General features: G+C 39.5%; 3 protein-coding genes across 4 annotated transcripts; 1 reads left to right on the forward strand and 2 right to left on the reverse strand.

The window, feature by feature from the left end:
- Positions 1-3,523: 3,523 nt before the first annotated feature.
- Positions 3,524-14,171, reverse strand: SNIP1 (Smad nuclear interacting protein 1). 2 transcript variants are annotated; one of them, XM_051987719.1, is made up of 5 exons: positions 12,953-14,171; positions 12,241-12,802; positions 9,694-9,796; positions 7,839-8,434; positions 3,524-7,028 (listed from the first exon to the last, which is right to left on the reverse strand). In XM_051987719.1, exons 2-5 carry the CDS (start codon positions 12,555-12,557, stop codon positions 6,764-6,766), a joined length of 1,281 nt encoding a protein of 426 aa, XP_051843679.1. In that variant the 5' UTR covers positions 12,558-12,802; positions 12,953-14,171; the 3' UTR covers positions 3,524-6,763. The 2 variants fall into 2 exon arrangements, with proteins under 2 accessions (XP_051843679.1, XP_051843678.1); XM_051987718.1 differs by having other exon boundaries at positions 12,241-14,171.
- Positions 14,172-14,973: 802 nt separating this feature from the next.
- On the forward strand, positions 14,974-33,989 carry DNALI1 (dynein axonemal light intermediate chain 1). Its single transcript, XM_051987721.1, has 6 exons — positions 14,974-15,137; positions 15,753-15,901; positions 26,354-26,523; positions 30,530-30,708; positions 31,179-31,343; positions 33,016-33,989. Exons 1-6 carry the CDS (start codon positions 15,057-15,059, stop codon positions 33,049-33,051), a joined length of 780 nt encoding a protein of 259 aa, XP_051843681.1. The 5' UTR covers positions 14,974-15,056; the 3' UTR covers positions 33,052-33,989.
- Positions 33,990-34,880: 891 nt separating this feature from the next.
- Positions 34,881-58,417, reverse strand: GNL2 (G protein nucleolar 2). Its single transcript, XM_051987720.1, has 16 exons — positions 58,235-58,417; positions 53,859-53,943; positions 52,688-52,782; positions 50,967-51,106; positions 46,604-46,788; positions 45,044-45,110; positions 43,252-43,410; positions 42,374-42,487; positions 41,282-41,410; positions 40,189-40,293; positions 38,417-38,575; positions 38,105-38,218; positions 36,389-36,837; positions 36,013-36,077; positions 35,423-35,505; positions 34,881-35,072 (listed from the first exon to the last, which is right to left on the reverse strand). Exons 1-16 carry the CDS (start codon positions 58,296-58,298, stop codon positions 34,920-34,922), a joined length of 2,166 nt encoding a protein of 721 aa, XP_051843680.1. The 5' UTR covers positions 58,299-58,417; the 3' UTR covers positions 34,881-34,919.
- Between the last annotated feature and the right edge of the window lie 2,531 nt (positions 58,418-60,948).

Consider the following 60,948-nt stretch of genomic DNA (forward strand, 5'->3'; position numbering starts at 1 on the left):
TTAGGGCCCGAGAGCACTCTGGGAGGAAACCCATAATCCCACTCTCAGATCCCACAATCCTACTCTCAGAGGAGGAGTCAACCTTTGAGATAGCATGAAAACAGCTGGGCTCAGTCAAGTTCAGTTGAAAAGATTCAGAAGGGAGCTTGGATCAGTTCAGAAGAAGCCCAATCTCGGAGGCACAGCCAGATTCATTCATTTCATCTCACACCACTCTGGTGGGTGGGCTCCTGCACTTCCCCCACTGAGACCAAGGCTGAAAGGCTCTCCAGAAAGCTGCCCAGCCCCAGGCAAGGAGACAAGAGATTCATTCCATTTTCCACCTTTGTGCTGGCTGGAGGCTGAAGGACAAACCTTTGGATTTGGAGACATTTGGAGGGAGCTCTTCGAACCAAGCAGAGAGATAGGCCACAAAGAAAACTAACCGGGCTATATTGAAGGACACAATAAAAGATCTGAACTTTTATCACCTGGCTGCATTTGGAGTGATTATTACTTTTAACTGAAACTAAGGCTGCCTCCAGAAAACCTCCCCAAGAAACCTGCCTTCTCCCAGAGAGAACCATTATTATTTTAAAGAACACCACATCTTCCTTTTGTTATTTTTCCTTTATCCTGTGTACAGATTGTTTATAGTTGTTTGCATGGTGGTTTTCCCTCAGTGAGCTCCTTGACAGCAGGAACTGTTTCAGCACTTAATACTATGTCTGGTACTGTATAGGCATGTAATCCTGATTGAGTAGTTTGTGCATATGACAAGTTTCACGCAATTGTGTAAAAAGCAATGTGATTAAGTATAAAAAGCCTGGAGTGAGATCATGGTTTTAGTTCTAGATTTGACATGCTGGACAAGTAACTGCTCTCCTAGCTACCTATTTTTTCATTTATAAAATGATACTACCTATTTCACAAGTGTTGTGAGTTAACCTTAGCTGGAGAAAAGTGGGTTATTGGTATTCTGCTAAGGGTAATAGGTAATCGATCCTCTATAGATCTCTATTAGGAAAAATGCTTCCATTTACCCAGACATTTATTAGTCACAGGCAGGGCACATTTAGGCTTGAAGAAACATCCACAGGATGAGGAAGAAGCGGATTATAGAGCCCTGGTCCTCACAAATTAGAGTATATGTGTATAAAATAAGAATCCTAGGTTTGTGGCCAGTCAGCTTCAGCATAACAAAGACAGTGGTTTAAGTTCCACCTTTTGAGACATACATACTAGCAGTATGTATGATCCTGGGTAAATTGTTGTGCTTTCATTGTCAGTGACAACTCACTTAAGAGTGGAAGCTGCATTGTAGATTAGAATTAGTACTTTTCACCTTGGGCTAAATTCTTTTTCAGGATTCCCTCTGAGGTTTCCTCTCCCATCTCATAGTGACTTCCCTTTAATGGCATCTTTCCCCCCCTTATGGCTGATTAACTAAACTCTTCTATGCATTTAGCCTGCTAGTTAATGGCCTTACACCCCATGGCATATTCCTTTAATGGCTTCTTCCAAACCCCTCTTTACTAACTCTATTGCTCTTTCAGTATCTATTTCTTTTTACCACTTCCTTTTCATTTTGTCTATAACTTCTTCTAATAAATAAAGGTACCTTGTGGCAAAGGAAAAAAAAAAAAAGATATCACCTTATCAGGAATTAAAATCAATAAAATCAGATCAGGATTCCCCCCCCCCGCCCCCGCACCCCCTCCCTTCCCCCCCCCAAAAAAAAAGAAAGAAAGAAAGAAAGAAAATTTCAGATCAAATAAGCCTCTTTTGACTATGAGTATCAGAAAAGTCTTCTCAGTTGAGATGTATCTGAGATGAACCTTGAAAGAAAGCCATAGGCAGAGAGACTAGGGAAAATGACTTCCTGAGCTTTGGAGTAGGCTTAATTAAAAATAGAGTTGAGGAAAAATGTAATGTGTTTGTAGGAAATAGTCCAATTTGACTGGAACTTGCAGTCAAGTCTGCAAGGAGGAACAATAATAGATCAGTTTAAATCTAAGGTTGCGGGACTAGATTAGTTGGGACTAGGTTTTGAAGGGTTTTAAATACAAGGTAGTCTGGATTTTAGTTAATAGGCAATGAGAAGCTTTAACTAAAGCAGAGCTTCTTAAGCTGGGTTCTGTGAATTTTTAAAATTATTTGAAAACTATCGCAATAGAATTAGTTGCCTTTGTAATCCATGATACTCTATTTTATGTACTTTATGGGGTCTGTAGACATCATCAGGCTGCTAAAGAGATCCATGATACCAAAAAAGTTAAGAACCTCTGCTCTAAGAATAATTTTCTTTTTAACAAAGGAATATGGTTAAACACACGTACATTAAAAGTATTAGTCTGGAAAAATGAGGACAATAAATTGAAAAGGGGAGACAGGAAAAAACAGGCAAGTTTTTAAAAGGCTCTGTTAAGGTTTATATATACAAAGATCCTTCTACAATACCCATCCCAAAGAAGTCAGAGGAGGTAAGCATGTACTAGGGTTACCCTGTTAGAATAGAAGGGGATTTTACAAGCTACCTGATCCAGTCCCCTCATTTTAGATATGAGAGTACCAAGATTAGAGAAATGAAATCACACACACACACACACACACACACACACACACCCAGTCATGCAGGTGGGAAAAGCCAACACTTGTATTCCATGTTGTCCCAATACCAGCCAAACAACATTCAGATGCCTTGTGTCATTCAGTTTTATAGCTTACTTTGAGTTACTGATTGGAGCATTTACATGATATCCCAGATGTTAGAATCATTTTAGAAGCTCAAACACAAGTAAATCATCTCAAGTACTCTCCAGAATCTTTCTAAAAAGGATTTTCATATCATTATTGCCTTCTGGGAAGGCAGAAAAGTGTTGTTTTCAGAGCCAAGTAAGAAGATATTCATTTGCGAAAATTCAAATACCCAGAGTAACACAGTCAAATTAGAGCCTGAAAAGATGTTAGAAGCTGGTATCTGATCTCTTTATTTCATAGATAAGGAAACTGTCAGATCTTTTGAGCTCATACTTTTTGCCTACTTTCAAAATAGTTATTTTAACTGCCTGACATTCTTGGTTAACTCATCTCTTCAAAAACATCCCTGGAATTTTGACAAATGGAAAACGTTTTACTTCTTCCTATACTAAATTCTGGGGAAGTATTATCTAGCAAATTAATGATGTCGAATAGGCTGATTCAAGATCCTGTCATTGCAAATTTATACCTCTCCCCAGTACTCGTGATTAATTTATTTCTTGTATTATAACATATATGACTGAGCCCATTGCATTTCCCAACACAATACTATTCAGAGTATTTTTGAAGTGGTAATGTGGATCCTCTGATAACTATCACTTGGAATTTAAATTCAAATACTGGATTTAAATATCAGCAATAAGGATTGCTGGGGGATTGAGTTTTGAAGATTTATTTGAATTACTAAGATCTTAAAAGTTAAATGACAGTTGTTTCTTTAGTTTAGTTTCTATATTAAAGCATATTCCCCCACCCAAGTTACCAAGAGAGCAAAGCCAAAAAGTTTTTAATTCCAAAATTTTAATTTAAAAGTGAGTAGCTATTTCACGTGATACAAACTTATATACATTTGTGAACAGAGTATATTCTGAATACTTTATTTTACTCTTCAAAGACTGCTGGCATATACCTGAACATACTACACGGAAACTCTACTTTAACTTAACATTGTTTCATTTCTTGGCCAAATAACTGATTTTTAAAAAGGGAGGGAAGGACTTATAAAATGTAAACATTTGTACTATTTATCAAATAATAATCATCCTGAAAGTCTATTTTTTAAAAAGTGATGAGATTTCCAAAACCTTGCTGCATTGCATACTGATGTAAATACAGTAATAAAAATTCCATTTAAAAAAATCCAACACAAATCAAACTTTACAGACACAAGATATTAATTCTGTTTTAATTTATTACTAAGTCAGGATAAAAGTTGCTTTTTAAATTGCAATTATTGAGATGCTGCTTGTCCATAAGAGGATGAGCAGCGTGGGTATGGAGAAAACATGTAATGAGAAATTTTGAGGAAATGGGATTCACAGAACTCAAAAGAACTTCAAATTGACTGCAGATTTCAGTAAGGAGATGAAAGTGACCACAGTTCAAAAGTATTTTGACTTTCACTTTGCTTTGGTTTAGACTGTCATTCTTCCTAAAGTAAAAAAAATACTTCAAAGTAGTGAAGTCTGACGAGATGGCAGAAGAGGAAACCAAACAGCCTAACTAAACACATTTTTCAAACAGAATGTAAAAGAACTATCACACATTTATCACTATTCCAGTTTAGAAATTTGCTGGTGATACCTAGCTTTAGAGCTAAAGGAGAATCGCATTTCAGCTGATCTTGCTCCCAAGCCCACTGTTCCCAACCTTCATAAAGAAATCTTTCATCAATATCATTGAATCCAGGAACCATTACTCATTTATCAAGAAAACCTAGTACAAAAATATCTGTCTGTGCTGTCAGTTATGTAGTCAAGTTGGTTATTTTCTCCGTGCTCTATTGATACATCCACCAGGATGTAGGCTAGAAGCAAAACCTAAAACCACTTTATAGCGGCAAGTGATCTTAGAACCCACTGGCAATCAGTGTAGCAACACAATGATCAGAGAGGCACCAGAGTAAGAGAGACAAAGAGCAAGAGCAGGCCAAGGGAAAACTCAGTCTCATTAAGAGCACAAAATCGGGTTCTATATTTGCATACACTGGATACTGGACATTAAGCCCGTAGTAGCAAAGTCACTGGAGATAAATAACTAGGGAAAAGCAAACTGCAAATTACTAAATTTTTTTATCTTTTAATTTTAAGCTTATTAAATGTTCACAAAATGTGTTTTCCAAGGCTTTTTGTCTCCTAACCTGGACAATGAACACTAAATCTCACTCCATGTCACCACATAGCAGTGGCCAATATTGATGTCTGAATATCATCCATAACAAGATATATTGGGAAAAAAGCAGGGATAAATCAACATTCAGAGATAATTTCAAAGTCTCATATATTTCAACCTTAGGACTAATTAATAGCAAAAGTATTTGACTTTCCACTTCTCTTTCTCTCCCTTGATAGTACTCTGGTAAGTGGTGTTTGTGTAGATAGAAATAGTAAGGTTCTTTAGGAGGGTAAGAGAGGAAGGGCAAAGATAATCCATGTACTGAATAATCAGGCCTTGGTTTATAGAGCCAACTATACATAGCATTCACAAAAGCTTCTTTACACTCACTGGTAAGGATGAACTTTGCTCCCAATTTAGAAAGCACTGATGCTTCAAAATGCTCAATACTCCTTTTTATGGATTAATGTTCTGGAATTTATTTCAGGTCATCAGTGGTGTTTCCACTTCTTTCCCTCTCAATTACCATTTATTTCCACTTCAAAATTTTTTTTTAATTTAAAGCTTTTTAAAAAGCAAGAAATGTAAAAAACCTTTATGCTAGAAAAGTATTACACTTTGGGGCTGAGTAGGGCTACATTTATAAATTCTTTTATTGTGTAATTCCCAAACTATATATAAATGAGATTCTGCTATTGAAATAACAAGGTGATCTATGCCTTTACTCATAATGTAGTATTCCATTTACATTACAAAAACCATTCAGATGCATGTAGAACACACCTCCAACCTGCACCCATACACCCACCCACACACACTCTCATCCAATTTATATATACAACATATGTACACAGACAAAATTTGATGCACACATATTTGAGTTAGGGAAGATTAGTAAATAGGTGTTTTCCTTGCCTAAGTTCCTCCCTGCTTATGGAGTGGGGGGAGAAAATGATGGCAGACATGGCCTTTCAGGATATTAAAAAATACATTAAGCGGAACAAAAATTTCTCTTTAGCACACACATGTAGTTAAAATGAAGACTGCTCCAATATCTGAGGTAATCCTCCTATATAAGTGACACTATGAATTAGGAGGAAAAAAGTGTATTATAATAAATGCAAAGCAGTTAAACAGACAAGAAAACCCAATTAATGACAGACCCAGGCTACTTTGGGAAATATAGAATCCTCTTATGTAAGAAATAGATCTATGGCCCATTTCAATTTCTTTTCCACAATGGCCATGATTTTATTGCCCTGTCATATATTTCAATAGGACGCAACATTTGTCTACATAAAAGCAGACAATGAAGTCATTAATATGTGTGGTGAAATTCTCATCCCCAAAGACTAATGAAATAGATTTCTATGATTCAAAGTTAACTGGACTGAAAATTCAGTTTATATATAATGAGGGCTTGTTTTGATGATAACCAAAACTTGGGCCAAATTCTCTGTCTAGATATTTACAAAAAAATAAAATGTGAAAAACTGCTGGTCCATATTCTTAATAAGTCACTGTACAAAGCAAATAGTTGCACAAAGAGAACATGCCACGTTTCTCTTTTTAACCAAAGGTCTACAGTTACCAGGCAATATTTTCCAGAGCACCAACTCATGCCACGCCATCATGCTTCTACTATACATAATGGACGACTGTTATTGGTGAAATTATTCTGAAAGCAAATGTCCACACTTGTGTGGCTAACAGATCACAGAAATAAGTTCAACCAAAAACACAAATTGTCAAATTTCTTAAATTTTAACATAAGCTGATCAGCAACAGAGGAAAGACTTAAGGCAATAAGAAGCACCAGGGAGTGCTCCTCTGTTCTTTAAATCCCAAGTCCAGGCCTTTCACAAAGGAAAAATTCTCTTAGCAGCTACAGGAGCTTCTTCTCAATTTGCTAGCTGTCAGATATCATCTCCTCCTCCTCCTCATCTTCATCTTCTTTTCTATCCACCTCAGAGGTGTCTGAAGACTCATGAAGCAGTACATATTCCCTGCTACTAAACCCAAATTTGAGCACATCCTTCTCCTTTAGTTCATAGTAACGCTGTGGCTCAATACGCTGGTTGTTCAAGAAGGTCCCATTGCCTGAACCAAGGTCAATGATATATGGCCTTACCCTTCGGCCAACTGTTCCATCAGCACGTGTGTATTCTACAAGCCTAGCAAAAGAAAAACACAACTTTTAAATTAGCTCATGCAAAAGCACTGGACATATAATCAAGTTAAAATTCCTCCAAATAAAAAAACTAGGAGGAATATGGTAGAGGAAGTTGTTTAGACACCTAAGTTGAAAGAGTGAATAATGCTCACTGAAGAACTCTCTTCTAGATCACAAAAACAGGGGGAAGAGTATAAGTCAAAAAGTCAACATAAATCAATTCATTAATCCAGCTCAGAATAAAGGATCTCATAACATGGCTGGTATGTGAAGAATTATTAAAGAAAAATCTGTGTGATATTTCTTTCACCTATTGAGATTTACAGATAACCTGGCTTCATTTAGCTCAGTGAAACCCACAAAGTCAATGTCTTAATATTGACTCAATATTAAGACACATGGGATCTTATCAACCCAAAAGAAGGATTTGGTTCTACAAAGGAAGTATTCAAGTTATTTACATACATTTTAATTAAGTGGAACTTGAGAAGGCAGTCTAGTGTAGTGGAAAGAATAAGAGCACTGGATTTGGGAGTTCAAAGACTTGGATTTTAAAAGTCCTAATTTTGGTACTTATTAATTATGGGACTCAGACCCCGTCAGCTTCCTAAACTGAAAATGGGCATAAAAAATATTTGTTCTACCTTCCCTCAGATAGCTGTAGAAAAAATGATTTTGTAAACTTCCAAGTGGTATAGAAATATGGGTTTTAAGTTTTAAGTGTGACTGCAAAAATAGCTATGTAATTCAGAAAAGGCCTGACTTACTGATTATCTTAAAGGCAACAAGTTGAAGTTTTACTCAGACTTACCGATACTGAAATACCGCATGCTGCTTTGAACAGGAGGGATGATCAATAGGAATATCTGCAATCCGCCGGTGTCGGCCCAGAAGATAAGCACTTTGTCTGTGGATATACATGACAGGAAGAACCTCATCATTCTTAAAGGGGTAAAGACGCCAGCGTTTCTTTGGGATCCGTGCTTCTGGAGGCTCACTATACTTTATCACCACACCTCGAAACATGTTGGTATCCTCAAGGAGTGCCCCTGACAGTTCAAAGCTGGGTTTCTCTTTATTTGGTGGATCTTTTCCCTTACTATGGCCACCAGCAGACTGCAGAACAATCTCCTGATTCTCATCACTGCTGCCACCCACATCTTTTTTCTGGCGACGCTCCCGTCGTCGAGCATTATAAAACTCTCTTTCTGCTTCTTGTTCCTGTAGGTTCTGGGCATCTCGGTTCCGCCCACCACTAGGCCTCTCATTAATGGTCTTCCTCTGGTTAGAATGGCTATGGTGTCTGTCCCGGTCACCATTTCTCTCCCGCCTGTGTTCTTGTTCTGACTGCTCCCTGTGTTGCCTTTCATCTCTTCCTCTTCGGGGATGATTTTCACTTTCTCGTTCCTAAAATTCAAGCAATCATTCAAATATAGACAGTTCCCAATTAATGAGGTTACCTTCCAAAGCTCATTTGCAAGTTCATTAATTGAAACATAGAACACATCTTCCCATAGGGAAAACATGTTACAAATACATAGTTTTTAGAGGAGTTAAGAGAGAAAAGCTAAAAGAAAAAGCATTTGTTCCCTCTTTCTTGTAGGACTAATCAGGCAAAATTTCAAAATAGACAATATTTGCCTTAGGCCTTCTTCTACTTCCTAGCATCCCCTTTCTACCTGCCTTTAAATTGTGCTGAGGCCAAAAGAAGGGTTGTTTGAGATAGTGCAAGGAAAAAATATAACTATATACCTTCTAAAGGAAATAAATCTTTAACTACCCAAATTGCATACAACAAAGATATAATTTTCCAGTTAACAAAAGGAACATAATTTTGGGCAGAAGTAGCCTAGAAAGTCAGTCCTTGGAGTCAGCTTTTTAATTCAGTCTTGCTTCTCACAGCTTTGTCTCTTTCTACTTCTAAACACATAAATGCTATTAAGGCACTATATATTTTTTCACAATTGGCTTCTATTGAGGAAGGAGGAGAATGCACCAGTTACAGTAAGTAACAGGTACCTATTAAACAGAGGCTACCTATATTTCTATTTGGAAATAAACCAAAAGTAACCAATGTATGGTTTGAAATTATTTGGTATGAATATTAAAATTAGGATACGTTGTTTTGTCTCACACAATATTTTTTGAGATTCATTCACAGTAGCCAGATTTTTAGGAACTAATTTGAGGAAGAAAGATAAGAAATTTCAGGATAATTACTTTTGATAGTTTTTTTTTAAACTTACATTCTGAAAGCATCAAAGATTTATACAAATATGCTTTTAAAGAAATGGGAGGTTATTAAAGAATTGTACATTTAAGAATTACATGACAGAGAACTACAGCATGTAGTTCCATTCTGAGAGATCTACAACCAGAGGCACATCATGGAATACAAGCAGTAGCCAGTGCTTCTTTTTCTAAATCTTAAAAAAGACAGTATGTGTGTTTATGTCCAAGCTCTTAAAAGTAATTAGGTTTTTTTAAAAATAATTAGTTCTTTTAATAAAGCCATTCTAAATCCTGTCCTCCTTTTCTACATAAAAGTAATGCTGTGTTCCTTGGAGTTCTCTTCCCAATTGAAGAGGAAAGTCCACATGCTAACATTAGGATGTAGAAAATCTTAGATTCAGAACTTGTGAATGAGTTATGTCATTTGCAATTACCTGCTTCACCTTGACTATAGGATGATGAGGGCTACGGCTTCTCTTATTTCGAGGAGATCTGCTTCTTCTCCCAAAGGACTTGTTTTTCTTTTTGGTAGGTGATCTTTAAAAAATACAGCACACATTAGAATTGGTGGTTAAGCTTTGAACCCCTACTTCAACTTCCCTAATCCAAAGGAAATAAAAATTTGACATCTCCTGCCTGGTCTGCTATGAGTTATCATAAACTTGCTGAAGAATAAAACTTTGTAAGCAGTGGGAAATGGATGAAGGGCGAGGAAGAATATACTACAGCAAAAACTGGCTGCTGAGTAGGAAATCTAAATTATTTAAATCTGCCATAATGTGTGATCATGGGTTATAATAATTTACATTATAGCACTTTATAATCTACAACTATAGCAATTTACAGTTTACAAAATTATCTTTTTGTGATAACCCCACCATTATCCCCTTACTTGGCAGATAAAACTGAGACTCAAAAAGGATAAGACAATGTTCACAAAGTTAATAAGAGTCACAGAATGCTGGAGCCAGGACTCTGAATAAAGACATTCCTATCCCAAACTTAGTATTTCTCCACCATATTATTCTGCTTCTCAAAAAAAAAAAAAAAAAAAAAAAAAAAGAAGAAGAGAAAAGAAAAGAAAAAGAAAAAGAAAAAAAGAAAGAAAGAAAGATGGGTGGACAGAGGTGGAGTAGGAGGATGGGGCAGGACAGCAATCACACAAGGATATGAAACCCTGTATCTTCATGGTGAAAAACATACTTTATAACTTGCAAGTCTTTGAATTTTCAATATCTAAATTTCCCCATCATAAAATTCAATTGGACTAAATACCTGGTCTAGAATCTGCCTCCAACTTCCTCTCTTCCATTCAAGATCCATCTGAGTTGACCTCAGATGCACCTTTTCTACTAAGATCCTTCCTGGTCACCACCAACCAAATTCCCTGATATATCGTGTCTTATTTCTTTCTAGTCTCATTTTTACTTAACTGAAATGGTCCCTTTCAACTTTTACTAACTCAGGGAAGATTGTTACTGATACTCTTTTTCTCACTTCATTCCCTCAACCCCTTTACTCTGTTTTACTGAACTCTCCAATGCTTCTTCCTCAGGATCACAGGGATGAATGTAACCCTGAATTTTTTAAAGTTATAGTAGGGTAAGTTGGAAGAGCTTCAAATTCAGCATTAATGATAAGACTGTATGTCTGTTACTTTAAGAGCAGGCTAGATAAATTTGAAAAGGCTCATTACCAGAAGGCCAGCTAAGTGATTGACCACAACAATCTATAAAATCTATTAAATTGTGGAGCAATATTTCAACCGAAGGAGTATTCACACCAGAAAACCACAGAACCTTAACAAAAAACCAAAATATTGGGGGAAGGATTTAGGACTGAAAGGTTTGTAAAGATGAAAAATTATCAGATCCTTCAAAAGGCTTAAAATCTTCTATGTGGGCATTGGGGGTAGAGCTTTGAATAGCAACAGCAAATTACAATTATATTATGCAGTTTACAAATTCCTATCCTCACAAAAACCTTATAAAATGAATTAAGTTCAACAAAGCCTAGTTCTATACTCTGGAACAACAACAAAAAAGGCAAAACAGTGGTTAAAAATAATCATTTCCAAAGATAGCTCTTTAGACTTACAAAGCCCTTGTGTATATTATCTCAATTCACCCACAAAATAACTCTCTAACATAATGAATTGGGTAGCAAGATGCTGCAATGAATAAAGTGCCAGGTCTGGGAAGAAAATTGATCATCCCGAATTCAAATCTAGCCTCAGACACTTACTTACTAGTTATGTGACCCTGGGCAAGTCATCTAATCGTGTTTGCCTCAGTTTCCTCATCTGTAAAATGATCTGGAGAAGGAAGGCAATCACTGCAGTACTTTTATCAAGAAAATTCCAAAAGCCTCCAACACAACTTAAACAGCAAAAACATAATTAACGCAAGCATTTTTATTTTTACTTTACAAATGAAAAAATTGGAAACCAGAAAAAGAAAGCACCTTAGCCAATGTCAGTGGCAGGAGCAGCATTAGAACCCAGGCCTCACTGGGTAGGACTCTGCTACACCACAGTTCCCTCTCTATAAAGAGAATAAGCAGTTCACAAATAGCCAAGGCCGGACCAATAGTCAAAGCACAGGAAAAGTCCTATCAAGAACCCCGGACGAGGGCAATTGTAAAGAAATACTTCCTAGAAGAGACAGGACTTGCTTGGGGCTGGAGCGGGAAAAGAGAAAGGATGGCATTCAGGCAGAACCTTGGAGGAAATAACCAACAGAGGAAACAGCAAGCTGGGTGTCCGGTCAATGGCGAGGGCCGGGAGGAGAGCGGCCCGAGGAGGCTGACCAGCAGGGTCACCCGTAGGAGTGGGGAGAAGGCAGAGCAGGGGCAGTCACCATAATAATAAAGAGCTTGCGTCCAAGTGTCTCGACCGAGTTGTGGAGCAAAAGGGTGATAGTATGAGGAAGGGCAAGGACAGGGAGTACGAAGACGTCCCCGAGTCTGAAATGGGGCCATACCTGCTGCCACTGCCAGCGCGGTCGCCGGAGGCACGAGCGCTGCGGGCTCGTGGGGCCGCGGCCGCGGCCGGGGGCGGCAGTGGCGCCTCTTCCTCCGGCGCCGGGCTCGGACTTCCAGAGGAACCGCGCCGGGCCCGGGACCGGGGCCGGTGAGAGCGGGACGCAGGGGTCGGGCTGCGCCGCTCCTGCTTCACCAGCGATAGATCCGGCACCAGCACTTCCTCCCCCGCCGCTTCCCCCGGCTCGTCCTCGTCCTCCCGCCGCCGCCTCCGCCGGCGCCGCTGCCTCCGCTCCCGCTCGGGCTTCGCCTCCTTCATCCTCGCGGCCCCGGGCCAGTCGGCTCCTCAGCGACGGCCCGAGCGCGCACTCCCTGCTTCCGTTTCCGGGGCGGCTTAAATTCTTCTTCCGCCAAACAAACGGAAGTCGGGTTCCTGGAGGACCCTGGGGCGCTCTGTGTTTGCGCCCCCTGACTAGAGCTGCTGACAATAAGGCGACTCTAGGAAGAGGTGAGAGAAGCCGCGGTGTGCCTCGGTTGTAAGCTCAGGCTGGATGAAGTCTCATCCTAAAAAAAAACAAACTTAAAAAGAAGTTCGTTGCCCTGCCCACCCCACCCCCTCCTCACCAGGCCCACTCAATCTTTGGATAACAGCAGGCATTTATTTGGCCCTCCCCAAAGACCCTCGTTGGATCCTTCGTGGACACTATTACTAACCCTGTTTTGGAGATGAGGCAACGGAGGCAAGCAAAGACGAAGTGAATTGCCCAGATTCAACCAGCCTGGAGGGTCTGACGTCGGATTTGAACTCAGGGACTTCCGGGTCCCGCCCTGAGCGTCACCTAGTGGCTCGTTGTCTCTTGCCGTTGCCCTTCTGCCAGACTTTCAGCTATCTTATTGTTGCGGAAAGGGAAGAGTCGGCCGAGTAGAGGAAGAGCAGACAGAGTCGGCAGCGGCATCATTTATCTGCAGAACTTTCCCCCCAGTAGAATGCAAGCTCTTCGGGGCCAGGGTTTGGTTCAATCCTAGGTATTTAACAAATACTAGGAAGGAAAAGAGGGAAGAAGTGATGGGGCGTGGGATGGAACGCCCAAATAAATTGGAGTTTCCAGCCAGTGTCAGTGAGGTGTCTGAAAAGAATTTATAGTCTTTGACCTCCAAATTAAAGGCGAAGATTTTATTCCACTGTTGCCAGTGACTAAGTTCCAAGAGGGAGTTTAGTGAAGAAGTAGGGGATTATGCCATTGATTGACAGGTTAAATTCCAAAAGAGAGCTAGCCTCACCATCACCAAGAGAGACGAGGGCTAAGTTCCTCAATGGAATTCGATCGTTAAAAGAGGGAATTGTTGTCTTTTTCGAAGAAGACTAACATAGCACTATGTTAGAGTCCAGTTACAGCGTATCCGACTGTGACTGATCAGACAGTTCGGAATTTCCTGCTACAGTTTAGTCACAAATATTGCCTAAAGAAGGAATTCAGGCTACAAGTGATAGGCTTTTGCGGGTGATGTTCAACACCAGATTCATTCATTCCTTCATTCATTGTACAAACATTTATTAAGCATTGATTGTATGATGAGTCCTGGGCTTAGCGCTGCAAGAAGATCAGGAATTCTGGGAGTAATATCTGGAGAAAGCAGCCTGGTGTAATAAAGGGCCAGCGTTAGAACCATCGAAGATAGATTCTGACAAATAAATAGCAGCTAAGCCCCAGGCAGCCCTAAGTTTGCAGAAGTTACAGAAGGTTGCATTTCTGAACCATTGGAAGAAGTTTCACCACCAGGAATTCTTTACAAATGAAATTTCATATCCAACAAATAAAAACCCCAAATAACAACAGAAAAAAATCTTTTTTGTGAATTACTGAGAAAGGACTAATTCAGGGTCTACACAGCAAGTGTCATAGGCAAATTTCAAACCAGGTCTTTCTCCCATGAAGCTCATTCTGTGTCTTCCAGCAGAACAGAAGATGCTCACAAAGTTTCTTAATTCGTGTGTGTCAGTGTGTGCAGGAAAGACCCCTTTAACATGGAATAAAACCTATGTTTTAAAATAGTGGTAGCTAGCATCTATGTGGCATTTAAAGGTTTACAAATTTGTTTTACAAATATCACATTTGATCCTCACCACAATCCTGGGAAGTAATTATTATTCCCACTTTTCAGGTGAGAAAACTGAGAGGGACTTAGGTTACATGTCTAGTCCAAGGTAGTACCTGAGTCAGGATTTGAATCCAGGTCTTCCTGACTCCAGGCTCAGGACTCTAAGCATTGTACTCCTACTTATCTGAAGTACTGTCTGAAATAAAATGCAAAGGATTATAAAGAAAACAATTATACTGAAATTTTGATAACTCAAAATATTAAATAAATTCACAGATTCGGGATTAAGAACACAAGCCAAATAATATAAAAAAGCCTATGATCATTAATAGCTCTCATTTGTATAGCGCTTTAAGATTTACAAAGTGCTTTTCTCATAAACATTCTGTGTGCCCCAGAAGCAGGAGGTTTCTTGCCCAGGGTCACACCTTAGCTAAGTGACAAAAAAAGTTCCATCGGAATACTAGTGGGGGTGGGGCTTGAAAGCGTTTTCTTCACTACTCGGGTGTGGAGAAAAGAACTAGGGGCTGGTAGGGCAGTAGCCAATCCCTCGGGTCTCCTATCGCCACGCCCCCACTACTAGCTCCGCCTCGCCGATAGCTCCGCCCCCACCACTAGTTGCAGCTGTGCACGAGTGGTAGTAGCGGGGTGGGGGTGGGGCCTCAGTTTCCATGGTGACAGTAAACAAGGCTGCGGAGCCACTGCTGCAGCAGCCACCATGATTCCCCCAGTTGACTCTCTGCTCAAGTATGACACCCCGGTGCTAGTGAGCCGGAACACAGAGAAGCGGAGCCCCAAGGTGGAACCTAGGGAATGGAAATGGGGATTGCAGGGAGGGAGGGAGGAGGGAGAGAGGAGAGGTAAAGAGAATGTGGAAGGGAAGAGGAAAAGAAAGAGAAAGTAGAAACAGCGAGTGGAGAGGAATGGATGTGGGAGGAGAGGAATGGGGATAAAGGGCTAGGGAGGACGGAAGAAATAATGGGAGGACTGAGGAGGGAAGAAGCATGAAGAGGAATGGGAGGGAGAAAGGAATGTGGCTGGGAAGAGGGAAGATGATCGAGAGGAAGAAAGTGGGAAAAGCAAAGGGAGGGAGGTGACTAGGAGGGAAGCGCAAAGAGGGAAAGAAAAGAATGTGGAAGTTAGGAAGAAAGGAGAAGAAGTGAGGAGGATGGGAGAGAAAGTGAGCAAAAGGAGGAATCACAGAAGTGGACATGGAAGAAGGGAAAAAGATGATGGTAGGATGAGGAAAAGGAAGGAAGGCAAAGATGAGGGTAGATGCATGGGGATGGAATGAGTAAAAGAGAGAAGAAAAAGATGGAAGGGAAGAAAGAAATAAGGTGGGAAGAGGGGAAGAAAAAGAGCCCAGGACCAGTTCTGGGGGCCTGGTCTTTGAAATTCTCTGTCATCTTCTCAGGCCCGTCCCCTGAAGGTCAGCCCCCAGCAGCCAGTGGTTACAGGGCCAATCCCACAGCCACCTAAAAGCAAGGCCGTCCCTTCTACTTCTGCTGCCCCAGACCCCTCCAAGCAGGCTGAAGAGATTCTGAACTCCATCTTGCCACCCAGGTAAAATGATCAAAAGATAATCAAAAGTGGAAAGTTCCAGAATGGATTGTATGGCTGTGGTCCAAAGACTGACTTGGCCAATTAGCAGTCTCATCCTGCTAATGAAGTTTTTAATCATGGCAACTCTACTAAAATGTACAGCAGTGAAGGGAATAACTAAAATGATCAGATAATAGATCCTGGAAGTAATATCAGCAGTATCTAGTAGCTAAAGCAGCCAACAGTCCTAGAAGAGTCCCACAGTCTCTCTTTCCCCCCATATTCTCCCAGGAATGGAGAAAGAATCACAAGATTGGACATTTAAAGTTGTGAGGAACCCTAGAGCTCCTTTATCTAACATCCTCTCCCTTATTTATAAATGAGAAACAGGCGGGGAGTGAGTTGGAGGGCCTGGATTCAACCCTCCGTCCTTTGACTCTGATACGAATAGGCAGCAGCTTCACACTCAAAGAAGAGGGAAGGGGTGAGAGGCATAGAAATCTCAAGCCGCAAAGATATTAAGCCCCTTTTCCCCCTCCAAGATCTGAGCTCTAGAATCCAAGGGTCTGATCTCCTCACACCAGGTTCCTCTAATTATAATCCACCTACCATCCTAATAGAATCCTCATTGCATCATATAATGCCAGATCTGGAAGGCGCTTTAAATATGATTTAATCCAACTATTAACATGGAGATTGAGTCCAATCTAAGATCAATTAGTCTCAGTACCCCAGGGCCTCCAAGTAGTTCAGGATCCTTCATGTGCCTAATATGTCATTTTTGTCCTGGCTATTATCCTGATAGAATCATAGAACACAAGAGCTGTAAGGGACTGCAAAACCATCCAACCCCATCCATTTCTATTTTACATGTGAGGATATATAGGGAGGTGATCAAGTCTTTTCAGGAAGACATGAGTTCAAATGTTGCCTCAGACACTCGTTAGTTGTATGAACCCAAGCAAGTCATTTTACATCTGTCAGATTCATTTTCCTTATAAGTAAAGTATAAACCAATAGCACCTTCCTAACTGGGTTGGTGGGAAGGTCAAATTAGATAATGTATATACTTTACAAACTTTATAAAGTGTTCTGTAAATGCTAGTTACAGTTATCATAACTACTATTGCTCAGGGTCAAAGAGAAAAAAGCTCCAAGGAGGGATCAGACTGCTGCTTGAGGGTAGATGGAATGATGACAAAAAACAATGCAGAGAAGGCCAAGTTGATAAAATTTTACTTCTATTTTCTCTGCCAAGAATAATGATTTCTGGACAAGGGAAAAATTGCTTTTCGGGAATCAGAATCCCAAATAAGTGAGGAGATAATAAGCAAGCATCTTGTTTATCCTAGAGTGACTCATGTCCCCGCAGCCAAATGACCTCCATCCCAGGATGGTAGAAGAACTGGCTGATGTGATGACAGCTGCTTTCAGTGATTTTTGAAAGATTTTGGATTTCCTCCCTAGTGGCACAGGCCTCCCTGCAATGTCTCACTCCAGACACTCCATCTCCTAACTTGGGTCATTTTCATCGGCTGTCTTTGATGTTTGGAATTCTTTGTCTTCTCATAGCTGTCTCCTGGCTTTCCTACAACTCTCAGGGAAAATCCCACCTTTTACAAGAAATCTTTCCTGATCCTGGTTAATGCCAGCACCTTTTCCCTGAGATTACTTCCACCTTATCCTATCTATATCTTGTTTGTACATAGTTTTTTGTATGCCATTCCTCTATTAGATTGTAAGCTCCTTAATAGCAAGATATTCTGTTCTTCTTAGAGAGAAGAAGTACTAGGCTAGAAGTATATCTGCTCTTTTAAATATTCATTTAGGACCCAGCTTCTTAAATTGTGTTAGGACCCCATATGGGGTGTAATTTATTGTCATTAATTGTTTGATTTGTATACCTGTTTTATATCTCCATATACTTGGGGTCACCTAAAAATTTCATGGGTGAAAAGGGATTTCAAGTTTAAAAAGCCATGATTTAGGAGGTTTGATTGAGTTCAAACTAACTTCTGATCACTTTGACATTTCTCGTGGAAAGTAGACTCTAAACTTTATATACAAGGCTTGTCCCTTTGACCATCTAATACCAGTTCCATGATGAATACATATAGGAAATAGCAAAAAAACTTATTTATCCAAATCATAGCAAAAAAGAAATCAGAGTAAGAGTAAAGGAATTCTTCCATTGAGAGTGAGATAAATCAACTCAACCAAGAGAGGCAAAGAGTCCTGGATTTGTGTTTTCTTTCAGCAATCTGAAGTGGGGTTGACCTCTGTCATCTTCTCTCTTTTGAAGCTAGAAGCATCTGAAGCAACTCAACAATTTGAAGAAGACTGCTAAAGAGGACTGTCTCTGAAGAATCCCAAAAGGGGACTGTTGAACTCTTGAGCTCTTTGTCTCTCACCAGCTCACTCCACCCTTCACACAACTCGGTATTCATTTCTATCAATAAAAAGAGTTCCGTATCAATGGCTTTGGAATAAGGTTTCAGCTAGATTTTAGCAAAGCATTTGGTAATTTATATTGTTGTTGTTTTTGAAAAGATGGAGGGTTGTGACCTGAACAATAACATTACTTGATAGATTCAGAACTAGCTGGGTTCCTCTTCCCAAATGGTCATTAAAAGTTTGAGGTTAGCTTGGAAAGAGATCTTCAGTAGAATACCTTAGAGATTTGTACTTGCCACTGTGCAATTTGCTCTTTTTCTCATTGACTTGGATAAGGCATAGATAGAAGAAAGGACATGAAAAATGGTATGGAGATAAAAATGACCAGTTGTGGCCACTGAGAAAGTGTGCAGGCAGGAGAAGTGCAAGGAATAGAGAAGGTTGTAATAGAAGAACTACTGGTTGAAGGAATTAGAGATGTTTAACTAGGAAAAGAAAAGATTATGGAAAGAGATCATAATTGTCTTAAGTCTTTAAAAGGCCCTCCTTACATGGGAGAGGAAGCAAGCTAGCTCCACTAGGCCCCATAAGACATTATTAGAGATAATGCAAAGAGGAAGGTTGAGGCTCCATATAAGAAAGCAGTTTCTAGCAGCATAAGCCCTAGAGGTAGAATGGGCTGACTTAGGGGGTAGCAGATTCCATTCTCTTCCAAGACCTTCAAGCAGAAGCTAGATGACTGAGAAGAGTGAGTCTAGACAATAGTACAGTTAAGACAATTCAGAACTAAACAGTTGGCCAATCAGAGGAGATTTGGGGGCAGTATGGCCTGGACTGTGGGTTCTGAGGGTGCATTCTAGCCCCGACATTCTTTGAATATGAAATTAAAGAGGCAGATTTTGGTGTAATCTAGTGAAATTTCCTAACAACTAAGCAAGAATTAGTGGAACATTATTTGGGGATGTTGTAAAGGATAATCTTGTGAGATACATGTTAGATTAACTAGCCTCTCAGGCCCCTTCCATCTCTCACATTTTGGGATTTTTTTGAAGTATTAGGGCAGGGAATATGACCTAGGACTTCTGACTCTTTTGGTGTGTCAACCCTTCTGCATTGGTCATTCTCCAAATGCTTCTTCAAAGCCATTTCTAGAAGTCTTTCTCTGTGTTCTGACTCATCTGTTTTCTTCACTTTACTGTATCCTCACTTTACTTACAGAAGGCTTCAATAAATAGGGCAGTATTTCTCTGAAATGAGCTCACAGTCTGGCTCTCTAACTCCAGGCAAATTGAATTTCTTTTCTGGACCTCAGTTTTCTTATCTGTGAAATGGAACTAATAATCCCTGCCTTCTTTCCCTTGGAGCTATTATACAGTTGATAATACAATATAAATGTGAGCTATTGTTATTGTAATCTTGTAGTTGCTATAGAATATGGAATGGAATGGGACAGAACAGAAAAAGCATTTGTTACTGCCTTCTTACTATGAGTTAAACACTGTGCTAAGCACAAAGAACACAAATAGAAAATCAGTATAGTCCCTCTTCTCAGGGGACATTTTTGAAGGGAAACCAACATATATAAAAATCTTAATTGAAATGGACAAATTGAAGGTCCAGTGGTCCTTAGAGTGTAGAAGAAAGGTAGATGAGAAGATCCAGGAGTCTTTAGTATGCAGTAGCAGGTAAGCCAGAAACACCTGGGAGCATGTAATGATAGAGCCACTATGATCTGCTACACTGATGATAAATATTTAATTTGAAAAACCTAAAAGTCAAAAAGTAAAGAGGGAGTTGGTGCACAATGTTTTCTTCAAAGATGACACTCAGTGCAGCTGCTGAAGCTGAGATCCAACAATGGATGAATCAGTTCTGTGATTTTTTTGTGCTAATTTTGTCCTAACAATTAACAGCAAGAAAACACAAGTGCTCCACCAGCCAGTGCCACATCTTCCATATGTGGAACCATTGGTTACAGTACATGGAAAAGTTTTGAATGCTGTGGAGAAGTTCACTTACCTTGGCCGCACACTTTCTAGGGATGTTCACATTGATAATGAAGTTGCCAGAGCTCAGTGTTTTGGAAGCTCTAAAGGATAATATCAGAGATTAGATCTGCCAAAATTCTACCAAATTCTGAACTGAAACAGAATTATTGTGTCTCTGAAACCTGGGCAGTCTTACCATTGCAAAGCCAGGAAACTGAATCACTTCCATGTGAATTGTCTTGGGAAGATTCTGAAGATCACCTGGAAAATTAGAATCTTGAGATCCTTTCTTGAGCAAATCTGCCAAGCATTCAAACTCTGCTATAGAAAACATAACTTTAAAGGACTGGTTGTGTTGTTAGAAGGCCAAATGTATGCTTGCCTAAAAGTCTTGTTTTACAGAGGGCTCATACAAGGTAAGTGTTCACATGATGATCAGAAGAAATGCTACAAGAACACTCTGTGGCAGAACTTTGGAATGGATTGCGTGGCATGGGAGACACTGGCAAAGGACCCATTGATGAAGGTTCTGTGCTCTTTAAGCAAAGCAGAATTGTAGCGGCTCAAAAGGAACAGGAGCTGGGCAAATTTAGAGAACGTGCCCCAAGTGTCCACTTTTTTGCCTGAGCTCTTGTAGAGCATTCTGAGCTCATATTGGTCTGATTATCCACAGTCAGATACATTGCAACTTAACTCTTAACTTAGTGATATCATTTTGGTCCTCTCTGAGAAGGAAGAACAACAACCAAACAACCATAGATACTAAGGCCAAAGAATCTAGAAGGATTGTGGTTGGTGACTCCTAGATCATTTAAGATGTTTGAATGGCTGTGTCTCAATCAATGATTATTTGAATCATCAATTCAAATCAGGATCAAGGAATAGAATGTGTGTGAGAACACCCATTTGGGTGTTTAGAGAGGTAGATAGCTCTTTCAAGGATGTTGCAGTCAAGGGAAAGTGAAAGATGGAACAACAGCTGGGTAGACTAGAAGGAGTCATGGACTTTTTTTTCAGAATGGAGTGAACCAAGCAGATGAAAAATGGACAGCTTACGGCTGGAACTGAGGGAGGAAGAGCAGTCTAGAGGGTGATCGAGGGACGGAAAGGTTAGGTGAAAGATCTTTGAACTTGGAATGTTTAATTATTTGTGTGACTTTGGATATATCCATTTACCCCTTTGAGGCTCAAAATTGGTTCCAGTTTTAGGTTATTTATATGCAATCATATAAAACTCATTTCCATATTAATCATGTTGTGAGAGAAGAAATAGACCAAAAAAAAAAAAGATAAAGTAAAACTAGAATGCATTGATTTACATCAGTTCTTTCTCTCTCTCTCTCTCTCTCTTCTCTCTCTCTCTATATATATATATATATATATATATATATATATATATGTATATCTCACTTTCCATCATGAGTCCTTTGGGATTGTCTTAGATCATTATATTGCTGAGATCATCAAAAAGTGTTGTTGTACTCCAGGTTTTGCTCACTTCACTTTGCATCAGTTCATATAAATCTTTCCAGGTTTTTATCTTTGCCACCATAAAAAGAACTTCTATAAATATATTTTTGTGCTGAGACTTTATCTGTGACATCATTTGCACAATGTTAATGTGCATTTCTTGTATGCCTGAGAAGTACAGCATGAGTAGATAGTTTCAGAGCATGCTAGGTCTGGGGTGTGCAGGTAGTAGGGTGGAATTCTAGAGATAAAAACTATTTGTGGATAATTCATAATGTGGTTCAGTTTGATGTGGCTAATGGATGATAACTAGCAAAAGGCCTTGCACATACTTAGTGCCTTCTATCTTCCACATCTTTGCCCTGTCTGGATGTTCCTCTTCTATCTCCTTTGATTGTGCTTTCTATTGATCCTTATTCCTTCCTTCCTTTAGTCCCTCCTGCCCTGGGAAGCCTATCTCTCTTGGGCCTAGACTGTGGTAATCTAGGCCTCTTCCAACTATAACTAGGTCAACACTGAGCATAACTTTGGACTATGAGTTATTTGCTTTTCTACTCTTCTTTCTTGAAAGACTGTCAGCTCCCTGAAAGCAATGACCATGACTGACTTATTTTTTCTTTGACCATAATCCTAAAAATAGACCTGAATACTTTACACATTTATCAAGTGCCTATTGTGAGAAGAACACTGTGTTAGGCTCTAGAGAAACTTTAATGTTTAGATAACGACAATTCCTGTTTTCATGGAGCTCGCAGTTTAGGAGCAGAGATGGGGCACATACCCAAATATATGCAATTTCAGATCAAAGGTGGATTAGCATAACATAGTGCTTTACACATAGTAACATCTTAATGTTTGTTTAACAGAATGATTTCTTGAAATAGCTTTGGAAAACCAGACTTGATGGAGTGCATGGAGCTATTTGACCATGTTTTAAACCCAAACCACTCTGGCTCTCACTGATGGGCCAATAATAGGTTCCATGCCTCACTTGATCCTGTTTGGGTTTTGATTCACTCTGGGCTCAGGGTAAATGTAAACAGCAGTTGTTTCTGGCCAGAAACCATGAGGGTCTAACCCTCCCAGTTTTTTTTTTTTTTTTAAAGTGGGCAAACTAGACCATCTTTTACCTCTTTTCTTACCTAATCCTTAAATCACTGAATGGGTATTGCCTTTGACAAACTGAAACCTGGGAAAGATCTTAGCTTTTAAAAAGACCAAGGTCCCCTCACTGCATTTGGAATCATCTCCAGTTATCCTGACACCTATATCTTTCCACTGGATTCCGACGACCCTGGAGGAGAGAGTGAGCCCAGCCTCATTTAAATTCAATTCATTTGCAAGTCAAAACATCACTGTCTAATGTGGATGGTTCTCTTCTAGACAAAGGAGAAACAACATCAATTTATATTCACCCAAGATTCAGTGTAAGATTGGAGGGAAAATATAATTACCGATTGGGAATTGTGATCAGGAACCGTTTACTGGAGGAAGTTCACCATGGGGGGTAGTGTGAGCAAAGGCATGTTGGTGTGAGAGCAGGTGCTTATTGCTGGAACATAAAATATTCAGCTACCATCTACCAGCACCATGCTAGGGAACTGAATCTCTTCCATTTGAATTATCTTGGAAAGATCCTGAAGATCACTTGGCAGGATAAGATGCCAGACACTGAGGGCCTTTCTTGAACTAACCTGCCAAGCATTCAAACTCTGCTGCAAAGAGTGTAACTCCATTGGGCTGGCCACATTGTACAAATACCACATGTACGTTTACCAAAAAGATTATTTTATGGAGAACTCACACAGGGCAAATGCTCACAAGGGGATCAGAAAAAGTGACACAAGGACATTGTCAAAGTCTCTCAACTTTAGAATTGATTGTATGACATGGGAGATACTAGCGAAGGACTGCTCAGCACGGTGTGCTGGGTATCAGAAAAAGTACTGTGCTCTGAGCAAAACAGAATTAGTTCAGAAGAAATGCAAGATGCACATGATTACTCCCTAAAATTATATGAAGAATGAATTGCCGGGAATACTCATTAGGAAGGCATAATAGTTTCAGCAGGGGTCACCGAATACTTGTTTGAGATCAAGGTACAGGAATAGAATGGAGGAGAAGGTTTACAAGAAGACCAAGTGAGAGAAGCAGCTAGAGGAATAGGAGAACCTATTTGCTTTTGCAAAATAATCAGTCTTGATTCTAGACCCTGGTGAGCAGAATGGCTCACCATTCTGCATTCTAATTACATTTGGAGTCACTATGTCTAGTTGAAAGTTGCTTAGAATGCTTTGGTGATTTACACAGAATTCACTACGAAAGTCTGGTGCTTCTGAAACCAAGAAATGGCAGTGTCCAGAACCAGAGGGATAGATGGTGGGTAGATTTTTAACACCATCAAAAGTTACAGAAAGGGCCAGCAGCAGACCATTGTAACTGTTAAATCATGTCCAAGTTTTCATGACTTATGGACCATAGTACACCAATCCTGTCCATGTAGTTTTCTTGGTAAAATACTGCAATAGTTATAGATCCTTCTCCAGTGGATTAAGGGAATTTAAGTGACTTGCTGAGAGTTACACTGTAACTTGCCCAGTTATACAACTAGTAAGTGTATGTGTCAGAATTTGAACCTGCGGTCTTCCTGACTCCCGGACCAACACTCTATCCACTGAGCCACTTAGCTGCCTTAATCATTGGTTTTGGTGATTAGGAGGTACTTGGAGATCTTGAAGAGGACAGTTTTGATAGAGTGGTGAGGCACCGGGAAACTGCAGGAGATTGAGGAAAAGGGGGATTGATGGAACAGTAGTTACGTGAACCAGAAGGGTGAAAAAAAAAGCTTTTTCAGGACTGAGGAGGGCTGAGCAGAGGAAAGGGATCTAGTGTATAGAGAGAAACTAAAGATGCATGGGGATAGAGTGTGGGTAGGAAGGGGATACTGTTGGATCAATTGTGGAAGAGATAGAAGGGACTCGGTTCAAAGGTGCCTATTGAGGAATCTTAATGTATCTTGATCTCTTTACTTTTGTGATTAAGAGGAAATGGGAGAAAGAGGGCAACAGTGAAGAGGAGTGAGGCTGAGGAAACTGATATTGTATTACCTCTGATCTTCACAAAAAAGTCTAGATTATCTATTGTCAGGTGGTGGTTGGTTGGTTTTGCATGAGTGCAAATAGGGGTTGGAGGAGAAAAGAGAAGATTTGGAAAAGTTCACTGTGATGTTTTACTTCTTATTGCAGAAGTGATGGACTGGAGGTACTGAGTGAAGCATATATTATCAACATGGCCAATGTATTGATTTGAAGTGAAAAGAATAGATCCCTCTGTTTAGCATTCATTTTGTTTAGCTATATTTCTTTATTATAAGGGGGTTTATTTGTGAGGAGGGAAACATTGGGAAAGATTAGTGGAAAAAGAGCATTAATAAAACATTTCTTAAAGAAGGAAACTTTAGGAAAAATGGAAAGAAAATTTGCTCCTTTATACTGTGAATTGGGTTTAGCCTGAGGTTTACCAGAAAGGGGTAGTTAGTGGATGGGGGAAGGTGAAACCATTCAGGAACCTCCAGTGATGAAGCCTGAGATTCTTCATCATGTGAAGCAGGAGAGAGAGCCCCATTATACACGATATTCTAATGACTGAGGGTTAACACGGGAGAATCTCTAACAGCCTTGAAACCGAGGTGTCATTCTTGACTCCCCACGCTCCTTTTTCTCTACATCTAATCGGTTTCCAGGTTCTTTTGATTTTACTTTGATAATATCTCTTCTCTCTTCTGACTTTGCCACCTCCCTCCCTTTCAAGCCCTCCTCACTTCACCTCTGCACTACTGCTGGGGAGTGAGTCTGCCTGCTTCAAGTCAATCAGCTGTCAAATTGATCTTCCTAAAAAGTACAGATCCGATCATCTCCCTCCTTCTGCCTCTCTCTGCTTTCCCCTGCCAGCTTCTTTGTTGTCTTCTCATCTCTTTCTGTTCTTCACAGATTTCCCTGAGCAGTCACCCTAGCCTCCTGCCCATTCCTAACCCGTGGCTATCTCCCATGCCTCGGAATCTCTCTTTCCTCATCCCTGCCTCCTGGCTGCCCTAGTCTCTTCCTTCAAACCTCAGCTAAAATTCCACCTTAAAAGAAATCTTTTCCAGTTACCCTCAAAGCTGGTTCCTTCCCCCTGTTCATCATCACCCCTTTCTCCTGCATATATCTTATTTGTGCATGGTTATTTGCGAGTTATTTCCATCACACTGTGAGTCTTGAAAGCCAGGACCATCTTCTGCATTTCTCTCTTATCCCTCGTGCTGGGCATAGTATTTGACTTACAGTAGGTACTTAATAAATGCTTAGAAATCAGAAGTGTTGGGTTTGGTTCAGAGCTCTCTCACCCAGTTGTCCTCCTCAGCTGTGAAATGAAAGGCTTGAATTCGAGTCTCTAAGGTCCCTTCCAAGCGATGACATTCCTCAGTGCTATGAGTGTGATTCTGTGATCCCCGTAAGTTCTAGGTCTTGGAACCGGGTAGGGGTTTTCCTTCTTGTTTGCCGTGAGCACAGGGAGTTTGTGGTGACTTGTCTGCCTGCCGCTGCCCCTGACTTTGTCCCTGTATCGTGTGTTTGTGCTACAGAGAATGGGTGGAAGATACTCAGCTATGGATCCAGCAGGTGTCCAGCACCCCCAGCACCAGGATGGATGTGGTGCACCTTCAGGAGCAGCTGGACTTGAAGCTGCAGCAGCGACAGGCTCGGGAGACTGGAATCTGCCCAGTGCGCAGGGAGCTCTACTCCCAGTGCTTCGGTGAGTACATTTGCGGGCAGCAAGGTGGAGAGTGGGATGGCCTCTGAGAGCCAAGGAGGGGGAGCAGAGGCCCCAGCTGGGCGCAGCTCGTGAGAATGGCCTCTGGGACTTGTTGGGCTTCTTCCTTCAGCAGCATCGGCTAGCGAATGTAAGGACTGGGGCTCAAAGCTAGGGACACTGACGCCCGGAGGCAGTCAGTAAGTCAGCCAGCATCTATGAAGAACTTACTCTGTGTACCAGGTACCGTGCACAGATGGCAGACAGAGAAAGGCAAAAACAGTCTCTGCCTTCAAAGAGCTCCCATTGTAATGGAGGAGACAACTGGCAAACACGTATGCACATACAAAATATACAGTGTAAAAGAGAGATCATCTCTCCCACTGGCAGGGGGGCTGGGGGAATGGTGAAGGCTGGAGAAAGCTTGTACAAGATGAAATTAGGGCTGAGTTTTAAAGGAGGTCAGAACTTCCTTTAGAAGGAAAGTAGAGGTGGTGAGGAAAAATGGAGCAGGTGGGAACAGGAGGTCAGCCAGAAAAAAGCAGAGAAGGGGGTAAGTGACAATAGGTCCAAGATCACCAAGAAGGGTGTATTAGATTTACATATATAGATATGTACTTATATCTATATATATCTCAGTTTCTTATAGATTCTAAATATTAGTCTTTTTTCTGACATAGTCATATAACATAATTTCTGCCAGTTTGTTTCTTTGCCTTTAAATGTTTTGTTTTTTGTTACATGAAATCCTTTTTTTTTTAAATCTGTATATAAACAAAGCCACTGATTTTTGTGCCTTAATAACTCCTTCCATTTGTTTGATTAAATACTCATATTCTTTGTGGGTAGAATGTTGTTTTTTAAAACTGACAGGCCAAGGTCACATCCTGCTCTAGTAATTGTCTCCTAGCTTCAAGTCCAGGGTGGTACCCTCTGCTAATTCAATTCCCTCCTTGGCAGTGAACACAAATCTCCTTACAGAAGCCTCACTTAATACTGGTATTCGGGTATTTGGCCCCTGGAGGGCACAGGCTGTTACCCCCCTCACCCACTGTGGGGCTACTGGGTAGGCAGCTATCTTCCTTGGCATTATATCAAGACTAAAACCAAATAACCCCTCTTACTTTTGGCTTGTTCTTGGCTCCCCAGTTAACATTCTCATTACAACTGGAGTCACTGCTTGCATTTAGAAGCTGCTTGGAATGGGAAAAGAGAACTTTTTGCTGATTTAAAAATATACAATCCAACCACATTCAGACCACAGTCCAGAAACTTATTTCAGAGATTAATTTGCTTACCATTTGATAAACTGACTGGCGTCAAGAGGCTGCAACAAGAGGTCTTAAAAAACTGAGCTTCTTAGCCACTCCCCAGATTCTCTGTGTCAGGCTGGGCACTTGCCCGTTCAATCCAGGAAGTTAGTCCTAAGGATCCTAAGAAAATTGGAATGCCCTGAAGCCCTACTCAGGCCTACCCAATCAAATGGGATTCCTTCTCAGTCTCATACAGAAAAAATGGCAAACATTATGAAATTGCATTCTTATTTTTTAAAAATAGTATTCTTTTTGCACAGTGCCTTTTTGATAAATAGTTAGAGCTGGGTAATGTTGAATTGTAGTGGAAGGAGTCAGGAGTACAGGGTTCAGATCCCAGCTTTGCCATTCTTTGTATGTCCCAAGAAAGTCACTTCCTCTTGCCAAGAAGAGCTTCTGTTTTCTTATCATGAGGAGTTGCCATAATCGGTAGAAAAAACTAGGAGTATTTAGCCAGGAAAAGAGTGGCAATGGACATGGCAAGCCATGATAATAATTTGAATTTACCATTTGGAAGTGGAATTAGAGATTTTGTGAGGACAGGACCAGTAGTGTAAACAGGTAGAGAATGAGAAAGAGTTAAGCTCAAAGCGAGGGAAAACTTCCTTACAATTAAAGATGTCTAAACATGGAATAAACATAGAATATTAATCATAAAATCTACTAACCACCATCTAAAAGGGAATGACACTGAAACTCAAAACGGAGGGGGTTAGACTCACATGGTTCTCAGAGGAAAATTTTTCTCTGAAAATATACACACAGCAGAAAAGGAGAGGATCAAGAAGCAACCTAGAAAAGCAACAAATGAACAAGCCCAGAATAAGCCCCAAAGTAATGTTGACAGTTTCAAAAGTGGGACGAATAACAATAGGCTCTTCCTGGAAGACTGGATGGTAGCTTGTTTGAGGCGGAGGTGGGATTCCTGTGCAATCTAAGATTCTATGGCCTGGGATTCTAAGAGTCAGCCCCAAGATTCTCCTGGGGCCCTTTCTTAACGCTTGTTGGCTCTCTGGCAGCTGCTTCTTTGCTGCCTTTGGGGAAGGGACTGTGAGGACCCTGAGTGCCCCAAACAGCACCAAAGGCAGCAGCTTTAGACTTGGGAACGGAAGGTCTGGGTGAGGGTCCGAGCCCAGCCACCACCTGGCTCACACTGCTGTGTAACTGGAGGCCACGTAGCTTCTCTGGGAGCCTCATTTCCCCTCATCTGGAAAGCGTCGAGGAGGTGTTTGTGAAAACTGGTGTCGATATAGGAAAATGACAATTAAACTGAGGCGCGGGCCTTGGATCTTCCATATGTCTTGAAATTCTTCAATTCTGCAGAGGGGAACTCTCGTCTGCTGTCAGAGTATTGTCCTCGGCTCACTGCCTGGCACTCCGCAAACCTCAGTGTTGGCAAACGGTCTTGGCCAGAAAAGTGTTTGGTCTGGTGGGAATGGACTCAGTGAGTCATCACATTCCTCCCCTTCTCTACAAGAGAGACAGAGACAGAGAGAGACACACACAGAGACAGAGAGACACAGAGACAGAGAGAGACACACACAGACAGAGAGACACACAGAGACAGAGAGAGACACACACAGAGACAGAGAGAGACACACAGAGACAGAGAGAGATACACACAGAGACAGAGAGAGAGACACACAGAGACAGAGACACACACAGAGACAGAGAGAGACACACACAGACAGAGAGACACACAGAGACAGAGAGACACACACAGAGACAGAGAGAGAGACACACAGAGACAGAGAGAGATACACACAGAGACAGAGAGAGAGACACACAGAGACAGAGACACACACAGAGACAGAGAGAGACACACACAGAGACAGAGAGACACACAGAGACAGACACACACAGAGACAGAGAGACACACACACATACACAGAGACACACATACATACAGAGACAGAGAGACACACAGAGACAGAAAGAGACACACACAGAGACAGAGAGAGACAGAGACACACACACATACACAGAGACACACACACATGCAGAGAGACAGAGACAGAGAGACAGACAGAAAGACACACAGAGACAGAGAGAGACACACACATACACAGAGACACACACACATACAGAGAGACAGAGACAGAGAGACAGACAGAAAGACACACAGAGACAGAGAGAGACACACACAGAGACAGAGACACACACAGAGACAGAGAGAGACACAGAGACAGAGAGAGACACAGAGACAGAGACACACACATACAGAGACAGACACACAGAGAGAGACAGAGACACACACACAGAGACACACGCACATACACAGAGACACACACACATACAGAGACAGACAGACACACAGAGACAGAGAGAGACACACACAGAGACAGAGACAGAGACACACACAGAGACAGAGACAGAGAGAGAGACACATACACACACACACACACACAAAGACAGAGACAGAGATAGAAGAGACAGATGGGGGTGGGGAGAAGAGAGGGAGAGAAAGAGACTGAGAGACCCCCCCACACACACAAAGTCTGCCACCCCAGTTTTCCCTGAATTGTATTTTTGATTTTGGACAACATCCCCAGTTTGAGTCAAAAGCAGTTGAGAGCATTGCCCTCCTCAGCCTTCTCAGGGAGAAAACCCGGTTGGGAATACCCAAGTTGCCTTTTCCAGCTGTCCCCGCTGACGGGTGTGTGAATGTGTGTGGGTATTTCCTTGTGTCTTGGAAGATGAGCTGATCAGAGAAGTGACCATAAACTGCGCGGAGCGGGGCTTGTTGCTGCTCCGAGTCCGGGATGAGATCCGCATGACCATTGCCGCGTATCAGACCCTGTACGAAAGCAGCGTGGCCTTTGGCATGAGGAAGGCGCTCCAAGCCGAGCAAGGGAAGTCCGACATGGAGAGGAGGGTGAGTAGGATGGAGGGGCTCGGCGCTCTCCCACCGTGGCCAAGCCCGCGCAGGCTTACCCCCGTCCCCTGTGCCCGTCCGGCCGGAATCCCGCTGGGATACTTCTCCGGCACCCCCTTTCTATCAAACAGCCCTGACAGAAATCTCATCGTTTACATTTCAATAGGACACACTAGGTTTAATATGTCCTGGGATTTATTTGGGGTTTCTTGGCTTCAGTGTCAACAATCTGGAATTCCACTGGGGGCAGTACAGATTCTGGGAAGATGGGATTTTCCCCTTGGTTTCACAGATAAGCTTAGATGTGACTCAGCCTTAGACACACATTCTCTGCCTGTCTCTGTCACTCTGTCTCCCTCTCCCTCTCCCTCCCTCCTTCTCCCCCTCCCCATCTGCCCCCCACCCGTACACGTGGAAGCCCTGTCCTGGCTCTCTCCCCTGTGGGGAAATCAGCCGACCCCTTTCCTCAGATTGCAGATTTGGAGACAGAAAAGAAAGATTTGGAGAGGCAAGTGAATGAACAGAAGGCCAAGTGTGAGGCCACGGAGAAGCGGGAGATTGAGAGGAGGCAGGTAGAAGAGAAGAAGCACAATGAAGAGATTCAGTTCCTGAAGCGCACCAATCAGCAGCTGAAGGTGAGGATGCTTGCGGCTGCTCTTTGGGACGGAGGGCCGAGCTCTCTGGAGGTACACTCCCAACCAGAGCCAAACTTGCTCCCTTCTAGCTTGGTGGGAGAAAGCAAGGACTGGCCCCTTGCTCCGCCTGGCCGCCCCCCCCCGCCCCCCCCCCAGGGTTCAGAGAGCCCCTTCCTCTCCAAAAGAAATTTGTTCCCTCAGCCAGTGTTGGGGAAAGTGAGGTTTCCATTCCAACACAGCTTAGGTCTCTGAGCCTCTGGTTTGGGCAGCATTTTCTCCCTAATAACAGAGCTCAGGACGTGCAACCTGGCAGTTTCACTGCATTTTCACATCCTGACCTTTTAGACATTCTCAAGCCTCAAATGCACATGGATGTTGCCTGAGGCCAGTCTTTGGGCCAGAGCATGACCCTCTCAGGGAAGGCCCCAGAGAGGAAAGGGGCAAGGGAAAACATTTGTAATTCCAAGTCTCTACCTCGTAAGCCATCAGAAGACCTGGCCTTTCCCTCCTTTCCTTGTAGTCCCTTTATCTGCCTAGATAGAGACAGAGCCAGGGTGGGATGTTCTCCAAGAGGAGTGGAACACGAGCACCCAGTGCTGCTCCTTTCCTCTGCCTACCACGAAGGCTGTCTTGGGGAGAGTGCTGCCTTATCTTCTGGGGGGCGGTCTTTCTGGGCTTGGCTGGAAAGGGCACTCAAGGAAGGATTTCCCCACTGCCTCTCTTTTCTTCTCAATGGAAAACCTGGAGGGAGCTTTAGCTCTGGGATTGGCAGGGACATCAGAAATACTTAGGATCTGAAAAAAAAAATGGTAATGCTTCCTCTAATAGAGGGTGACATCAGTCTCTTACTGAAAACTGATTTGCTATTGTGATACAGAATTCAAGAAAAAATTCAATTTAGAAATCTTCACAAGTGAGATAAGTAGCTTTAAGAGTAAACTTGTTCCTATTTTTTATAAGATACATTTGGGGTATCTTAACCTGCCAGGGACTTTGCAATAATGGAAGCAAAGCTACTTTAGCATCTTTCCAACATGTTCTAGCAACTACTTAATCCCTATGATGGATTCTTTAGACACGAGTTATTTCTATGAGCTCAATGTTGTCCTGCTTCAAGAGCACTGCCCATCTGCATGCCGCACTCCAAGATAGACTTACTATAGTGATTTATTTTACTAGATGCCTGAAGAATAGAACAAATGTCCTGGGCACTGTTAGTTTGACATAACATAATTCAATATTCCCATGTCCCAATTGGCACATAATTCTTGAGTTCCAAAACTGGAGGGCCAAATGTTTAATTTAGTGACCAGAGTCAAGCCTGAAATGTGAATCTTGCAACCATTGTTTTTAACAACTTTTATTCAATTTCCTCTTCGGTGCTTTACATTATACTCTGAGCCTGGCCATTGTATGGAAACCAGGGCCATTTTGGTTTCTCCTAATGCAGGAGGACCTTGTTGCCAAGCCAGAAACAAATTTAGAAAACATGGCTTTAGGAATGAAAAAAAAAAACAAAAACAAAAAACCCCAAACCCTAAAAATCTTGGGCCTGGCTGTCTGGACTATTGCAACTACTAGTCAGGGACATTTTTCACTTTGAGTCTGGGAGAAAGACCTTAATGATTACTATTTGTTAATCACCTTAAAATGGCTTGTTTTTGTTTTTCAGGCCCAACTGGAAGGCATCATTGCACCAAAGAAGTGAAGATTTCTACGTGGGCCCCAATGAAAACTATCCCTATATAAACAGTCCCCTGTAATAAAAAGCTACAGTTTAGTGAGTGAACCAGCCCAAGCCCATGGCCTCCAGAAAAAAAAAAATACCATGTAACATTCAAACCATAGCCTAAATGCCCTGAAAATACTTCAAGATTTGGTAGCAATGCCCAAGTTTGGACGATGGGAATTCATGTCTCCCAGATGTCTTCCATACTTGTCAGACAGTTCTGGAATTAGCTAAAAGCCCTCTTGGCATTGCTCAATATAGATTCCTGAACAAGGGTTGTCCAGCTCAGTTGAAATGGCAATTATCGCACCTTCTCTCCTACAGCCAAGCAAAGTGGCTCCTTCTCCCTCAAACTCTAGTTTTCTATATTTCTTATTCCCTCACCAGCGCTTCTCCCAATGCTTGCTACTTGTTCCACTCCTCCAAAGGGTTGCCTCTCTGGGGTCAGTCTTTCCCTAACTGTAGTCTTTAAGACATGTTTTTATGCTTTGCTTCGAGTTAGCCCAGTCCTTCTAATAAATCAACCACTATGGCCTCTGCTGCTTCAAACTGCCAACAGCTATTTCTCTTCAGAGGAAGTAAGATTTTAATGTTCATGGTTTTGTTTGGTGTTTGCTAGAAAGAAATCTGAGTCATGCATATCTATCACAAGGAGGTCCCATACATACACCCCGGCAAGCTATTTCAGAAATTATCAACCTATTTAAGAAAGTTTCTGTTGCTGGACTTGCTCTTAGACTGCAGAAAGAAGACATATCCTCTAAATAGCCACACCAAATTAGACTAATCAAAACCCCAAGAAGCAACCTTGATTTAAATCATCTGCTAAACCAATCAGTGAGAAGTAACCACAGATGGCTACTACTCTTGCTCAAAAGGATAAACTTTCAAATCAAAGTAAAATAAATCCAAATCAGGTTTCCTGGTTTTTTGGTTGATTTGGGGGGGGAGGGGAGATTGGTTTTGTTTTTGTAGCACCATACCTGTTATAAAGATTATTTCATTACCTGGTAATTGAAAATTGAAGCCAAGGTGGGGGAAAAGGAGCTAACTCTATTTCTATTTGGGGTCAAATGGATTCAGTCAGTGGAGGAAGCTGTTCAAATTCATTCTCCCAAGTAGCATGGCAAAGAAGTTTTTTTTAACATGGCAAACTCTACAGGCACTTGCTGGCACCATGGAGGAAGGGAAGCGTCCTAGTTAAGTGGGGGCTTCCTTCCAGCAGGAAAGACTCAGTCTCATAATTATTCAGACAGGGAGATTTGCTTGAAAGGGGGCTACAACCTGCAGGAATCATTTGGTTCCTTTAAGGCAAGAACTACTTATTCACCAGACTCAGAAAAGGTGGTGTGCCTCCCTAGCATTGGACAATTCTCAGATTCTGCTACAAGAATTTGCATAGGCTTTGAGTATCCATAGCACTCTACTCACTGAAAACTGAATTCCAAACTCTGGTCCTGCCACCCAGCACCTTGAGTTCTTAAAGGGAAGATGCTGCTGCTGTGGCTCAACTTTAGGCTACATAAAATGTTACTTGAACGGCTTCTATTTCACAAGACACTCATGCTTCTGATCTAACAAAACACGAATTAGAAAACCAATAACTTCTGTATCTGCCAGCTAAATAGAACTGCCTCTTGGCAAGACTCAGATTATTCGAAGTATCCCCGAAAATCCCAAATTCAATAGCAGTGTCTCTTGGTGTATTTTTTCCAAGTACACATGAATGATTTTTAATGTCAGATCAGAACAGCAGCAATGTGGTCTTGAAAATGCAAACTCTGTATGAAGAAAATGAAAACAACTAATTGTATATTTTTATAAATTTTAATAAACCAATTAAAAAATTACTGCTTCCGTCTGAACTGTTTGTGGTGATGCTTTTGTCCCCCTGCATCATTAGTGGTCTTTTTGTTCCTATTCTTGTTTTTCACATTGTGAGTGTCATAGTATCGAACTCCAATCTTTTTGACTTTCTTCTGACGGTCTGCTCGCCTTCGCTGAAAAAATGAAAGTCAAGAGTCAAACCAGGAAAGCTACCAAAAAAGGATACCTCTTTCTGATCACTGGGATGTTTTTAAGCATCCTTCCTACTAGATGATGTGTGTTTATTTCAGAAGTCTATCCCGTAATCATGCCTTATTTTGGCAACTTAATCTATTTCTAGGACATGTCAATCACTCCTAAGCTTACTCATCCTTTAAGAGAGAATGCTTATAGAACTGTGGTCACAAGGTACAGCTCTGGCTCCCTCACAGTAATTTCAAAAAGTCATAGTAAAGTTATGAGAGTTTCCACAGTGGTCTTTATAATATGCACTCTGGGGTAGAGAAAGATGGAGAAAACTTACTGCCTTTGACGTAAGCTTTTCAGACTCATTTTCAGGCTCCTCCTCTTCATGTGCCTTTCTCTTTTTTCCCTTCTTGGTATGTCCTGAAAAAGGAATGGTAATTTGAACATAGAAACTACAGGGCTGTGGACTAAATAACTGGCTTAGGAATAACACTGGACTCTTCTCAAGAAGGAAATTAGAAAACTTTCTTTGCATTCTCAGTGAATATGTTACTGAAGTTAGATAATTTCTTTAGATGAAGAAAAGTTCAAAATCACCTATAAATACTCAAGGAAATTTCAGTATTTACAAGGAAAAAAATCTAGTGACCAAAAAAAAGCTAACTTTACTATTATTATGTGGAAATCACACATAAACTCACATTCCCGTACTACTTTAAAATTTATCAAATATCACAAAATGAAAATGAACTACAGCTCTAAGAGATTAAATGACTTCCAGAGTCACCCAGGAAGGGTGTGTCAGAGCCACAAGTCAGAGCCAGAGAACATAAAGAGTGCCTTCTCACTACAAAATCAGTGCCCATTCCATTGCTCTAAAAAGCCAGGTTCAATTTGGAAACCATGTTTGAATGTCTTTTACTTTACCTTTTTCTTCTATATCTTGTTCTTTAGGTTTGGAAAACACCTGTTCACTAAGACCTTTGGGAATTCTATAAGAGAAAGGAAAGCAATGAAATGACTCAGAGACTATCACAAAGACAGTAAGATACTGAGCTATACTCAATATCATCTGGTAAAGAAAAACCCATTAGGAAAGCCTGTCAGTCAACAAAGAGAAATACCCAAATTATTTCTATACTTGAAGAACTAAACAAGTCAGACACTATCACTTACCTAACTGAAAGTTATTTATATGTTGCTATTTAGACATAAGTGAACTATATATTGTCCCAGGACCTTATAACCTAAGAAAAAAGACACTATACCCAAACTGTAATTGTCAGATGCAATGACACGCTACCTGATTGCTGAAAACTTTTTGGCTTTAGCTTTATTTAAGAACTTCTTGTATTTAGCAATTTTTTCATCCAGAGCTTGAATAACTGCTTTGCTGCTAATTTCTACATTTCCTTGGGATGCCTGGTTTAATTCTTCATGCTCTTTTTTAGGCTGTTGTTCTTCCTCTTCCTTCTCCTCCTCCTCTCCAAAGGAGTCATCAAATTCTCCTTCACTATCTGAGATCTCCACAGGGACCAGATCTTCTCCCGTAAACTGAGGCACAACATTGATCCTGCCAAAGTTCTGTCGAACACGTGCCAGGAGCTCTCTCATTTCAGCATTTGTGTCACTGCTCTCTTTCTCCTCCTCTTTCCTTTCAGCCACAAGTGTGGTTTCTTGATTTTCAGTTTCCTCCTCTTCCTCCTTGGTTTCATGGGATGATTCTGTCGAAATCACCAAGGATGTTGGAAACTATTGAACAGGCAAAAACACAAGCTTTTAAGATTGTACCTGCAGGATTGCTATGTAAAGCTACTTTTTCCCTGGATGCTGAAGGCACCACATATACTCTAAATCCAGTCATGGCACAGAACTAATCTAATTTAATACCAGTCAAAAAATTTTTCTCAAGTATTTATTATGAGTCACAATGCTATGAAGTGTCTGAGGCCATATTTGAACTCAGATCTTCCTGATCTCAGGTCTGTCTCTATTGTGCCACTTAGCTGCCTAAGATGATCTGTAAGAGCTCTCTAACTTAAAAACCCTGTGTTATCCATGACTTGGCAACTGAAATTATCAGTGAGAATTGAGAACATTATCAGCCTGAAGGGAGGGAATCTGGAGGAAGAATTAGGTACAAAAAGGAAGGCATTACAAAACCCTAAATCAAGTATGGCAGTAAAAGGCTTTCAAGAAAGACAATGGTTATATCTTGAGGCAATAAGAGGTTTTTTTGTTTTGTTTTGTTTTTTTGAGTCAGGGAAGACCTGTATATATCTGAATGACAAAGTGCAATTGGAAAGAGAGGTAATGAAGAGATAGGAGAAAGAGTTTGATAAATATGAATACAAGATTCTTCAGAATTCAGCAAGGCAAAGAATCAAGAACATTTTCCACTGTCTCCTGTCAGTCCAAATCAAGTTAGTTTTTTATTTTAACCTGTCATATCAACACATTTGGATACATTCACATCCTCACCATAACTGAGGCAGTGGGGGTATGATATAGAAGAAGGGTTGTCTGTGGAGTGGAAAATTCAAGTCTGAACCTGCACTCTGCACTCAGTAGTTCTATGACCACATGTATGTCCCTTAGTTTTCTCATTTGTAAAATGAAGAAAATCCTTGCTTTACATATCTCATAGTGTTGTTTTGGGCTTCAAATGACATAATGAACATAAAATACTTTACACACCTGGGAGCACTATGTAAATACCACTTTTGGTTTTTATTTTAACAAAAATTACAAGTGTCATAATAATTATATTTTCACTAAATACCTGTCATAAGTAATCCCTCAAAACACCATTTCAAACTTAGCCACATGCTATTTATTTCCCTAACTCCAAGTGGTGATTCCTCAATGGACTAGGAAAGATGAATGGACCCCACAGCACAACAAAAATTGTACAGGTAAAATTATAACAAGAAATCAAACGATATCAGCTGAATGCAGCAGAAGAGGTTTGTACCTTAAGTATTAAGATTTGCTAGTGTTATCTCTCTCTCGTTCTTACCTGGGAGGCTGATGGGGGGTCTGCATTGGGTGGCTTGACGAAGAAAGGAATTCGGCCCCTTTGCCAGTCATTGAGAACCATCTTGCCCACAGTCTGCAGGTCAGGTTCTCCACCCTGAAAAAAAAAAATCACACAACAGATTTCTATCAGAGCAGTGAACAAAACTAGCCACCAGATTAGAGGCCTACAAAGACCTCACTTTTCAGCTCCATTATTACTGATCACATACTTAATTACCATATTACACTACGGAACACACTGAAGTTGGTCTTATTAGTATATAGGACATTACACTGAGAGGTTCTTTCTTACTTTTAAAAGCTTTCCAGTCCTGAAGGCTAGCTTTCCTAGGAAGTCTTCAGCATTTTCCCAATAATCAATTTTATATGTCTTACTGATATATTCTGGCTTTGCCCTTTCAAGCACAGCACTTATATGGTCTTCAGGACTCTTAATTTTTTCAACTTGAACCTAGAAAATAGCAAAGAAATTGATGTTTGCAAGCTTCATTGTAGTTCTTAAAAACAATATCCAGTTAAACTTTAAAAATTCCCCAACATTCTATAGAACAAACACTGTGCTAGGCTCTGGAGGGGAGAGAAAGTTTCGATAACATACAGAATCTGACCTATAGAGCTTACAAATAATTAACATGTTTTAGAAAATTTGTTCCATAAATATTGTATAGCAAAATGAGGTCCAAATGGGAAGAAATTATCACCAACTGGGGTAAATCAGGGAAATTTTCTGAAGGTAGTTTTTAACTTGGGCTTTAAAGGACGAATAAGAATTCAATAAGTCCAGGAGGATATTCTCTCAGCATAATGGCCACAAAGCAGGTGGTGTACAGGACAGACAGGAAGTGGTCCAATTTGGCTGGACTGTAGAATACTTACGATTACAGATTTTGGCCATCTTGTCCAAATCTTTCATTTTACAAAAAAAGAAATAAAAAGAAATTATGTGATTTGCCCAAAGTCATAGATAGTAAATGGTAAAAGGCAGAGGTGGGATTTGAACTTCCTCCAAACCCAGTATGCTTTCCCTGGGATCAATTATTTGAGAAAAAGTTGGGAGATTAAGGTGGTGTCAGATTGAAGGGTCTTTGAAAAATGCCAAGCAGTGGTATAATGTATAATCAGAACCATGAATCAGGAAGCAAGTCTGGCAGTGAGGGAAGGATGGCAAAAAGGTGAAAGAAAAAGGAAAGGCAAGACCTGTTGTTCAAATCACATCCAATGTTGAAGCCACTAAAAATTTTTTTTTCCAATAGTATTTTATTTTTCAAATACAGAAACATGTATTTCCAAAAACATAGTTTTCAACATTCATTTTTGTAAAACTTTTGTGTTTCAAATTTTTTTTCTCCCCTTACCTCTAAGGCAGCAAGCCATCTGATATAGCTTAAATATGTACAATCCTTTTAAACATTTTCATATTTGTCATGTTGAGCAAGAAAAATCAGATCAAAGAGGGAAAAACCATGAGAAAGGGGGGGGGAAAAAGGACTGCTAAAAAATTTCAACAGCATTCAATGAGAGTCCAAATTGCTGAGAGCCCTCCTAAAGACTAAGAACCATGAAGTGAGTGTTCTATCACGGACTTTCAGCTGTGCAGCTTTCCCACACAGCTTAACCCCTGGGTGCCTCCTGCTAATCCTACAGACTACAGTATTTTAAAGAGGAAGGACTAGTTTAAAATGGGATGCAATATACACTCATGAATGCTGTTAAAGGCTAAAAGAAACCACTTACTGGTTTTGGTTATATTCAGAAGCAAGGATACAGCTAGACTCCAAAATGACTCAACTCTTTAAATCCACAAATTTGAACACAGGCCCAGAATAAACAGAAGTCTAGCTTCTTTCTGGATCCTATGTATAAACTTAAGAAATCCTCTGTGGGACAAAGCTGATCAGATATGCCTAGGATTTCACCCACCACTCAAACAGGGAAAAGTACAAAGGCTGTCCTGCTCAGCACTATATTGTTGACAGACCTCAAATTACTTTTGTGTGAGTAAAGTAAAAATCATCTAAAAGACCCCCCCAAAGGTCATAATTGAATGGGACCAAAAACACTCACCACTCCTTTCAGCACAATGTCTGTTTCAGAGTCTCCAGAAGGGTAAACCACACCTGGACAGTCAATAAGGAATATCCGACGCATTAAGGTGATGTATTGCCAGACCTGAGGGCAGACCAAAAAGTCAGAAAACATCCTTCTCTTCACTACTGAGTTTGTTCTTAACAACCGACTGATACACCACACCCTCATATGAGACCCATTGAAGAGCAACTTTCTCAGTAACAGATTTACCAACTGTAGTTGTTGTTCAGTTGTGTTCAACTCTTTGTGACCCTATTTGAAATTTTCTTGAAAAAAATACTAGCATGGTTTTCCATTTTCTTCTTCAGCTCATTTTGCTGATGAAGAAACTGAGGCAAACTAGGCTAAGTAACTTTCCCAGTATCATACCACTCTTGTCTGAGGCTAGATTTGAACTAATAAGGAAGAGGAGTTTCTAAACTCCAGGATGGGTACTCTCAGCACTGCACTGCATGTACCACCGGCTGCCCCATGTACCAATTACCTCTTATGTTTTGTGCCATGTATATGACACTTCCACTGAATAAACCAATTTCTATAACCTAAGGGAATAAAAATGATGCTGACAGAAATTTCACAAGTAAGCCTTCCCCTGCTTTTTAAAAAAAATGCTGAAATCTCAATAGCAAACCTGCCCCCTTTCCCTCTATTCAGAAACAAGCTGCTCTCCAAACATTCTGTACATAAGGCCAGTACCCATAATGGCCAGAACCTAGACAAAAGAATGACAGTTTTCTCAAATCCAGATATCAGATTTTCTTTCCTTTGATGTAGAAAGCAGGAATATAAGAAAAATTAAAAACAGGCAAATATGAATGGTATGTACGCAATCATGTCTATAAAATGCTCTTTTATCAAAGTATGCAACAACTTACAACACACCAACAAACTGGATTTGTTGTTCTCATTTCTTGCTCCTAAACTAAGTCTATGAGGCTAAACTCTCCAAAACAGATTCATTCAGAAAATGATAGGAGTGCTCAGGGATCCAGGCAATGTCCAATTTTTTTTTTTTTTTTTTTGTGATGGAGATATACAACCACAAGACTCCCTTTCCAAACAGACCTACCTTGGTTTCTCCTGCAATGGGAGCCACATTACAAACTTTCTTGGAACGCAGAGTATTTATCACAGAGCTCTTGCCAACATTTGGATAGCCAATGAATCCCACACTGATTTGCTTCTTGTCAGTATGCAACTATTAGAAAAACAATCAATTAATACACAATTAAGAAACATTAATACAGAGATGATTTTTACTTATCTCTGCTCTACCAAAAACCTATCCCAATCTTATTGTTGCAGAAGGTTCCTACAGGTAATTAGGGTGTTGGACTGGATGCCCTTAGAGGAACCTTCCAGTTTTCAATCCAAGATCCTATATTAACAATACAATATAAAAAGGATGGGCAAAGAGGGGAAAAGAGGAGAAAGGAGGAGTCCTCCTCCAAGTTGGAAAAACTCAACATCATTGGGGTAAATAAGCGAGGTTCAAACAAGCCTGAGAAGGAGTCTCATCAGAGTGCTGGTCACTAGGTGATACATTTTTCAGTCACAAGAACTCATAATATTAGTCTGGTTAGGATAAGAGGGGACAGTCATATTGAAAAACATTTATGTATGTCCAAATGGAAACACAGATTTTAAATAAGTCAAAGAATTTTCTTTCTCTTCTATGTGAAATTATATGTATGTTTTAAGTTTGAAAATATGTAGGTCATGAAACCCAGGAATAAATAGGAAATCTCTATGGTTAGTTAAAAATTTACTTTAAAAATCCAACATGACATCACAGAGAAGGGATTAGTCATCATAAGGAAAGTACCATTGACATTTCACTAGGCCTGACAGAATCCTTAGAAGAAATTCTCTATCTGTCCCAACTCACTAGACCTCCCTTTTAGTACTTAACACATTTACCTCTGATCCCACATACCAAAGAAAAACAATTCCAAATAATTTTGGTATTTCTAGACCACACCTTATCTTTCAAGGCAAACTAGATCCGAGAATCAGATAAAAGGCATTTGTACACTATTTACCTCTGACTACTTGCTTCCTCACTCTTCCATGAAGAGCACCATTACAAGACATTCAATTTAAGTGAACAAACAGTTATCATACAAAATGACTCCAAGAGAAATAGATCATATCTTGATACCTTTCCAAATTGACGTAAAAGCTGTATGAATGCTCCTTTGCCAAAGGGGTTGGTGAGACTTGCATGAAAAGCGAGTGTTGGATAATCCTGGGAGAGAACTGCAACCCATCGTTTCTAAAAAGAAAAGATATATTGGTAAACTAGAAATTCACATAGAAAACCATAAACTCTAACTTGTTTATTTATAGTACAAGGCAAAATCAGAACTTGAATTGCAGGAGTGTTTTTCAAATATACAGCTAATGTTTTGTCTATTATTTTACAAATGCAAAACAATATTGTAGAAATACCTTCACTGCTCCTAAAGGCAATTAACAAAATCTGAAACAGACTAGTAACTGAAATGGATATCTCTTGAAAAGACTTATCTACCATGCTCTGGGAACACCAGTTACTGTGCCATCACACACACACACCATGGGATAATGGAAGGAGCACTTTAGTAGGGATGAGGAAACAACAGCTCAAGTGGAGCTGTAAGAGTTTGGGCAAGTCATAACTTCTTTGAACATTAGTTTCCTCATATACAAAATGGGAATGATAGCACCTGACTTTGAAGCTTCTTAGATTTGCTTAAACGATCCAATGAGAGCCTATGTGTAAAAGATTTAAAAACAAGAAAGGCATAGATGACAAAGTAATGCATTATGGCAGTTATCTTTTACTATTACTAATCTTATAATCCCAGGGAAACAATGCAATTCTGTTATCACTAACCACTATATTTACAGTATTTTTACAAAAATACTGTACTCCACCAACAGAACAAACAAATGGAAAACTAACACTTTCCCAAATCATGCAGCCTCTTCAAAAACTACTTGTTGCTAAGGCAAGAGCCACTATAAAGTTCCCTGGAGAAGGTTGGTTATACTTACTGTTGCCCATGTTGGGACAAGATCACATTTGTTAAGAACAAAAATTAGATGTTTCCAGGGTTTTTCCTTTTTGAGATAAGTCTCAATGTGAGGAGAGCGTGTGCCCAGTGGATCTCTGGCATCAAGAACCTGAACTACAACATCTGATGAGTCAATCACCTGTAAATCCAAAGAAGCAAAAATGGTTTACCACAGAATGAAAGAAAAATTCAATAGGAAAAGATAACATTTTTCTATTTACAAATAAAACTGCAACAGTACTATGAGGAAGGAAAGTGGGTAACAAACAGACTTATAATTGCTAACTATTCTCATGATCAAATAGAACCTCAAAGAGCTTTCATCTTTCATAAGTCTATTAAATAGCTCTCTTTGGATTAATTGAAAATGAATAGTTCTGATGCAAAGTGAAGTAAGAGAAAAGGGAAAACAGGCACAATAAACAACAACAATGAAAATGGCAAATTCAACAAAAAACAATGCTTCAAAAATTATAGAATGGTTCATATAATGCCAAACAATGGATGTATTAGTTTTGAATAACTATATATTTTTTACCCTTTTATGTGTAATTCTTTATGTTATTTGGAACAGTATTAAGATATGATCTATTTCTCTTGGAATCATTTTGTGTGATATCCAATTCTTCACTTAAATTTCTGCAATATGTGGCTCTTTGGGGAAGGGTGGGAAGAGAAAAGTGTAAGTAATATAAAACCAAAAGATACCAATAGATGACTTTAAAAAAAAGAAAATCAATTAATCTGCCAGTAATTAGGCTTACTATATGACTTCAGTGCATTACCAAACAGAGCCCCTTACTTTCTTAAAATGACTCATTGACTTCAAGCCTGAGAACTCCATAAAAGTTCTTAAAACTCCAATTATGAGTTTAAATTAGGGGAGCCAGTGGTATTCCAAAAGACCTTTAAAATCTATGCTTTCAAATTAATGCATCAAGTCTGTTTGAGCATGCCAACAATGCATATTTATGATCATATGTGCATACATACAAATACATACATGTAACATAAATATATGCATATGTATGTGTGTATATTGACTGTGTATGTGTGTATGTTATATATATATATATATATATCATCACTTTCTGAGTAAAAAACAAGATGGATTCAACCATCTTATTAGGGTACTTTGCCATTAAGCATTACCACTGAGTAACAATAGGCAAGTCACTTTACTTTTCCAGGACTCAGTTTATTCATTTGTAATGAAAGGACTGGATTAGACAATGTCTAAAATTCCTTCCAGTTCTAACCTAAAACTCTATAATCAAATAAATCCAAATAGAAATGATATTACAACAGATTTCCAATCAAATCTTAGTCACAACATACTTCTAATTATCCTAGACATGACTATTAGCAGTTCATGAGTAATACAACACCCCAAAAAGAAAGATCTGCATTTGCCTGGACTAATTAATATATCTTTCACTTACTTGGTCGCACTAAAATGGTAGGAGGGGTATGTTTCCTTGTCAATACTTCAGTAGATTAAAACCACTTTTCTCTCTCTCTCTCTCTCTTTTTTTTTTTTTTAAACTTTTTATTGACAGAACCCATGCCAGGGTAATTTTTTACAGCATTATCCCTTGCACTCACTTCTGTTCCGATTTTTCCCCTCCCTCCCTCCCTTCCTCCCTCCATCCCTTTCCCCAGATGGCAAGCAGTCCTTTACATGTTAAATAGGTAAAACCACTTTTCTCAAAAAAGATTTGGGTTTGTTAAAGAAACTCAGCACTAAGGAAACTTTGAGATTAATCTCTTACCTTATAGAGCTCTCCCCAGATTCGTTTGGACTGTCCCTTTTTAAATATCTCCTCTTGTGCTTCACTCCTAAATAAGAAAGGATACAGCTAAGCAACTGAAATAGTAGAGTGCTGTCAACTTAATGAAAATGCTATTTAAGACATAACATACCAGAAGGAGAGATGAAAACCACTGATCTGGTGTTTGTCAATCAATGACAATGGACTGAATGCAAACAACTAGTAAAGTGATATAAAATTTCAGGGTCTGAATTTGAGTCTTCATCTCATATTTCTGTATTTATTATTATTACTACTATCACTTTTTATTTGTAGAGCATGATACATTTTATAGTGGTCATTATCTTATTGAGCTTCACAATTACGAGGAAAGGGTACGTAGGGGCAGTTATCAAATATTTTTGTGTTTAACTCCCTCTAATAGATTTTAATTCATCCATGCTTTCTCATCCTGTCTACATGTCTTCCTATATGTTCCCCATAGGGATCCACCTGAAGTGTTAAGGGACATTCCTCCAGAATACTTGACATTGTATCCATACCAATGAAGCACACAAGTTGTCCATGAATGAATGAATGAAAAAAAAAATTATTAAGCCCTTAGTATGGGTAAAGCACTGTGCTAAATACTGGAAATATAATAAATAGAAAAGTAAGACAATCCTTGCTCTCAAGGAACTCACATTCTAATGGAGGATTCAACACATATGGAAGGTTTTAGTTCTAAGTCAAAAGGTTCCATGGTCCTTAGAATGAAGTAGCAAAGCAGATAGTAATGTAACAGCTTTAATGTCATTTCCAGCCATAAAATCTTAGTTTTTCATTTTGAACCACTTAATAATGCCAAGAACATTGGTAGCAAGAGCTTTTTTTCCTAGGTCTTCCATAGCTATGGTTGTAGAACCTTTAAAAGCAGTTGCAAGGCCATGTCTCTAGGAGTTGCTTCCCTGATTAAGAGCAAATATAGAAGCAAGATGAGTGCTCTGAGGATGATGTCCCTCCTAGGGCACTTGGGCCTTGTCAACCATGGGTGACAGTCAACAGCTGGTGTTGGTGGTGACAGAAAGGTCGGTTTATAGTGACAGTCACAACAACCCCGTGAGGTGTGGTCACGGGGATCAGAACTGAAGCTACCCTGAAAATTATCTAGCCCAAACTCCTCATTTCACAGAGAAATTTGGAAAACGGGGCTTAGAAAGCTTAAGTGTTATACAAATTAGATAGTTATATAAGAAGTTATACAAACAAATGGCAGAGTTGGTATTCAACCCCAGATCCTCTAATACTCAATCCAATGTTCTTTCCTCTATACTAAGATGACAAGCCTCTGTAGGATTATTTTCATTTTATAGGTAAGAAAACTAATGTTTATAGGGAACAACTGATTCCTAATTTAGTATTCTTTCCACTCTAAACTTTTTTAAAAAGCAAATTTATTTGACAAGGAGTAGTGCATTTGTGTCAAAAAAAAGCAAATGAGATTTTCAAAAGATGCACTTTTCCAGAAAAAAAGCTACCAAACCCAACATACCCATTAGATTCCTTCACCCAGTGTCTTACCTCTCACCAGTATCTTCTGTTACTAAATCACGATCTTTCTTTTGGTCATAAGTCTCAGTTGAAGCCTCTGCATTTTCTATAAGAGACTGCATGTCACTTGCAAAGAGAGTAGGTTTCTTCCTTTGTGACTTTGGGCCAAATGTTGTTTCAAAAGTTTCTGTGTCAAGAATATGCACTTTGGAATGCTTAAAACAAACAAACAAACAAACAAACAAACAACCATAGTAAAAACTAGTGAAAGGAGGAAAGAGCAATAAGTTGTAATATATCTTGAAAGCTGTCTGCATTCATTTACAAGAGTGCAGCTTTAACATGACTTTAAATCAGAAATGCTTAAGTAGAATGAACACTTGTTCTTCTATTCTGAACTCTTCTAAGTTTCACTGGAGAAATACCAAAGTAACACAAATAATCAAAGCAAATATGAATAGTTTTGTAAGATCAGCCAAAAATTCTGCTTTATTTCACTTATCATAAACTTTAGTCAAATGTAATTAAAGCTACAATGATGAAGATTAACTTATCTTTCTGATCACTTTGGGGGGGAGGGGTTTAAAAACAAGTGCACAAAACTTGCCAAATTCACAGATTTTGTCAAGGACAATCATACTCAAATTTGTGTTTTTTTTTAAACCAACTGTAAATGCCAACTTTTTCTTGGAAGTTCATTTCTTTCATGGCTAAAAGGAATTGCTTGTTTTGTAAGATGCATTTTAGTTTCAGATAACATTTTCCCTAATTTAGGTAACATTTTTATTAAATACACATGGAAAGTTTTTCAGATGAAAAACATCTAGCAAAAGTCCAAAATAATAGTTTAGATGTGATAAAAGAAACCTGATACTAACTAAAACTTGATGTGCCTATAAAGGAGTTACAGGCATAGGAATTTTTGAAGCAGGATGAAAGTGACTGTTTTGGTTGGGATCTATCACGTAACAGGATGTTAGCAGCAGGGAGTTATGCACAGCCTCACAAACTGTCTTCTGCCCATCATTTCAAGTTCTTTTTTAAGCATCAAAAAAAGAATACTGCTAAACTGTGAGACACCTTATGTGTTTTTAGCTCCTTAATTGTAATCATTTGGAAATTTAAGTATTAGAACATTTTCACAGAAGCAATATGCTTCCTGAGCATGACTGTCTTATTTCATCTTTGTATCCTCAAAGCCTAATAGTTTCTCATACAGACAGTTTTTGCTCTATATAAATTTGCAGTATGTAAAGAATTCTGAAAGAAATGCATATCTCCCCCAAATCTGTTAACTTTGCTGTTACATAGAGCATTTCTGCTCCTCAGCCCAGTGTTCCATTCTTCAATCTCTCTCCAACTTTTACCCCCCAAAAAAACCTCCCAACAATACAAAAACCCTACGAGTTAAAACAGAATGCACACTGGATGAGGGATGGGTTTTAGGAGGCAGACCTCTGGCACTGAGTTAAGAGATTTTTGACCAATTCCACCCATCCACTGTCTAGTCCCTATGAATCTGTCTTCTGTCCATCTGAACTTAAGACAAGTCTGTTCACATTTATCTTCTCCTGTCTATGTTCAGCCTCCATGTATCTGCCCCTTACATTTCTTGACTCTAGATTCTGGTCTGGTCCCCACATGGCTGGCCCTAGCCCCTGAATATTCCTCTTGTTTTCACTTCTCTGTCCCTGACCCCCATGTGTCCTTGAACCATGTGCTGTCGAACAGTTCTTTTCTTGTCTCCCCCACGTTCTCAAGCAAATCCACATCATGTAAAAGTGGACTATATATAAAAAAGAACTATCTATATATGGGAGGTACTTAATATTTAAATTATAGAAGATTGTGAAGGTTTTTTTAATTGTGTTTTTTAAGAAAAAATATGAAAATATTTATTAGGGTAGAATAAGATCATCCTGGCCTCCTGTGGTCTAGCAATTTTCCTCAATCTCTTCACTCGTCTAACTGCCCAATATCCAAGTGATCAATTCTACCTATACAATAATATATCTTGATCTGTCCCCTCTTCTCAACTCTTGATCCACCATTCCAGATCCTAGACCTCCAACAATTCTCACCTGAGCTATTACAAACTATCTTGTTTGGGAACCCTCCCTCATATTTCCCATCCAATCCATTTTCCACATAACTGCCCAGAAAATGTTCCTAAAACAAAAGTCTGATACCTTCATCCTCCCTCCTGTTCAATGGCTACAGTGATTCCTGACTGCCTCTAGGATAAAGAAGTATACATAGTGTATCACCAGGTGTACCAATGACACTAGATACTCTCTTGTACCAAAATATACAGGCCAAGTGGTTTAGCAACATGGAATATTTGAAATGGTCAACAATAAATCAATTCCATAAAGATTTTAATAAGTGCTTGTGATGTAACAGACCATGGGCTTAGGGCTGGGGATTTAAAGACAAAATCAAAACAGTCTCTTCTTCAAAGAATTTATGTTTTGCCAGAGATGAATAACTTATACATAGAAAAATGCAAAAAAACCCAAACTTACATACCCACAGAAGTTTCAGGCAAGGGCAGAGGGAATGAGCTAGCACTTGAATTGAGCTAGAGTCTTAAAGACAAAGAGAAATGACATTTCCAGTATGAAGAGACAGATTATATAGGACATAGAATGTCACAAGGAATAGCAAGAAGGCTGGAACATAAGAGTATGTGACAGGGAGTAATGTGAAATGACACACACAGAAATACAGCCTGACTTCAGCCTGTGAAAAGTTATAAGTAACCAATAAAAGATTTTATCATTTATCTTGGAGGCAATACAGAACCACTGAAATCTCTTGAGAAGAGAGGGTGACATGACCAGGCATATTTTAAAAACATTCAACAGGGCAATTTGGAAAGGAGAGGTGAGGTATGAGGTAGAAACACCAAATAGGAAGTTACTGCAATATTCCAGGTAAGAGGTGATGAAGGCCCCTTCTAGGGTAGTGGACCAATGAGTTGAGAGAAGGAACTAGATACAAGAGATGTTGTATAGAAAGAATCGACAAGCTTGAATATGGACAATAAGGGGAGTAAAGAGGTTGGGAACGATTCCTAGGTTGTAAATCTAAAGCACTACAGAGAGAGTACTATCCTTGATACAAACAGAAATGTTAGGAAAAGGCGTGAATTTGGGGAAAAAATCTTGAGATTCTAAGTTTGAGATGTTTATTGGTCATCCAGAAAATAATGTCCAGGAAGCAGTTCACCATCTGGGACTAGAGCTCAGAAAGTGGGACAGATATTTGATTCATTTGCATAGAAATGATAAATGAACTCATGGAAACTGATAAAATTGCAACAACAACAACAAAAGGAGTAAAGGGAAAGAAAAGAACAGAGCCCGAGTTGACACCCAGCTCAAAATAAGATTAAAAGCAATCATCAGACAAGTAGGAGTAAAATCAGGTAAGAAATGTCATGAAAACCCAAGAAGAAAAGAATAACTTCTCTCCCTATTTCGAGGTAGGGATGGTCAGTAGTTTCAAAAGCTACAAGGACAAGGCCTGAGAAAAAGCCATTAACCTATAACAAAACCTCTTTATTCTTTCCTCATAAACCAGATTCAATCTAATTTTAAATGACTACCTTTAGTATACCAGAAAACAGAACATGGAAATAGCAATTTGTCCACGGCTCATGAATCATACTTTTATTTCTCTGAAGGAAATCATTCCATTAATTGAATCTGAATAACCAAACCTTGATTCTTATTTTGTTTAAAATGATGCTTTTTTTTGAGCTCTTCCTTCCATCACCCTCCCATCTCCACCCCAGCCCAGCTTTTAGTGGAACTGAAACTATAATTACTAACTACATTTCTAGGAACTATTATGCAAAGCAAAAAACTATTTACAAATGTGTAAACATTAGTCCATTTCTCTGATTCAGTGACAAGTCAGTTACATTTAAGTGTCAGCTTAGGTTTTCACTGTGCTCCACTTTAGATTATTACCTTCTCATCTAAAAGAGAATATCACCTAAATGCAGCCAAAGTCATTGATTAAAAACTTACTGACTCCCAAGTACTTAATCCAACTAACACAATATAACACAAATTTTGTTTTCTTTAAAAACAAACAAACAATAAAATGAAATCCTACTCAAACCAATGCTTTCTACTTCTGAATATTTGATGGAATCATCCTCCAAATAAAACAAGATTATATATCTGCCCCAAAACATTTAAGTCAGTGATAACAAAAGAACACCCCAGTCACAAAATAAAAACAACTTAATTCTGAGGGAGAAAAGAAGAGTGTAAATATTCCTACTTCTAAATCCTTTATCCTCTAAGAAGAAAAACAATCTGGAGTAATGGATTTATTAGACCTAATTCATTTCCACATGAGGGGTAGATCACATTCTTACATGAGGCTGGATTCGGTCATGGAGGAGAGACATTGGTAATTTGCTTTGCTTCATGACAACTTGATATGGATCCTTCATAACTTTATCCATTTCTTCTTGGAATTTCTGTAATGATGACTGCTTAATCACACGTGTATTTCCTGTTTTTACAAATGAAGGACAGTTCAATTTAATGTAATGACCATGCTATTGTGAATGGCAAATTTTTAACTTCCCACTCCTTAAATATCTGCCATTCAATAAATTAAATGACTATGTAAAGAGCACCTAACGGAAGCAAAAGATGTTAGAACAACAAAAAATTATGTATCTATCCACTTCTACTTTTAACCACAAGAAAATAAAAATTCTTTTTTTTTAAGGCCTTTCTCCACTCATCCTCTAACAATAACTCATCCATTAATCATCCAAATCGTGATTTTTTAGTCTCCTGACTTCAGTGTCTAAAAAGATCTACCATCCCCTCCTGTAGATACTTCCCCAACTGACTGACAGCTCTACTAAGTCTAGCACTGGGATCATACAAAGCTTTACAGTTTAGTAAACACTGCCAGAACTTGAATTCCATTGGCACAACCTTCAAGAACGTATGGTCCGCTCCACATTATGATGAGGCATCGAAGGAAGATATCAATGAATATAAAACTAGAAAGTAAACATCCTTTTGAATGGAGTTGGGGTTGACAAATTTCCTTTCTGATAGATTTGGCAAGGGAACTAGCACTCTCAATCAGAAGCAGGCCAACAAGTATGAAACAAAAAGAGGTTCAGTACAGTGCCACATTTACCATTCCTAAATATGGGAAGATTTGGAAGAATTACTAAATACTGTTAAAAGGATGTTTTAAATCAATATATCCATGAAAGGGAACAAAGTAAAATAAACAATAAACTTCCTTTGGATAGGTATCACATAAGTTGTAAAGTCTAAGGAGCTATGCAATTAAACCATGTCCTGCAATGTAAATGCTTAACTAGAGAATTCAGGTTCTAGAAAAGATTTTTTAACACCTGCTCTGTCATGCAAAGTGCTAGGAAGCAGCCATCCCACAAGAGATCAAGATTCTTCTAATGGCAAACTCGAGTCTCTGGCTCTCAAGGAAGGGAATTTGTCGGGATAATTTGCTCTGTTTCACACATGAAGTCTGGCAATGTCAGTAGTACCTCATGTGCTTAGCAATGGCTTAAACGATGCCACCAGTAGGTAGGAAGACAATATAAGATGGAACTTGTATGAAGTTTTGGAAACTCAAAACTGGACTATCCTTATTATCCTTTCACTTATCACTGAAGTCTGATATTGTCAAAATTACTGATATACAGGCAATCAAAAAAAAAAAGAGTTTTGAAGTAAATTTAGGTTAAATCATTTTTTGGTCATAATATGGTCAAAGTCTGTTTATACCCATGATCCCACATTAATAACAACCTCTCTAGCCAACCAAGAACCATGAAGGTTTTAAAAGCTTTTCATGTCATAAAGACGTATTTCAAGAAGACTTAAGTAAACAGCAACAACCATGGATTAAAATAATAAGTTATGGATGAAATACTGCCAGCATACTTCTTATCACTGTCTTTTCTATTTGTGGGTCCCTGAACTATGCTATATAACTAAACACTTATTGCCATCAGAGACCTTGAATATTTTATTCTATCCAGCACTGAATGTATTATCTATAAAACAAATGGAATAGTAGGTGGACAATATAAATACTTACCAAACCATTTAATATTGGGTTCCACTCTTGCCACTGTGCCAGAAGCTACTGATGACTGATACTGTAGAGGTTTAATTACTTTACCACGACGGTTTCTAAATTCAAGAAATACATTTTGGATAGTGATATAAAGTCAAATGGCAATGAAAAAATATGATTCACTGATGATTCAAGAATCTTTGATTTTTAAAAGCTAAATGAATAACAAAGAATTCAATCACCTAAAAGTATCCTATTTAGCTGAATCAGATGACCAAAAAGTTATTTACACACCCACTTATGAGAAAGCAGCAAATAATAATTTCTCTTAGATGAGTAGTCAACAATGCTGTTTTATAATCTGGATATTTGGAGAGGAAAGCATTGGGGAGAGAGAGATCACATACTTGAATATTTTAGGTACAGGCTGGGCTGGTTCACATACTTGAATATTTTTGGTACAGGCTGGGCTGGTTTAAATGAATTTTAAGCAGTGGCTGACATGTTAAAACTCAAAATTCTAAACCAAACTGCAAAATGAGTGACTAAGGCAGACTGATTTAATCAAAATTTTGGTTATGATGCATTTTTTAAGAATGGACAGAGAATCTAATTACTAAACAAATTAGGACCAGCTAGTAAAATGCCACCCTCAGCAAGTCACTATAGTAAAGGCTGTCTCAGCAGAATTACAGCCACTATTTTCCAAGTGTCAGAATTTTTTCATTTTAGAATTTGACATTAAGAGAGTAAAAAGGAGGAGGGGTTTTTGGCTGTTCTAAAACGATTCTTCCATATTGTCTGTTAAAAGAAAAATAATTTTCAATCTGGCAGCTAACAAACTCTTATCTATAAAATCATTAGCAAACATATTTATTATCTTTCAACTTAATATGATATATAAACCTGGAAAAGCTTCAAAGTAATTTTTCAAAACCTACAAATTTTATTTATGGCAAAACATGATTTACTTAAAACGCTAAAGTTTGGGGATAGATAGGTGGCACAGTGGATAGAAGACCAACCCTGAAGTCAGGAGGACCTGAGTTCAAATCTAGCCTCAGACACTTAACACTTCCTAGCTGTGTAACCCTGGACAAGTCACTTAACCACAATTGCCTCAGCAAAACAAAAACAAAAACAAAACACTAAAGTTTAGTAAGAATGATATATAGCAGGATCCAGAGCTCACCTTCGTTCCTTTTGCCGATACATATTAAGGCGTCGGATTGTCGCACGGTCCCGCATGTTTTGACCTCCAGCTCCTTTCACTCGATCTAAGACATAAAAAAGTTAGATGGCATACTATCCAACTAACAAGTCACTTCTAATACCTCACTGATACCAGATAAACCAAGTGAACATTTCTTTGAAACAGCAGCCTCATCTCTCAAAAGATTAGTTTTTCATTATTATTTAAAGCCACGTGAAACAACTTTTGTTTCAAAACTTAATCTGCTGTTTAATATTGCTCTTTATTCCCCCAATTTCCTCATCTAAAAAGTTGGTAATGACGAACAAGGCAAATATTAGACCAGGCACATCAATATACCACCCCCTACATACACGTATGTATATATGTATACACTTATGTGTGTGTGTGTATAATATATATACATATGTAGGTATATATTATTTTCCTTTGAGATAAAAATTTTCGACTTATGAAATCTATTTTCTTTGTCCTAAGAATTAAAACATAAAATACTCTCATATTCTCTCTCTCTCTCTCTCTCTCTCTCTCTCTCTCTCTCTTTCTTTCTCTCTCTCTCTCCCCCCCTCCCCCTTCCCCTCCCTCTCTTCCTCTCCCTCTCCCTCTCCCCTAACAGTTGTAGTTTGGTCCTTTCTAAGTATTCCTAAATTCTATTCCTTTCAGTATTAAATCACCTTATTATTCTCCAATAGAGGTAGACCTAAATAATTTAATCTTTAAGAATCCTTCCAGATCCTGCATTCAAAAACTATAGCATTTGAGGAAATTCTCCAAGAGTACTTAACTGAAAAGTTAGGATATCTGTCAATTCTAATTGCTCTACTTTGTTATCATGCTACATTACTTAACCTTTGCCTCAGTTTCTTCAACTATAAAATGGGGAGAATAAGGAGATAAAGAAAAACTTACTCCCTTTCCTTCTCTAATCCCTATTGATTAGCTGTGTAATTTCATGCAAATCATTTACTACATATAAAGGGGGGGGAGGGTGCTAAAATTATGTGGGGGAAAAAAGTTAACCTATTTATTTTTATTGAATTCTAACATAAACTTAGCAGTTCCTTCTATTAGAATTTAAAACAAACATTACAGGAGCAGCTAGTCGGTGCAGTGGATAGAGAGCACCAACCCTGAAGTCAGGAGGATCTGAATTCAAATTTGACCTCAGACACAACCCATCCTAGCTATGTGACTCTGGGCAAGTCACTTAATCCCAATTGCTTCAGCAAAAACAAAACAAAACAAAAAAAACACCACATGACTCTCTGAAAGAATCCCAGTCTGTCAAAATGGTTCATGGCACAGAAGGTAAAGAGCCTTTGCCCTAAACAGATATCTATGTTTTCAATTATGAAATGAAAGAGCTGTATTATACGATCTCTATGATCCTTTTCTGCTCTAATATTCAATGATTCTGGTCTCAATAAACAGAATTATTAACATCTGAAGAAAACTGCCAAAGGTTTTATAATGTAATCAAAGGGGTTAATTTGGTTTTAAGTACTTTAGAGTAACATTTATTTCTGATTTAATTTTTATCTAAATATCTTCAATGTACTTTTTTTTTTTTTTTTTTGGCTTGGTCACCTCTAGCTTACATTACTCCCTCAAGAAAAAAAATAAATCAAGGTTTCTGGAGCCATTAAATATTGTTTATGTAATAAAGTAATAAAACACTTTGAATAAGTGGACCATCAAAGGTTACCCTTGCTCTCAGTACTGACACTCAAACATCTATTTTCTATATATAATCTCCAGAAAAAACAAAAACAAAAACAAAAACAAAACTTTATCAAGCTTTTTTTTTTTTTTAATCCCTTCCTATGGGAAAGAAAAAGAAAAACAAGTATAGTCAAGTCAAGCAAATTCCCCAAGTGGCCAAGTACAAAACTTTGTCTTATTCTGCCTATGCTATGCTATCACTGCCCTGTCCGGAGATGGGTAGTATCCTTCATTATAGGTCTACTGGAATCATGATGAATCATTTTGTTGATTAGAATTCTTAAGTCTTTTCAAATTGTTTGTTTTTACAATGCTGTTATAGTATAATTATTCTACTGTGATTCTGCTCACTTCAGTTTGCATCAGTTCATGTAAACCTTACCAAATTTCACTGAAACCATCTTTTTCCTTATGGCACAAATTACACTTATATATCACAATTTGTCCCCTGATTCTTTAGGTGACAAACACTTCTCAGTTTCTAGTTCTTTGACACCTCAAAAAGCACTGATAATTATTTTTGTACATATAGGACCTTTTTCCTTTTTCTTTGATTTCCATGAAGTTTAGAAATTTTAAGGGCACAGTTCCAAATTATACAGCTTTTCTTAAAGCCAACATTTCTAAAAAAATATTGACTGTTTAGATCTAAAAATCTATAAATGGTACTTAAAAATTGTCTACACCACTTTCTACCTCTGGATCTGAGCTGAATGAGGTGATTGAATTTAGATGGTCTCTAAATTCCTTCCCAATGCTCACTCAACATTTTAGAACTTGAAATGAAACTGCACTTATGGACACACTCTTCCAAAGAGGCTGTCATGTTGCAATTACGACTTTTACAATCCTCAGAGCAAACAAATTTAATAAGACAAATGAAAACCACCCAGTTTACTACAACAGTAAACATCATAATCTCTTGCTTTAAATGATCCATGTCTGTAACTTCTGAGTTGTTTTTTAAGAGTACTAAAAAAGATGATTCTAGGGATCAGATCTACTGTATTTTTCCTTTTTAGTAGTGAAAAATAAGTGCAAGCCCTTGTCAAATTTAGGTTAAAACACCAGCTTATAGTGCTTTTATACCCATCTAATTTGCAGATTAGAAGTCACAAAAGCAGAAAATCTTGGAGTTGGAAGGAGTCTCAGAGATATATCTAGTTCTATCTGTATCTGAACAAAAGTTCATTCTGCAACATCTCCAACAAAACATCATTCAATTTTTACTTCAAAGATGCAAGGTCTTTAACAGATCTCCATTGAAGAGGAATACTACCTCTTTTAAAATTAAAAAAATTTTTTCCTCTTACATGTAAAACAATTTTTAACATTGGTTTTTAAAACTTTGAGTTCCAGATTCTTTCCATTCCTCTCTGTCCAACCTTCTCTTGCCCACTAAGAAGGCATTGAAATTATGAAAAAAAATTTCCATAAAAGTCACATTATGAAAACATAGATATCCCCTCAATCCCAAGAAATCCTCAAGAAAAATACAATTTTTTTTAAGTATGCTTCATTTACATTTAGACACCATCAGTTCATTCTGCGGGGATAAGCAGCATTTTTGTGTCCTTCAGAGTAGTCTTGGATTTTATATTGCTGAACATACTTTTTGAGGCAGCTTATTTTACTTTTGGACAGTTCTGATTGTCAGGAAGCTTTTCTCTTATATGCAGTCAAAACCTGCCTTTGCCATTTGCACTCATTGTTCCTCCCTCTGCCATCAAATTCTTCTGCTGGAAATGACTATATTCAATGATCCACCCCCTAACACTTGGAAAGAAGGAAACTAGGGAGTTTAGTCACTACTAAAAAAGCTCTGCCCCTTTGCAATTCTACTCAGTTCTCAACCTAAAGATGCCTAAATGTGCTATTGTTGTTTCAAATTTGCAGTTCCACTTTTATCTCTCTAGAGTCTAAACGTGAGGGTTTTAAGAAACTGAATACTTCAAAATTTTTCAGAATTAGACGTCAGGAAGAATATGCTCGAGTCCCACCTGAAACATTTCCGAGTAAAAGCAGGTGGATCATTTATGTAACTGACTCTCTAGGGTGCACATGAGACTAGGTGCGATCTTGCAACAGAGGACGGACTCCCTCAATTCCAAGTTCCTCACACTAATGAAATCACACACGTCCCCAGAATCATTAATGTAATCTAACTTAATACACAATAAACGCCAGATATCACATCCGCAGAGCGGTGAAGATCAAGTTCAAGATCTTTTATCTACTAAGCCGAGGGCTACAGAGCGCAGGTTCACAGATTTAGGGTTGAAAAGGCCTTCCGAAGTCATTAAACCCACATTCTTCCCATTTTACAGCGGAGAAAACTGAGGTTCAAAGCGCTATTTGCCTAAATCATAACTTCGGGCTCCCAAATCTCCATCCCATTCGCCTCCTAAGGCAAGTGGCTGGTCAAAGGTCGCCACGAATTACCAAGGTAGTCCTGGAGCCTTTCCCAAAACACCACTGCTTGCTCCCCCCGTACCCCATGCTGGCTGGGAGCTTAGCTAAACCTCGGTAAGGGGTCTCGGGATCATTCTCCCTCCTCCAAACCATCATTTTTCCCCGCGGAACTTCCCCACAGAACTTCCAGCACCAAAGGCCTTCTCCCCCTGCTCCCGTACCAGGGTTTGTGCTGGAGGTGGACGGGTTGATGGTGCTCCGTCCTTTGTACTTGGGCTTCACCATCCTGCCGGCAGATCGGGGGCCGAAGCCTGAGGGACTGGGACTCGAGGTTCGGGTTCGGGGCCTAAGCCGGCAAGACTGTCTGAGGAGTTTGGAAACCACCACGACAGCCCCCGCGCGCGACGAAAGACGTCACTTCCCGCGTGCCCGAGACTCCCTCCCCCGCCGCTCCCTTTCCTCACAGCTACTTCCGGCCGGCGATCGCGTGCGCACGCGCAGCTCGCGCTCACTTTCAAGTTGCCCGTGCCCTCCTGGCCTCTAACCGCAGCATCTCAGCGTGTGACTTCTGCGCAACCTCTAGTGCTCTGCCTTGTCGCTGCCCGGTTTCCCTGCGGGCCACCCTCGCGGGAGGCCTTTCCGTTACGGAAACACGACGTTTGTCTTTTCTCTAAAATCCCCTATTTGCTCAGTCAGGCACAGCGTCTTGGGCGCCCCCCTCTCCTTTTCCACTGCCCTGCTCACAGTTTTGTATTTCTGTATCTCTTCGCCCACCCTTGGCCCCAGTCTAGCCCACGAGGGATGAAACCACGAGGACTGAACCCCACGTGTGGCTTTTTGCTCATTGCTCTTTTGCTTTGTGCCTCCAGAACCCTGGCAGAAGGAATCACCCATAGCAGGAGCTGGCCCTGGGTCCTTTAAATGAATAAATGAGTGAATGAACCAATTAAAGTAGATGACTCAAGAAGGCGACTGTCCACTGGGAAGGACCTTAGAACCCAGAGCTAGAATGTTAGAGCTAGAAACCACACAACATAGACTGTTGGAGCTAGAAGGGACGTGAAACATAAAAGATCAGAGCTGGAAGGGACTTTGGAACAGACTGGGTGGTCCACGGTGAAACAGACCTCGGAACTGATAACTGTTAGTTTGCAGAACATCTGTGCTGGTGAATATCTCTCTGAAAAAAAATGATACACAATGCACTTTTAAATTGAATCTGCAATATGAACATTTTGCCCCTTTCTTAAGTCTAGACCATAAACAAATTAAGCTCTGATTTGAAACATTTGCTGATTTCTGACATCTTCACTTACATTTGAAGCTGACTCCAGTATATCCCAGCTTCAATGGAACTCAGAACATAACATGTAGTATGGCAGAGCTAACAAGGAATAGAAGTCCAGTACCTAGACATGACCAATCAGCTAGAAAGCCATATGATGGGAGAAGGGGATTACACAATCAACCAGCCAGGAAGCAACCTGATGGCAGAAGGGAATTACAATTGGGGAGAGTAGAGCTGTATGCAGCTGGGACAACTGAGATACCCCCTGGAGAGGTGAAATCTGTTCCTCTCCAGCCTCTGGATCCCCTACCTCCAGGCACAGTAGGCTTGACCATTTCACCTCCTTTTTGTACATACAAAACACTGTCCATCCACACACTGATGTGGGAAACTGGGGACTGTGTAGATAATGTCCCAGTCACTAATACAGGGAGACAATGTGTGACTTATCACCCAGGAGAAGTGGTAGCATCAGGTTTACTCATACAGAATCTTAATAAGCAACCTGGTGATAGTCACTCAGATTCTGACTCCAGACCACAAAATCCAAAAATATACTGGACAGCAGCTGTAACAGCTGACCGACCTATGTTCATTGGAAGGATTGGTAGACACAGCTGCAGATTGTACAGTCATTAGAGGTGCCAGTTGGCCCAGTCACTGGCCAAAGATTAAAGCAGACACCTATATGTCTGGAGTAGGAGGATCAATAGCAGCTGAAGTTAGTGCTGCCCCTATGAGATGGACTTTTGAAGGCAAAACAGGAGTTTTTACTCCTTTTATAGTTGAAAAAATCCCCATCAATCTGTGGGGAAGAGATGTTTTATAGCAATTAGGGTTAATTAATTAAGGATAGGGTTCCTATCCAATGGAAAACTGATACACTGTGGATAGAACAATGGCCCTTAGGTAGCGATAAAATTCAGGCCTTATTAGATATAGTACAGGAGCAATTTGACCAAGGACACTTACAACCTTCTCTAAGTCCTTGGAATTCCCCAGTGCTCGTTGTAGAAAAGAAATCTGGGAAATGGAGGATTTTGACTGATTTAAGAAAAGTGAATGAACAGATGGATACTATGGAACTCTTCAGCCTGGACTTCCATCTCCTACTCAATTGCCTAGAGAGTGGCCTCTTTGGGTCATTGATATTAAGGACTGTTTCTATTCTATCCCTCTGGATAAGGAGGATATGAAAAGATTTGCCTTTTCAGTGCCCAGCGTTAACTTAGCTGAGCCTTATAAAAGATATGAATGGACAGTTTTGCCACAGGGAATGAAAAACAGCCCCACTATGTGTCAAATGTATGTTGCTGCTGCTCTTGCTCCAGTAAGAAAAGCATTTCCAAAAGTTATGCTATTACATTATATGGATGATATATTGAGATGTGCACTGAGGAACTAATGCTAGAAGCATGTCTACAAAAGACCATAAAAACACTAAGATACTACAAATTATACATAGCTCCAGAAAAAATTCAAAGGCATGCTCCTTTTCAATATTTAGGATATGAAATATACCCTAAGGTGCTTACAGTACAAAAACTGTCCTTAAGAACAGAGAAGCTAAACACCTTAAATGATTTTCAGAAATAGATAGGAGATATCCAATGGATGTGACCAGTGTTAGGCTTGACTACCTATCAG

Source organism: Antechinus flavipes, chromosome 3 (assembly GCF_016432865.1).
Source record: "Antechinus flavipes isolate AdamAnt ecotype Samford, QLD, Australia chromosome 3, AdamAnt_v2, whole genome shotgun sequence".
Lineage (NCBI taxonomy): Eukaryota > Metazoa > Chordata > Mammalia > Dasyuromorphia > Dasyuridae > Antechinus > Antechinus flavipes.

Bases quoted from the DNA above. Each gene is read 5' to 3' on its own strand.
- SNIP1 (XM_051987719.1), bottom strand. From the start codon at position 12,557: ATGAAGGAGGCGAAGCCCGAGCGGGAGCGGAGGCAGCGGCGCCGGCGG. The intron at 9,797-12,240 runs GTATGGCCCCAT...TATTTTTTAAAG, and splicing joins CGCGCTGGCAGTGGCAGCAG to ATCACCTACCAAAAAGAAAA. The intron at 7,029-7,838 runs GTAAGTCTGAGT...TTCTTTTGCTAG, and splicing joins CATGCGGTATTTCAGTATCG to GCTTGTAGAATACACACGTG.
- DNALI1 (XM_051987721.1), top strand. From the start codon at position 15,057: ATGATTCCCCCAGTTGACTCTCTGCTCAAGTATGACACCCCGGTGCTA. The intron at 30,709-31,178 runs GTGAGTAGGATG...CCCTTTCCTCAG, and splicing joins AGTCCGACATGGAGAGGAGG to ATTGCAGATTTGGAGACAGA. The intron at 31,344-33,015 runs GTGAGGATGCTT...TTTGTTTTTCAG, and splicing joins GCACCAATCAGCAGCTGAAG to GCCCAACTGGAAGGCATCAT.
- GNL2 (XM_051987720.1), bottom strand. From the start codon at position 58,298: ATGGTGAAGCCCAAGTACAAAGGACGGAGCACCATCAACCCGTCCACC. The intron at 42,488-43,251 runs GTAAGTATAACC...TTTTCTTTTTAG, and splicing joins TTGTCCCAACATGGGCAACA to AAACGATGGGTTGCAGTTCT. The intron at 35,073-35,422 runs GTAAGTTTTCTC...TCATTTTTTCAG, and splicing joins AAAAGCTTACGTCAAAGGCA to CGAAGGCGAGCAGACCGTCA.